Below are 60,948 nucleotides of genomic sequence, written 5' to 3' on the forward strand. Positions count from 1 at the left end.
TGTGTGTGTGCGTGTGTGTGTGTGTGTGTGCGCGAGTGTGTGTGTGTGTATGCACACCTGTATTTGTCACATTCAGAACTTTGAAAAAATAAAATACTTCATTATATATGTAAACTAATAGTCTTATAAACAGCACTTTTAACTGCCTCCGTGGCAAGTGAAAATTTCTGATGGTACAAGAGTAATTTGTACTTGGTATGAATCCATACCCTGCAGAAGGATAAACTAATTTTTAGATACATATGAGCAATGCTAGATACATTTTTATTATTTAAAATATATGAGCAGTTTTTTCTTATTGGAATTATATTCTCAACTGCTATATTTCATATGGTCCCAGTGATTTTTTTTTAAGCTTTGTTAATCAGTCAGGAGGAATTTATTGTGTCTATTACATGTTCCAGCACCATGTTTATATACTGGAAAGAAAATAGGGCTAATAGCAAATAACATTTATTTAACACTAATAATTTCAGAGACACATATTTGGTACTTTTTTAAAGATTTTAATCATGGGAACCTGGGTGGCTCTGTGGGTTAAAGCCTCTGCTTTCGGCTCAGGTCATGATCCCAGGGTCCTGGGATCGAGTCCTGCATCGGGCTCTCTGCTCAACAGGGAGCCTGCTTCCTCCTCTCTCTCTGCCTGCCTCTCTGCCTACTTGTGATCTTTGTCTGTCAAATAAATAAAAAAAAATTTTATTTATTTATTTGACAGAGAGAGAGAGATCACAAGTAGGCAGAGAAGCAGGCAGAGGGGAAAGGAGGAGGAAGGTTCCCTGCTCAGCAGAGAGCCTGATGTGGGGCTTGATCCCAGGACCCTGGGATCATGACCTGAGCTAAAGGCAGAGGCTTAACCCACTGAGCCACCCAGGCGCCCCACATATTTGGTACATTATGAATCCCTAGTAGTATAAAAGATAGTCAAATCATATACATTAATATCTTTATTTTTGTGGCTTTTTGGAGGTTTAGTGGAAAGCAAACTGTCTGTACCCAGACCTCCACCTCAGAGAGAAGCCTCAGACTGCTCTCCTCTGGGTGGTTCAGAACACACAGACTCCCTCTGCAAGCTCCAAAGAACACCACAGCCTCCCACAGGTGGTGCGTACCCCCAGCCACCTTCACAGTGGTCACCTAAGGCCCCCACTTGTCTCTGCACGCCCCATGCCACTAAAGCCATGAGCAATAATTGGTCCAGGCAAGCCTGAACTGGGTGACTATGGTTGCCAGAACTGCTGTCTGTGGTCCATGCCCATGCCTGGGTGCTCACATCCGGTGGTGGTGGCGCAGGTGGTGGAAGGCTAGAGGCCAAGGAACCCCTACCCGCGCCTGAGCCAGGTTCTCTCAGGCGCCAGGTTGGGTGGGCTCACACGCGGCAGAGGTGCAGGTGGTGCAAGGCTGTGGTCCTAGAGACCCCCGGCAGGCGCCCACACCAGGCTCTCCCAGGTGTGGGTAGGAGTGCGCCCAGCCCCAGCTGTGGTGCAAGCAGAGGAAAGCCTCGGGCTCAGGGATCATGGCCTGGAGCCCCCACTGGGTTCTCTCTGCCACAGGTGGTCACCAGTGATAGCCGTCCTGGGGCCTTGGGCTTAGGCCCATGCCCACCCAATTCTACCAGTTGCCCCTTAAGATCTTTTGCTCTTTTTGAAAGTTTTTAACCAGTCTCCAAGTTAATGCTGGTCCCCAGTAACAGGGCACTTTCGTATTGGTATATTACTTTCAAATGGGTCACTTCTGGTTGCCCCTGTTGGGTCCACGGTCAAAGGAGCGAGAACTTGATACAAAGCAAAGGTCAAGCAAAGCTTTATTTTGCACCAAGTATTGAGATGGCCAGGGCCAGGGCCAGGGCCATCTCTTGCAAAGAGGTGACCCTTCCCAGCCTCACAGACTAACTTTTATAGAGTAAAGGCCATGTGGTTGAGCCTGGCCGCACACAGGTGGCCAATTGAATTACAATTCACCCTATAGTAGCTATTTGAACTAGCCTATCACTCTGGTCAGAATTGGCGCCCAAAAGGCAGGGCCCACATTCTTGGGTGGTTAGGGAGGTGTTTTCCTGATTGGATGTCTCCACCTGGCTCGACTCATCCTTGTATTCTGGGCTCTGTTACCTCCCCCTGACCTGACACGTCCTGGTATATGGGCTCTGTTATCAGGGGCTGGTCAGTCATATTTTACTGGTTTCCCAGACCTATTTCTAAGTAAGTTCCTCTGGGGGGGCAGGGTCAATCTAAGTTTACTGCATAAACAACAAAATGGCTCGCTCTGGCTAAGCAGGCCCTTACACCCCCTCCCCCTTCTGTTTATCCTCAGATATCAGTCTGAGGGATCCCACTCTGTGTTACCTCTCCACTGATGTCTTCTACCCCCATAGAGATCCAGAAGTGTATAATCTTACATCTCAGGTGGATTTCATGGGTGTTCAGAGTGTTCTGGTAGATATTCAGCTCACTTTAGGGGACCAGTTGAAACAGGGTCTCCTACTTCTCTACCATCTTGCCCTTCCCTCCAGTTTCAGTATCTTTCTTTTTAATTAGAGTTTGTTTCATGGAGCCAAAGATAATTGCTTTCCTCATTGATCAAATAAAGCTTAAGGGTCAAAATCACCTCGGCAGTTTCTTTGTGCATTGTCATGTGTTACACCTTTACTTTCCACTGACTAAATGCTGCCTTAGAATTTGCAACCTGACCAAAAAGAGTCTAAACATAGGCATCAAGTTTGTGCTTTCCATATCATCATGTTTGCAAATTCCATGAATGCTGTTGAAGTTTAGTGATGATACGGTATTTGCTACCTCACCAGAGACCAAAGAGCAATCCTTATCTGAAAAGCACAGTAAATCATGTTTTGATATAAGTAGCTCTTAATACAGTCAGGTCTCTAATTATTGTCTGCCAATCTGCCTACCTACAGAGACAACTTTTATCTAGGTCAGTATGAATTATTTTTAGTAGAAGATAAAACTGCAATGCAAAAGTAACCAACAGAAAACAAAAACAGAAAAGAAATTTAAAAAAAAAAACCAGAAATAACAAAGACAGCTTACATCTCAAAATTCAAGCTCAGAGAATAATTTTTTTTCCTTAGAAAACTTCCCTAACTCGGGGGCACCAAGAAATGGCCCATTATCAAAATAAGTGGTTTGGCTAATTATACTTTCAATGAAAGAAAAATGATACAGTCAAAAGGATGTCTTGAATTTAAATCCAAGCCCTTCATGTCTTATTACAGCTCTGGGAACACTGACCATGGATTCCTAGAACACCAAAAAAATAATTAACATCTCCAAAAAAGACATTCCCTATTTCTTCACACCATTTATATCTGAGGCTGGGACATAGATTTGACACTCAGGCTATGTGATCTTGACTGGTTACTTGATTTCTCTGAACCTGATTTTACCCAGTTACGGGAGTTAAGGCATGTTAACAAATAATAAGATGTGCTAACTCCTTGAAAATATGCAGATTAGGACCAATGGATTAAAAATCATAACAGCTAACACCTAACATACTGCTCCCATGTGCCCCAGACTCTTAGGAGCGCTCTACACATGTTCACTTACTTAATCTTTGCAACAACCATACGAACAGGTCCAGTTTTCAGATAAGAAAACTGAGTTCTAGAAAGAGAAAATAACTTGCCTGAGATCATTAGCAGAGTTGACTTTCAAGCCTGTGTTCATCTGGCTTCAGAATTGCAGAAATTAATTTATACATCACAAAGATCTAAGCAAACACCCATTATTTTTTAATTGCATAAGGTCACAGCAATTGTGATTTTGACCAAAATGATATCAACCACAAAGACCACCTTTCTGAGTCACTAAAAGAAATTAGACTCAAGAACGGATTGTAGAATGATGCTGCAACAGTATTCTGATATTCTTGTGGCATCAAGCAAGTGACAGGGGAAAAGATCTGTGTTCTAGGTCATCTGATGCCTTGAACAATTTTACAAGCAGGAAAAATTTGACAAAACCTGAACTCAAATTGCCCCAGCAATTTTTACCCATTAGTCTTGTAAATTCTATGTATTTCTAGGGAACTAAAATCTCCACTGGTCTAATTCAACTTGTCAAAATGTTTCTAATGGCTTTGTGCTGTTGTAGAATATTTATTATTCTTTGAGAAAATGAAAGTGTGTTGACTATAAGAACTAGAATGACATAAGTTGGTTTAAATGCCATTTTATAGAAAATCTTTATCTTTTGCAACTCAGTCTGGGATCTTAAATTAGTTATGTTTCATTCTTCAGACATTTACTAAATAAGAACTATGCTATCAACGATGACCATTATTTATGGAATGCTGATCATGGATGCATACTAAGATGAATTGTAAGATTCTGAAGCCCCTGACTCGGAATATTCTCTGATTCACAAGCCTTATAGATGACCTCGACTTGTTTGATTAGCTAGAAATTTTTAACCTATAAGTGTGAGGATCTAATACAAGTCAATGTTAGCTAAATAGAAAATGTAATGGTTCCTATAAATGAAAAGGCCAGTGATTTATCACATCTGGTCAGCTGGATCAAGGAACTGAGAGCATTTTTGATCATCGAATATTTCTCATCTCTTTGCTCTCTTTCCTTCTTTATTGTTTTTGTTTATTCTTTATTGCATAGTCTCTATTTTGGCAGCAGCTAGGTTATATTCTAACAGCTTTCAAGCACCTAGGAAAAATGGCTTCTGTTGTTAGTAGTTTCAGCAAAGGTTGGTTGTTGCGTTTTGACCTGGTTTGAAGGGTAACCTCATTCCATGACTCCATCTTACTGGAACTATAGAAGAAAATCAGTACTTACTAAAGGGTTTGAAAGCTGTTTAGTCTATTGCATAAGTGTTCAGGAAGTTCTTGGGATGTGTTTATACTGAAAAAAATCATTATTTATGTGAAATTAGAATTTAATTGGATATTCTATAATTTATTTGCTAAATCTGGCAGCTTTACTCAAGAGCTTTTTAACCTCTCTGATAAATTAATCCTTCCAAATGTGGTAACACGCATGTCCTAAAGGCACACTCATAAGCAAAATGATAATGAACCAATAAACCAAACAATGCATATCAAGAATGATATTTTTCTAGTGTCAGGAATTATACAAAACTCTTTTCTATGCAGTACCTCATGTAGTCTTATAAAAACTCTGTGAAATAATTTAATTATTCTTGCTTTATAGATAAGAAAATTAGGTCACAACAATGTTAAATATCCTGAATGTGAAGCAGCCAGAGGTGCTGAGAGCCAGTGTTGAATGAAGTTGTTTGGCATCAGAGATGTCTTACAGGTAATCTTTTCAATAGTTTCATTTCTTTTGCTTTTCAGGGCAGGATTAACTGGCTACTCTGGTAAGAACCAAACTTTCCTTTTTCTGTTGATATCTTCATAGTCACCTTCCTTGGGCTACATTTGCAAAGAATATGAACTGTTTCATATACTTGAATTCCAAATGCACTATTATTACTTGGTAAATTAAGAGACCCATTTGCCCTATTAGACTGATATCCAGTTATCTATCCCATTCCCAAGTAATCTGCTGAAAGAGAGAAACCAAGCTTCACATCTAGAGAAGATGTCTTACTAAACTGCACAGCATTTTCTTCTTGCTGTCACCCTATGTCCTATGAAGGGCAGTCCTTAGCCATGGAGTTGATGATGTTTTCTGCTCTTACGTGGCCACCTGTTGTGGCTCTGTGTTCATACACAGAACTCAGTGCTTGCACAAGAGCGTTCAAATGAGCCATGGGTACTCCAGGCTCAGGTTTGAGGTTCTCAAACCTCAGTATCCAAATATTATTCTACACTTGGGAAACAGAACAATCCCCAGTGCAACCTTCCACCTTATGGACCAGAATTCCCTTAATCCCTTTAACTCATTCAGGAGGAAAGAGAAGAAAACATAAAGTCTGGCAACCCTTTTTGGTTGGTCAACCCAATACATAAATTAGGCTTTCTTCCTGCCATTCTTCCAAATCTAATATCCTGTAAATGTTTCAGGTGAGAAATTTTTCAAGTAAATTTCACTGTAACAACTAGATTCCAATTCTCAGCTCTCAGAGGAAACTATTTCTACCAAAGCTGCTGCAGCTTAATTGTCAACACTATTCAAGTTAGAGGTTTGAAACCAGATTTATAAAGATATTAAATTTCCCAAATAGAGGTTGACTTTTTTTTTTTGACTGCTTAAATCCTACCAAAATAAGCATAACTTCCTGACTGCCAGCCTGTCTACTGAAAGATAAGTCATTTTAACATAATTCTATGGTTAAAATTATATGGTTAAGACATGCAAACTAGGGAGTTTTTTAGGATCAGTTTAGATGCCAGTTCCCTACACATGTATACAAAAACAAAGGTACCTTTTTAAATCCATTTAAAAAAATTTATTCGTACTACTTCGCCAAAAAAAAAAAAATGGAGAAAAATTCATTTACTGCAATATGTCATGTATCTTCAATTTCCCTGCTCTTTGTAGACACCAATACTACTTTCCCAACACAGAAAGCAAATACTTTTTTGTTACACAGGAACACTTTTGTGTTCATGGTAAGCAGAAGGCATTGTGCCTGCCACAACAGGCAAAGTTTTAAAATAAATTTGCCACCAGCCTGAGGAGCAAGGAAGACCCACGGAGCTGGATCTCAATGCCATTCATTCTGTTCCTTTCTTACCACTTCAGCCACCTCTGGGGTCAGATAGGACTTGTCTCAGGATAGAGCAGCTTGAATTTTTCCTCGACAAGGAAAAGTCAAGACAGGTAGCTGAGCTGATACAGAAATAAACGGAAGAAAATCTTCAAGCATATGATTTCTTAAAGTGAGATCCTAACTCTGTGCATTATAATCACGAGGTTTCTTTGCTGAAAATACTTATTCTTTGAGACCACACTGGATCAACTATTCCAGATTCCTCTGGATGGGGCAGAGGGATCGATAATTTCGAGATTATGGCAAGCTTCTAAAAGTGAGATAATTATATATGTCTTTTATGGCAGTGACCTCAAGAGTCTGGAAAACTCTAGTATAAACTTGGCACATTATTCTGAAGAGGGATGCTTAAGAGCATATGGCCTCCAATAGGCTGGGTTCAAGTCTTGACCTGTCATGGAGAGTGTTACTTAACCTTTTGGAGTATCTTTACTGAATTCAGAAAACCAGATAGGAATATAGGCATGAAGCACTTACACAGCATCTGGCATTTACTGAGCACTCAATAAATAATAGGATTATTATAAAAAAGCACGTCAAATAAATGTGAATTTCTGTTACAAAATAAGAGATTTTCCAGAAATGTTTTATTTGAAGCTGGTCCTTTCAGACTGTCTGCTCTGCCTGTATTCACACTTCCTTGAAAGGTTTAGGAAGCTCTGATTTGAGGAAAGAATGCCTTTTTTTTTTTTTCTTTAAGGCATTGCTATTAACTAGTCCTTTCTTTGTAATCTTGCTGTTATTAGTGTTTACTATTATCTAGCAAACTTTCTTTGAAGACTTTCTTGGAAGACATGCTATTGTAAAGACCCAAGACTGACTGTGGCTGAGAAAATGCCTAATGCTAACTAAAATATACTTTAGATTAAGGTACCAGAATGCTAAATCACTGAATTTTAACTAAAAAAAAAAAAAAAAAAAAAAAAGTGGAAGGGATTTTGAATACCGTATTGGCATGATCAGCATATTCTTTCTCTTAATCGAGCTATACAGAACCCACATATATTAAAAGGTAACATTTTGAGGGAGGAGTCAAGATGGCAGAGAAGTAGCAGGCTGAGATGACATCAGGTAGCAGGAGATCAGCTAGATAGCTTATCTAACCATTCCTAACACCTACAAATCCAACAGGAGATTGAAGAGAAGAAGAGCAACAATTCCAGAAACAGAAAATCGATCACTTTCTGAAAGGTAGGACCGGCGGAGAAGTGAATCCAAAGCGATGGGAAGATAGACCTTGGGGGGAGGGGCCCGCTCCCGGCAAGTGGCAGAGCAATGGAGCACAAAATCAGGACTTTTAAAAGTCTGCTCCATGGAAGGACATCGCTCCAGAGGCTAAACCAGGGTGAAGCCCATGGGGAGACAGCATGGCCTCAGGTCCCGCGGGGTCACAGAAGGATCTGGGGTGTCTGAGTGTGACAGAGCTTGCAGGTATTAGAGCAGGGAAGCCAGCTACAGAGACAGAGCTGAGGAGTGAGTTCTCAGCTCAGGGTCACCTTGAACCATAATCCGTGGCACAGGCCACTTCTCTGTGAGTGGGGTCCCCACAAGATATGGGGAGACCCCCCGTGGAAGAGCTCAGGGATCTGTGGGGTTCAGAGACTCCAGGCAGAGCTGTGTGCCAGAGACAGAGATGCTTGGTCACAGGCTGGGTGAGCTTGGAGCACAGCAGGAGGCCAGGGAGATGAGAGTGATTGAGCGCTTTTCTCTGAGGGTGCACTGAGGAGTGGGGCCCTGAGCTTTCGGCTCCTCCGGGCTGGAGACTGGGAGGCTGCCATTTTCATTCCTGTCCTCCGGAACTCTACAGAAAGTTTTCAGGGAACAAAAAGCTCCTGAAAGCGAGTGGATTACTTAGCCTGGCCCCTGGTAAGGGTGGTGCAATTCTGTCTTGGGCAAAGACACTTGAGAATCACTACAACAGGCCCCTCCCCCAGAAGATCAACAAGAAATCTAGCCAAGACCAAGTTCACTTACCAAGGAGAACAGCAGAATTCCGGAGGAGGAGAAAATAAAGCATGGAATTCATGGCCTTCTCCCCATGATTCTTTAGTCTTGCAAAGTTAATTAATTTTTTAAAATGTTATTTTTTTCTTCTGCTAATTTTTTTAAACTTTTACCCTTTCCTCTTTTAATGTTTTTTTTAACTAGTATATCTTAACAATACCTTTCATTAAAAAAAAATAATCTTTTTTGAAACTTCATTATTATAGTCATATTTATCCTTCATTCTATCTAACTTTATTTTTAATATACACATAGGGATTTTTCTTCTAAAAAATTTGGGGTACAACTCCTTCTAATAGATCAAAATACACCCTAAATCTAGCACTGGGCTTGTTTGAGTCTCCAGCCTGAGCTAATTCTCTCCACTTTATTTTTCTTTATTCACCAAACCAACTTATCAACTCCTTTTTTAGAAATTTAAAAAAAAAATTTTCATCTTTATAGTCATATTCTATCCCTTCACTGTGTTTACCTTTATATATGTTTTCATTCTTTAAAATTTTGGGAGGTAGTTTCTTCTAAGAGACCAAAACACTCCCAAAATTAAGTGGGTGACCCTGTTCTAGTCACCTGTCTAATATATATGTATTTTTTCTTTTTTATATTTTTTCTTTATTTGTTTTCTTTTTTATTTTTTTTTCTGAACTTCTTTTCACCCCCACACACCCACAATTTGGGGTCTCATCTGATTTGGTTAAAGCACATTTTCCTGGGGTCTTTGCCACCCTTTAGTATTTTGTTTGCTCCTTCATATATTCTTATCTGGACAAAATGACAAGGTGGAAATCTCACCACAAAAAAAGAACAAGAGGCAGTACTGAAGGGTAAGGACCTAATCAATACGGACATTGGTAATATGTCAGATCTAGAGTTCAGAATGACAATTCTCAGGGTTCTAGCTGGGCCCGAAAAAGGCATGGAAGATATTAGAGAAACCCTGTCTGGACAAATAAAAGCCCTTTCTGGAGAAATAAAAGAACTAAAATCTAACCAAGTTGAAATAAAAAATGAGGTGCAATAAAAAAATGGAGGCTCTTACTGCTAGGATAAATGAGGCAGAAGAAAGAATTAGTGATATAGAAGACCAAATGACAGAGAATAAAGAAGCTGAGCAAAAGAGAGACAAACCAATACTGAACCACGAGGGAAGAATTCAAGAGATAAGCGACACCATAAGATGAAACAACATTAGAATAATTGGGATTCCAGAAGAAGAAGAAAGAGAGAGGGGAGCAGAAAGTATACTGGAGGGAATTATTGTAGAGAATTTCCCTAATATGGCAAAGGGAACAAGCATCAAAATCCAGGAGGTGCAGAGAACCCCCCTCAAAATCAATAAGAACAGGTCCACACCCCGTCATCTAATAGTAAAATTTACAAGTCTTAGCGACAAAGAGAAAATCCTGAAAGCAGTCCAGGACAAGAAGTCTGTAACATACAATGGTAAAAATATTAGATTGGCAGTGGACTTCTCCACAGAGACCTGGCAGGCCAGAAAGAACTGGCATGATATATTCAGAGCACTAACTGAGAAAAACGTGCAGCCAAAAATACTATATCCAGCTAGGCTATCACTGAAAATAGAAGGAGAGATAAAAAGCTTCCAGGACAAACAAAAACTGAAAGAATTTGCAAACACCAAACCAGCTCTACAGGAAATATTGAAAGGGGTCCTCTAAGCAAAGAGAGACCCTAAAAGTAGTAGATCATAAAGGAACAGAGACAAATACAGTAACAATCACCTTACAGGCAATAACAATAGCACTAAATTCATATCTCTCAATAGTTACCCTGAATGTAAATGGACTAAATGCCAGAATCAAAAGACACAGGGTATCAGAATGGATTAAAAAACAAAACCCATCAATATGCTGCCTACAAGAAACTCATTTTAGACCCGAAGACACCTCCAGATTTAAAGTGAGGGGATGGAAAACAATTTACCATGCTAATAGACATCAAAAGAAACCTGGTATGGCAATCCTTATATCAGATCAGTTAGATTTTAAGTGAAAGACTAGAATAATAGATGAGGAAGGACACTATATCACACTCAAAGGGTCAGTCCAAAAGAAGATCTAACAATTTTAAATATCTATGCCCCTAACATGGGAGTAGCCAACTATATAAACCAGTTAATAACAAAATCAAAGAAACACATCGACAATGATACAATAATAGTAGGGGACTTTAACACCCCCCTCACTGAAATGGACAGATCATCCAAGCAAAAGATCAACAAGGAAATAAAGGCCTTGACTGACACACTGGACCAGATGGACATCACAGATATATTCAGAACATTCAATCCCAAAGCAACAGAATACACATTCTTCTCTAGTGCACATGGAACATTCTCCAGAATAGATCACATCCTGGGTCATCAATCAGGTCTCAACTGGTATCAAAAGATTGGGATCATTCCCTGCATATTTTCATACCACAATGCTCTGAAGCTAGAACTCAATCACAAGAGGAAATTTGGAAAGAACCCAAATACATGGAAACTAAACAGCATCCTTCTAAAGAATGAATGGGTCAACCAGAAAAATAAAGAAGAATTGAAAAAATTCATGGAAAGAAATGCAAATGAAAACACAACTATTCAAAACCTATGGGACACAGCAAAGGCAGTCCTGAGAGGAAAATATATAGTGGTACAAGCCTTTTTCAAGAAACAAGAAAGGTCTCAAATACACAACCTAACCCTACATCTAAAGGAGCTGGAGAGAGAACAATAAGGAAACCCTAAACCCAGTAGGAAAAGAGAAATAATAAAGATTAGAGCATAAATCAATGAAATAGAAACCAAAAAAAATAATAGAACAAATCAATGAAACTCAGAGCTGGTTCTTTGAAAGAATTAATAAGATTGATAAACCCCTGGCCATACTTATCAAAAAGAAAAGAGAAAGGACCCAAATAAATAAAATCATGAATGAAAGAGGAGAGATCACAACCAACACCAAAGAAATACAAACAATTATAAGAACATATTATGAGCAAATCTATGCCAACAAATTTGACAATCTGGAAGAAATGGATGCATTCCTAGAGACATATAAACCACCATAACTGAACCAGGAAGAGACATATAAACTACCACAACTGAATCAGGAAGAAATAGAAAACCTGAACAGACCCATAACCAGTAAGGAGATTGAAACAGTCATCAAAAATCTCCTAACAAATAAAAGCCCATGGCTTCCCAGAGGAATATTACCAAAAATTTAAAGAAAAATTAATTCCTATTCTCCTGAAACTGTTTCAAAAAATAGAAATGGAAGGAAAACTTCCAAACTCATTTTATGAGGCCAGCATCACCTTGATCCCAAAACCAGACAAAGATCCCACCAAAAAGAGAATTACAGACCAATACCCTTGATGAACACAGATGCAAAAATTCTCACCAAAATACTAGCCAAGGGGCGCCTGGGTGGCTCACTGGGGTAAAGCCTCTGCCTTCAGCTCAGGTCATGGTCCCAGGGTCCTGGGATCGAGCCCCGCATCAGCCTCTCTGCTCTGCAGGGATCCTGCTACCTCCTCTCTCTCTGCCTGCCTGTCTGCCTACTTGTGATCTCTGTCTGTCAAATAAATAAATAAAATCTTTTAAAAAAATACTAGCCAATAGGATCCAACAGTACATTAAAAGGATTATTCACCACAACCATGTGGGATTTATTCCAGGGCTGCAAGGTTGGTTCAACATCTGCAAATCAATCAATGTGATACAATACAGTAATAAAAGAAAGAATAAGAACCATATGATACTCTCAATAGATTCTGAAAAGGCATTTGACAAAGTACAGCATCCCTTCCTGATCAAAACTCTTCAAAGTGTAGGGATAGAGGGCACATACATCAATATTATCAAAGCCATCTATGAAAAACCCACCGCAAATATCATTCTCAATGGAGAAAAACTGAGAGCTGTTCCACTAAGGTAAGGAACACGGCAGGGATGTCCATTATAACCACTGCTATTCAACATAGTACTAGAAGTCCTAGCCTCAGCAATCAGACAACAAGAAGAAATTAAAGGCATCCAAATTGGCAAAGAGGAAGTCAACCTACCACTCTTTGTGGATTATATGATACTATATGCGGAAAACCCAAAAGACTCCACTCCAAATCTGCTAGAACTTGTACAGGAATTCAGTAAAGTGTCAGGATATAAAGTCAATGCACAGAAGTCAGCTGCATTTCTTTACACCACCACCAAGACAGAAGAAAGAGAAATTAAGGAGTCAATCCCATTTACAATTGCACCCAAAATCATAAGATACCTAGGAATAAACCTAATTAAAGAGGGAAAGAATCTATACTTAGAAAACTATAAAGTATTCATCAAGGAAATTGAGGAAGACACAAAGAAATGGAAAAATGTTCCATGCTCATGGATTGGAAGAACAAATATTGTGAAAATGTCTATGCTACCTAAAGCAATCTACACATTTAATGCAATCCCTATCAAAATCCCATCCATTTTTTTCAAAGAAATGGAACAAATAATCCTAAAATTTATATGGAACCAGAAAAGACCTCGAATAGCCAGAGGAGTATTGAAAAAGAAAGCCAAAGTTGGTGGCATCACAATTTCAGACTTCAAGCTGTATTGCAAAGCTGTCATCATCAAGATGGTATGGTATTGGCACAAAAACAGACACATAGATCAATGGAACAGAATAGAGAGCCCAGAAATAGACCCTCAACTCTATGGTCAACTAATCTTTGACAAAGCAGGAAAGAATGTCCAATGGAAAAAAAGACAGCCTCTTCAACAAATGGTGCTGGGAAAATTGGACAACCACATGCAGAAAAATGAAATTGGACCATTTCCTTACACCACACACAAAAATAGACGCAAAATGGATGAAGGACCTCAATGTGAGAAAGGAATCCATCAATATCCTTGAAGAGAACCCAGGCAGCAACCTCTTTGACCTCAGCCACAGCAGCTTCTTCCCAGGAATGTCACCAAAGGCAAGGAGAGCAAGGGCAAAAATGAACTATTGGGACTTCATCAAGATCAAAAGCTTTTGCACAGCAAAGGAAACAGTTAACAAAACCAAAAGACAACTGACAGAATGGGAGAAGATATTTGAAAACAACATATCAGACAAAGGGCTAGTATCCAAAATCTATAAAGAGCTTAGCGTCTCAACACCCAAAGAACAAATAATCCAATCAAGAAATGGGCTGAGGACATGAACAGACATTTCTGCAAAGAAGACATCCAGATGGCCAAGAGACACATGAAAAAGTGCTCCACATCACTAGGCTTCAGGGAAATACAAATCAAAACCACAATGTGATACCACCTCACACCAGTCAGAATGGCTAAAATTAACAAGTCAGGAAATGACAGATGCTGGCTAGGATGAGGAGAGAGGGGAACCCTCCTACACTGCTGGTGGGAATGCAAGCTGGTGCAACCACTCTGGAAAACAACATGGAGGTTCCTCAAAAAGTTGAAAATAGAGCTACTTTGTGACCCAGCAATTGCACTACTGGGTATTTACACTAAAGATACAAACGTAGTGTTCCAAAGGGGCACGTGCACCCAAATGTTTATAGCAGCTATGTCCACAATAGCCAAACTATGGAAAGAACCTAGATGTTCATCAACAGATGAATGGATAAAGAAGATGTGGCATATATATACAATGGAATACTATGCAGCCATCAAAAGAAATGAAATCTTGCCATTTGCAACGACATGGATGGAACTAGAGGGTATTATGCTTAGTGAAATAAGTCAATCGGAGAAAGACAACTATCATATGATCTCCCTGATATGAGGAAGTGGAGATGCAACGTGGGGGGCTTGGGGGGGGTAGGAAAAGAATAAATGAAACCAGATGGGATTGGGAGGGAGACAAACCATAAGAGACTCTCAATCTCACAAAACAAACTGAGGGTGGCCAGGGGGAGGGGGGTAGCAAGAGGGTGGTGGGGTTATGGGTAGTAGGGAGGGTATGTGCTATGGTGAGTGCTGTGAAGTGTGTAAACCTGGCAATTCACAGACCTGTTCCCCTGGGGCTAATAATACATTATATGGTTTTTTTTTATTTATTTTCAGCATAACAGTATTCATTGTTTTTTCACCACACCCAGTGCTCCATGCAATCTGTGCCCTCCCTAATACCCACCACCTGGCTACCCCAACCTCCCACCCCCCCCTTCAAAGCCCTCAGGTTGTTTTTCAGAGTCTGTAGTCTCTCATGGTTCACCTCCCCTTCCAATTTCCCTCAACTCCCTTTTCCTCTCCATCTACCCTTGCCCTCTATATTATTTGTTATGCTCCACAAATAAGTGAAACCATATGATACTTGACTCTCTCTGCTTGACTTATTTCACTCAGCATAATCTCTTCCAGTCCCGTCCATGTTGCTACAAAAGTTGGGTATTCGTCCTTTCTGATGGAGGCATAATACTCCATAGTGTATAGGGACCACATCTTCCTTATCCATTCATCTGTTGAAGGGCATCTTGGTTCTTTCCACAGTTTGGCGACCGTGGCCATTGCTGCTATAAACATTGGGGTACAGATGGCCCTTCTTTTCACTACATCTGTATCTTTCGGGTAAATACCCAGTAGTGCAATTGCAGGCTCATAGGGAAGCTCTATTTTTAATTTCTTGAGGAATCTCCACACTGTTCTCCAAAGTGGCTGCACCAGTTTGCATTCCCACCAACAGTGTAAGAGGGTTCCGCTTTCTCCACATCCTCTCCAACACACGTTGTTTCCTGTCTTGCTAATTTTGGCCATTCTAACTGGTGTAAGGTGGTATCTCAATGTGGTTTTGATTTGAATCTCCCTGATGGCTAGTGATGATGAACATTTTTTCATGTGTCTGAGAGCCATTTGTATGTCTTCATTGGAGAAGTGTCTGTTCATATCTTCTGCCCATTTTTTGATATGATTATCTGTTTTGTGTGTGTTGAGTTTGAGGAGTTCTTTATAGATCCTGGATATCAACCTTTTGTCTGTACTGTCATTTGGAAATATCTTCTCCCATTCCGTGGGTTGCCTTTTTGTTTTGTTGACTGTTTCTTTTGCTGTACAGAAGCTTTTGATCTTGATGAAGTCCCAAAAGTTCATCTTTGCCTTTGTTTCCTTCACCTTTGGAGACATATCTTGAAAGAAGTTGTTGTGGCTGATATCAAAGAGGTTACTGCCTATGTTCTCCTCAAGGATTCTGATGGATTCCTGTCTCACGTTGAGGTCTTTTATCCATTTCGAGTTTATCTTTGTGTACGGTGTAAGAGAATGGTCGAGTTTCATTCTTCTACATATGGCTGTCCAGTTTTCCCAGCACCATTTATTGAAGAGACTGTCTTTTTTCCACTGGATATTTTTTTCCTGTTTTGTTGAAGATTATTTGACCATGGAGTTGAGGGTCCCTATCTGGGCTCTCTACTCTGTTCCACTGGTCTATGGGTCTGTTTTTATGCCAGTACCATGCTGTCTTGGTGATCACAGCTTTGTAGTAAAGCTTGAAATCAGGTAACGTGATGCTGCCAGTTTTATTTTTGTTCTTCAACATTTCCTTATCAATTTGGGGTCTCTTCTGATTCCATACAAATCTTTGGATTATTTGCTCCAGCTCTTTGAAAAATACTGATGGAATTTTGATTGGAATGGCATTAAAAGTATAGATTGCTCTGGGCAGTATAGACATTTTAACGATGTTTATTCTTCCGATCCAAGAGCATGGAATGGTCTTCCATCTTTTTGTGTCTTCTTCAATTTCTTTTAGGAGTGTTCTGTAGTTCCTCGAGTACAGATCCTTAACCTCTTTGGTTAGGTTTATTCCGAGGTATCTTATGGTTCTTGGTGCTATAGTAAATGGAATCGATTCTCTAATTTGCCTTTCTGTATTTTCATTATTAGTGTATAAGAAAGCCACTGATTTCTGTACATTGACTTTGTATCCTGCCACATTACTGAATTGCTGTATGAGTTCTAGTAGTTGGGGGGTGGAGTCTTTCGGGTTTTCCATATAAAGAATCATGTCATCTGTGAAGAGAGAGAGTTTGACTTCTTCCTTGCCAATTTGGATACCTTTTATTTCTCTTTGTTGTCTGATTGCTGTTGCTAGGACTTCTAATACAATGTTGAACAAGAGTGGTGAGAGTGGGCAAAAAAATATATTAAAAAGTGAAAAAAAAGGTAACATATTTTTAAAGTGAAAAATTGTATTCACAGAAATAAAGTAAGTGCCAGAAGCTGCAGTCTGTCCTATAATCTGCATGCATAGGCATCAGAAGGTCACTAAAAAGGAGACTGACTCACAACAAAAGGACTTCTGTAAATCGAATGTTAATGGCAATAGATTATGGTATAATTTTGCTGCAAATTATGGAATCTTCCCAGTCTGTTGCCTAAAACTGCCTATAGCCATCTCCACATGGGATTTACATTTGTCATCAACACTGGCAAATTCAAAATCCATTAGCTAAGACTTCCTTTCCTGTGAACACCAAACTTAAGATCACCTCCAAAGTTGTCTTCTCTACTGGTGTTTCTCTTCCCTGTCTTTTCTGTGAAGGCTACAGTGTACTTTTTATAGCTTTAACAATAGTTCCTTTCTAGTTATGTTAATTCATTAAGCTATAATGTCTGTAACCTGTTGATGAGTCTTTCTATATCTGAAAAAATATTACACTTATATATATATCTTATATATATCTGTCTGCCTCTCCATCCTTCTATCCATCCTAATTCTGTTCTAAAATAAATAAATAAGGACAGTCCAGTACCTGTTCCTAAGACTGTGAATTCTGAAATGCTACAACAACTGGTACATTTGAAATTTTACCTGACTGATTCCAGGACTGGTATAAGAAATGTTCAGGGCGAGTCTGTGATATTTGTATAAGAAAGCAAAGAAATAATAAAATCTTGATAGTTTTATATCCAAAGGACTTTGAAATCAAAACAAAGGAACTCCCACTAAACAAGATGGGAAAACTCATGCAACAAAAATAAGATCAGATTCTATTCATTAATATGAATGGAATATATATTTTAAAGGTGAGTTAATAGGGATACTTAAAGAGAAGATATAGTCAAACAACAACAACAAGATAGAACACAAACTGAAACTATTGATTACCACCTGGGTATTTAGAACACTACTTTCTTACTCTAGAATTGGCAATTAAAGGAAAATTTAATATCTTCCTTCCTGATCTCCTATTAACTGTATTTTAGTGTAATCAAATACTCTTAGCTAATGATGAAAAGGGTTTTGTTTTGTTCTTTTTTTAGAGAAGACTTTAGTGAATGATGAAGAAAAATCAGAATTAGAACATTCCCATTTTACACTTTTTAATAAAATAATTGTTTTAGGCAGAGGAGTAAACAACAAAATAAAAAAAAAATGATGGGGAAGCTTATAGAGGAGGAATTAGGCTGTTACCACCAGAACATCAATAATCAATCTTACAATTATTTAAAGTGAGATGGCCAGATATTTTATACCTCTTAGAAGCATTATTCTTAAAGTTGAACCTGAATTTATGCAGACTTTTAAATAATAGTTCCAATTTTTAAGGAAAAATAACTCCTCCAACAATTTAAATAACATCAAAGGAAGGAGACAGATCAATCAAGAATGTAGTTCATACCATTGGACAATTTACATGGCTTTTGCAATGTGACAGCATTGTGAAACAAGAAAAAAGGATTTGAATAGAAGAAATTCTAGGTTAACAAAGACCTCAGAAACAGAGCAACAAATTCAATGTATGTAATTTGAACAGGCTACTTTAAAATACATATTTTGAGACAAATTATAAACTACCACATGAAATGGTATTAGATACAAAAGAATTGACACATTTTTAGATCTGATAATGGGATTTTGCTAAAGAAAAAAAATCCACAATTTTGTGAGATGTACACATCATTATATAGTCTCCCACCTTACTCTTTTAACTTTATTCTTGATGTTCTTTTTCCTTGCCCTGAAGTTGGCTTCATCTGAAGTTAATATAGCTACTCCCTTTTCTTTTGATTAGTGTTAGCCTGGTATTTCTAGCCTTCTTTAGAGAGAGCCAAGTTTCTGAACTATATAATTCTCCTTTAGCACCCCCCCCAAAAAAAAGCACTTTAAGCTTTTTTTTTCTGCAGGGAAGGACTGCTTGAAAAGTATTTCCTCACATTTTGCTTGTCTGAGATTTCTTAATCTCTTTCACTGTTTTTGCAACATTTTTAAAAATTCCAGTGTGTTAACACACAGTGTTATATTAATTTTGGGTGTGCAATATAGTGACTCACCATGTCTGTGCATTACTTGGTGCTCATCATGATAATCTACTCTTAATCCCCGTCACCGATTTCACCTGTCCTTCCACCCTCCTGCCCTCAGTTTTTTCTCTATAGTTTAAGAGTCTGTTTCTTGGTTTGTTTCCCTCTCTCATCTCTCTCTCTTTTTTCCCCTTTGCTCATTTGTTTTGTTTCTTAAATTCCACATGTGAGTGAAATTATATGATATTTGTCTTTCTCTGACTGGCTTATTTTGCTTAGCATTAGACTCTCTAGATCCATCCATGCTGTTACAAATGGGAGGATTTCATTCTTTTTATAGCTGACTAATACTTCATTGTGTATGGATATCACACCTTCTTTATCCATTCCTCTATCAGTGGGCATTTGGGCTGCTTCCCTTGTTTGGCTATTGTAAATAATGCAGTAAACATCGGGGTGTATATATCCTTTCAAATTTGTGTTTTCATATTCTTTGGGTAAATAGCTAGCAGCCTGCTTACTGGATCATACGGTAGTTTTACTTCTAACTTTTTGAGGAAGATCCATATTGTTTTTCACAGTGGCTATACCACTTTTCATTCCCTCCAACAGTGTAGGAGGGTTTGTTTTTTACCTATATCCTTTCCAGCACCTGTTCTTGAGTTTTTGATCTTAGCCATTCTGATAAGTATGAGTTGATATATCACTGTGGTTTCTATTTGCATTTCCCTGATAATGAGTGATGTTGAGCATCTTCTAATGTGTCTGTTGGACATCTGTATGTCTTTGGAGAAACATCTTTTCATGTCTTCTGTTGATTTTTTAATTGGATTATTTGTCTTTTGGTGCTGAGTGGTGTAAGTTCTTTTTTTTAAGATTTTATTTTAATTCGTGTTGGTTAATACACAGTGTTATATTAGGTTCAGGTATGAAATATAGTGATTCAACAGTTCAAAACACTACCCTATGCTCATCACGGCAAGGATACTCCTTAATCGCCATCATCTCTTTAACAAATTTCCAAACCCCCTTCCCCTCTGGTAACCATCAGATTGTTCACTATAATGAAGAATCAATGTCTTGCTTTTTCTCTCTCTCACTCTCTGTGTCTCTTATTTTTTCCCTTTGCTTGTTTGCTTTGTTTCTTTTTTTTTTATTTTAAAAGATTTTATTTATTCATTTGTCAGAGTGAGCACAGGCAGACAGAGAGGCAGGCAGAGGCAGAGGGAGAAGTAGGCTCCCCGCTGAGCAAGGAGCCCGATGTGGGACTCGATCCCAAGACCCCGGGATCATGACCTGAGCCGAAGGCAGCTGCTTAACCAACTGAGCCACCCAGGCGTCCCGTTTGCTTTGTTTCTTATGTTCCACATACGAGTGAAATCATATGGTATTTGTCTTTCATGGACTAATTTCTCTTAACATTATACTTTCTAACTCCATCCATGTCATTGCAAATGGCAAGATGTTCTTTTTTATGGCTGAATAATATTCCACCCCCATCTTCTTTATCCATTCATCAATTGATAGACACTTGGGTTGCTTCCATATCTTTTTTTATTTTCTTTCAAATTTTTATTTAAATTATAATTAGTTAACATATAGTGTAATATTGGTTTTAGAAATAGAATTAATTAATCCATCAACTATATACATCACCCAGTGCTTATCACAAGTGCCTTACTTAATAGCCATCACCCACTTATCCCATCTCCCACCCATCTCCCATCCATCAACCCTCAGTTTGTTCTCTCATTGAAGAGTGTCTTATGGTTTGTTTCCCTCTCTACCCCCACCCCTTCCCCTATATTCATCTGTTTTGTTTATTAAATTCCACATACAAATGATCATATGGTGTTCGTCTTTCTCTGACTTACTACATTTGGTATAATACTCTCTAACTCCATCCATATTGCTGGAGATGACAAGATTTCAGTCTTTTTGGTGGCTGAGTAATATTCCATTGTATTGTATATATGTGTGAATATACCACATCTTCATCATTCATTAGTCAATGGACATTTGGGCTCTTTCCATAATTTGTTGATAATGCTTCTGTAAATATCAGGTTGCATGTATCCCTTCAAATCATTGTTTTTGTATCCTTTGGGTAAATACCTAGTTTTCATGCCCGTACTACCACATTGTTTTGATTACTACAGCCTTGTGATAAAACTTGAAGTTTGGAATTGTGATACCTCCAGCTTTGTTTTTTTTTTCAAGATTGCTTTGACTATTCAACATCTTTTGTAGTTCCAAATTTTAGGATTCTTGTCATGTGGAAAATGCTGTTGATATTTTAATGGGGATTCCATTAAACCTTTAGATTGCTTTGGGTTTGTATAGACATTTTAAACAATATTTGTTCTTCCAATATATGAACATGAAATGTCTTTCCATTTCTTTGTGTCATGTTTAATTTCCTTCATGAGTATTTTGTAGTTTTCAGATTATAGTTCTTCCATCTCTTTTGTTAAGTTTTTTTTCCCTAGGTATTTTATTACTTTTGGTGCAATTATAAATGGGATTGTTTTCTAAATTTCTCCTGCTGCTTCTTCATTATTAGTGTAGACAAATGCAATGGATTCCTATATATTGATTTTGTACCCTGTGACTTTACTGAATTCATTTTATCAGTTCTAGTGGGTTTTTTTGATGAAGTCTTCTGAATTTATTATATATAGCATCATGTCATCTGCAAATAATGAAAATGTTCTTTCTTTCTTACCAATTTGGATGAGTTTTATTTCTTTTTGTTGTCTCATTACTGTGGCTAGGACTTTAGGGCTATTTTGAATAAAAATGGTAAGAGTGAACATCCTTGTCTTGTTCCTGATCTTAAGGAGGACGTTTTTTTTTTTTTTTTCCATTGAGTGTGTTAGCTGTGGGATTTTCATATAAGACTTCTATTATGTTGAGCTCTATTCTTTTTAAACCTATTTATTGAAGGCTTTTGTCATGAATGAATGTCGTACATTGTCAATTTTTTTTTCTACATCTATTGAAATGAGCATATGGTTTTTATCCTTATCTTACTGATGTGATGAATCACATGGATTGATTTGCAAATATTGAACTGCACTTGCATCCCAGGAGTAAATCCTGGTTGATACAGTGAATGATTTTTTTTAACTATACTGTCAGATTTGATCTGTTAATATTTTGTTGACAGTTTTTACATCTATGTTCATCAGAGATATTGGCCTATAGTTCTGTTTTTGTGTGTGTGGTGTCTTTATCTGGTTTTGGTATGAGAATAATGCTGGCCTCATAGAATGAACTTGGAAATATTCTTTCCTCTTCTATTTTTTTGGAATAGTTTGAAAAGAATAGGTATCTCTTCCTTAAATGTTTGGTAGAATTATCCTGTGACTCTCTGGTCCAGGACATTGGTTTGTTGGGAATTTTTAGATTACTAATTCAATGTCCTTGATGGTAATCAGTCTGTTCAAATTTTCTATTTCTCCCTGCTACAGTTTTGGTTGTTTGTATGTTTCTATGAATTTATCCATTTCTTCTAGGCTGTGTAATTCGTTGGCATATAATTTTTCCTAATATTCTCTTACAATTGTTAGTATTTCCTTGGGGTCAGTTATTATTTCTATTTTTTTGTTTGTGATTTTAAGTTTTTTTTAATGAATCTAGCTAAAAGTTTATCAGTTTTGTTGATCTTTTCAAAAACTAGGTCCTGGTTTCTTTCTTTCTTTTCTTTTTTTTTTTTTTTTTTTTTAGTTTTTATATCATTCATTTCTGCTCTAATACTCATTATTTCTATCTTTCTACTGGTTTTGGATTTTGTTTGTTCTTTTTCTAGCTCCTTTGGATATAAGGTTAGGTTATTTGAGATCATTTATTTATTTGTTAATTTTTATTTTTTGCTTCTTAAGGTTGGCTTGTATTGCTTTAAACTTGCCTGTTAGAATTCCTTCACTGCATCCTAATTTGGAACATTGTGTTTTCACTTTCATTTGGCTTCATGTAATTTTTTTTTAAGTCCAGTGATTTTATTTTGTGATAAAATTGGTCATTCTACATCCATTTTTTCCTGAGACAAGCTGTGCTCTATCTCTGGATTTACCATTTTTCCTTTTATTTTCTAGAAACTTTTCTTGTGTGTTTTTATTAAGTTTCTTTTCAGTGTAACAGAATTCATTGTTTATGCACCACACCCAGTGCTCCATGCAATACATGCCCTCCATAATACCCACCACCTGGATCCCCCAATCTTCCACCCCCTGCACCTTCAAAACCCTCAGGTTGTTTTTCAGAGTCGATAGTCTCTCATGGATCATCTCCTCTTCCAATTTCCCCCAACTCCCTTCTCCTCTCCATCTCCCCATGTCTTCCCTGTTATTTGTTATGCTCCACAAATAACTGAAACCATATGATAATTGACTCTCTCTCCTTGAATTATTTCACTCAGCATAATCTCTTACAGTCCCATTCACGTTGATATAAAAGTTGGGTATTCATCCTTTCTGATGGAGGCATAATACTCCATAGTGTATAGGGACCACATCTTCCTCATCCATTCATCCCTTGAAGGGCATCTTGGTTCTTTCCACAGTTTGGCGACCATGGCCATTGCTGCTATAAACATTGGGGTACAAATGGCCCTTCTTTTCACTACATCTGTATCTTTGGGGTAAATACCCAGTAGTGCAATTGCAGGCTCATAGGGAAGCTCTATTTTTAATTTCTTGAGGAATCTCCACACTGTTCTCCAAATTGGCTACACCAACTTGCATTCCCACCAACAGTGTAAGAAGGTTCCCCTTTCTCCACATCCTCTCCAACACATGTTGTTTCCTGTCTTGTTAATTTTGGCCATTCTAACTGGTGTAAGGTGGTATCTCAATGTGGTTTTGATTTGAATCTCCCTGATGGCTAGTGATGATGAACATTTTTTCATGTGTCTGATAGCCATTTGTATGTCTTCATTGGAGAAGTGTCTATTCATGTCTTTTGCCCATTTTTTGACATGATTATCTGTTTTATGTGTGTTGACTTTGAGGAGTTCCTGGGTATCAGCCTTTTGTCTGTACTGTCATTTGGAAATATCTTCTCCCATTCCGTGGGTTGCCTCTTTGTTTTGTTGACTGTTTCCTTTGCTGTGCAGAAACTTTTGATCTTGAAGAAAGTCCCAAAAGTTCATTTTCATTTTTGTTTCCTTTGACTTTGGAGACATATCTTGAAAGAAGTTGCTGTGGCTGATATTAAAGAGGTTACTGCTATGTTCTCCTCGAGGATTCTGATGGATTCCTGTCTCACGTTGAGGTCTTTTATCCATTTCGAGTTTATCTTTGTGTACAGTGTTAGAGAATGGTCAAGTTTCATTCTTCTACATATAGCTGTCCAATTTTCCCAACACCATTTATTGAAGAGACTGTCTTTTTCCACTGGATATTTTTTCCTGCTTTGTCGAAGATTATTTGACCATAGAGTTGAGGGTCAATACCTGGGCTCTCAACTCGGTTCCACTGGTCTACATGTCTGTTTTTATGCCAGTACCATGCTGTCTTGGTGATCACAGCTTTGTAGTAAAGCTTGAAATCAGGTAATGTGATGCCGCCCGTTTTGTTTTTCTTTTTCAATATTTCCTTAGCAATTCGGGGTCTCTTCTGATTCCATACAAATTTGAGGATTGTTGGCTCCAGCTCTTTGAAAAATACTGGTGGAATTTTGATCAGAATGGCATTAAAAGTATAGATTGCTCTAGGCAGTATAGACATTCTAACAATGTTTATTCTTCCAATCCAAGAGCATAGAATGGTCTTCCATCTTTTTGTGTCTTCTTCAATTTCTTTCATGAGTGTTCTGTAGTTCCTCGAGTACAGATCCTTTACCTCTTTGGTTAGGTTTATTCCCAGGTATCTTATGGTTCTCGGTGCTATAGTAAATGGAATTGATTCTCTAATTTCCCTTTCTGTGTTTTCATTGTTAGTGTATAAGAAAGCCACTGATTTCTGTACATTGACTTTGTATCCTGCCACGTTACTGAATTGCTGAATGAGTTCTAGTAGTTTGGGGTGGAGTCTTTTAGGTTTTCCATATAAAGTATCATGTCATCTGCAAAGAGAGAGAGTTTGACTTCTTCCTTGCCAATTTGGATACCTTTTATTTCTCTTTGTTGTCTGATTGCTGTTGCTAGGACTTCTATTACTATGTTGACCAAGAGTGGTGAGAGTGGGCATCCTTGTCGTGTTCCTGATCTCAACGGGATGGCTGTGAGCTTCTTCCCATTGAGGATGATATTTGCTGTGGGTTTTTCATAGATAGATTTGATGAAGTTCAGGAATGTTCCCTCTATCCATATACTTTGAAGCGTTTTAATCAGGAACAGATGCTGCATTTTGTCAAATGCCTTTTCTGCATCAATTGAGAGACAATGTGGTTCTTCTCTCTTCTCTTATTGATTTGTTCTATCACATTGATTGATTTGCAAATGTTGAACCATCCTTGCAACCCAGGGATGAATCCCACCTGGTCATGGTGGATAATGTGCTATTGGATCCTATTTGCTAGGATCTTGTTGAGAATCTTAGCATCCATATTCAACAGGGGTATTGGTCTGAAATTCTCCTTTTTCGTGGGGTCTTTGCCTGGTTTGGGGATCAGAATAATGCTGACTTCATAAAAAGAGTCTGGAAGTTTTCCTTCTGCTTCAATTTTTTGAAACAGCTTCAGGAGAATAGGTGCTATTTCTTCTTTGAAAGTTTGGTAGAATTCCCCAGGGAATCCATCAGGTCCTGGGCTCTTGTTTTTTGGGAGGTTTTTGATCACTGCTTCAATCTCGTTACTAGATATCAGTCTATTCAGATTGTCAATTTCTTCCTGGTTCAATTTTGGAAGTTTATAGTTTTCCAGGAATGCATCCATTTCATCTAGGCTGCTTAACTTATTGGCATATAACTGTTGATAATAACTTCTGATGATTGTTTCTATTTCCTTAGTGTTAGTTGTGATCTCTCCCTCTTCATTCATAATTTTATTAATTTGGGCTTTCTCTCTTTTCTTTTGGATTAGTGTGGCCAATGGTTTATCGATCTTATTGATTCTTTCAAAAAACCAGCTTCTAGTTTCACTGATGCATTCTACTGTATCTTTAGTTTCTATCTCATTGATCTCTGCTCTAATCTTGATTATTTCCCTTCTTGTGTGTGGAGTTGGCTTAAGTTATTGTTGATTCTCCAGTTCTTTAAGGTGTAGAGACAGCTGGTGTATTCTGGATTTTTCCATTTTTTTGAGGGAGGCTTGGATGGCTATGTATTTCCTCCTTAGGACTGCCTTTGCTGTATCCCATAGGTTTTGGGCCAAAGTGTCTTCATTCTCATTGGTTTCCATGAATTGTTTAAGTTCTTCTTTGATCTCCTGGTTGATTCAAGCATTCTTAAGCAAGGTGGTCTTTAGCTTCCAGGTGTTTGAGTTCCTTCCGAACTTTTCCTTGTGGTTGAGCTCCAGTTTCAAAGCATTGTGATCTGAGAATATGCAGGGAATAATCTCAGTCTTTTGGTATCAGTTGAGTCCTGATTTGTGACCCAGTATGTAGTCTATTCTGGAGAAGGTTCCATGTGCACTTGAGAAGAATGAGTATTCTGTTGTTTTAGGGTGGAATGTTCTGTATATATCTATGAGGTCCATCTGGTCCAATGTGTCATTCAATGCTCTTGTTTCTTTATTGATTTTCTGCTTGGATGATCTGTCTATTACTGAGAGTGGCATGTTAAGATCTCCTAGTATTAATGTATTCATATCAATATGACTCTTTATCTTGATTAACAGTTTTCTTATGTAATTGGCCGCTCCCATATTGGGGGTATAAATATTTAAAATTGTTAAATCTTCTTGGTGGATAGTCCCTTTAAGAATGATGTAGTGTCCTTCTGTATCTCTGACTGCTGTCTTCAGTTTAAAATCTAATTTATCTGATATGAGAATCACTACCCAGGCCTTCTTTTGAGGCCCGTTGGCATGAAAGATGCTTCTCCAGCCCTTCACTTTCATCTGGGTGTATCCTTAGGTTCGAAATTGTTCTCTTGTAGACAACATATGGTTGTCTACAAGACATATGGGTCCCGTTGTTTTATCCAATCTGCAACCCTGTGTCATTTTATGGGCACATTTAGGCCATTCACATTAAGAGTGATTATTGAGAGATACATTTTTATTGACATCGTGTTACCTTTGAAGTCTTTCTTTCTGTACATTGTCTCCATATATTTCTGTTCAATGATATTCTTAGGATTTTTCCTCTTTTATAGACCCCCCCCTTAATATTTCCTGCAGTGTTGGCTTGGTGGTCACATACTCTTTTAAACCTTGCCAGTCTTGGAATCTCTTTATCTCTCCATCCATTTTGAATGTCAGTCTTGCTGCATAAAGTGTTCTTGGCTGCATGTTTCTCTCATTTAGTGCCCTGAATACATCTTGCGAGCCCTTTCTGGCTTGCCGGGTTTCTGTGGACAGGTCTGACATTATTCTGATGGGCTTTCCTCTGTATGTAAGGAACTTCTTTGTTCTAGGTGCTTTCAAGAGGTCCTGTCTACAATTATGATTCATCATTCTCAGTATCAGTTGTCTTGAGGTCTTTCTAGATTCTATAATCTTGGGGGGAGACCATTCTGACTCTAGTACGTGAATGCTGTTTCTGTTCACGAGATTGGGAAAATTTTCATGGAGAATTTGTTCAACTATATCTTCTAGTCTTCTTTCTTTCCCCCCCCCCCACCCAGGGGTTCCAATAATTCTGACGTTGGAACATTCCATGGCGTCATTTATTTCCCTAATTCTGTTTTTGTGACTTCTAAGCAGTTTGTTTCAGGCTTCCTCCTGATCCTTTCTATCTGTTTGTCCTCCAGATCACTAATTCTATCTTCTGTCTCAGTTACCCTAGGTTTTAGAGAAATTAGATTAGATTGGAACTCATTTAGAACATTGTGAACATCATCCCTGGTGGCTTTCACTCCTGCCCTAATCAATTCCATTTTGTCATCCATGGCTTTCTCCAACCTAGCTATTGCCTGGATAATTGTTAGCCTGAATTCCCTTTCCAACATATTGTCTATGTCCATAGCCATTAGCTCTGATGCAGAAGGCCCAGCCTCTGAATTTTTCTTCTGTTGGGCATTCCTCCTTCTAGTCATTTTGGTGAGAGATGGCTAAGGGGGTGTGTAGTTGAATGTATCAACCGTGGTGCAGGCAAGGTGCACCCTGGCACGCTTCTGAGCAATCAAGAGTCCCCACTCAAATGAAAGAAAAAAGAACAAAAGAGAGATAGAGAGAGACAGGGAAAAAAAGAAAGAAAATAAAAGAGAAGGTCCAGCCCAAATGGGCCCCAAGGTAAGATTTATGAAGTATACAAACAAAAACAGACAAACAAAAAGACTGATAAAAGTGGATGACAAGAGAAAAAAACCAAATATATAAAAACAAAACAAAACAAAAGAACCTCATCAAAACGAACCCCAAGTATAAGATTTATATACTACCAGTACAAAAACAAATACACAGAAACACTGGTGGAAGAAAAAGATGGAAGAGTGGTTATAAATTCTCAGTCTGGGCAAGAAAGGTTATTTTGATTCTTCCCGGATGTATCTTGATATCTTTGTTAAAGGACTCAACTTTCCTAAGATAAATGGGGATTAAAAACTGGCTTACTTATAGTGGTAGCATTGATTGGGGAAAGGGAATTACCTTGAAGTTTAATTCTATATGAATATTAAAAAATAAAAATAAAAAAAGAATAAACTAAACTAAAATAAAATAAAATTTAAAAAACTAAAAAATAGGAAAGCAAAAGAAAAACACAGGTGTATTTATCAAAAAGTTCAGGTTGGGGCGACTGGGTGGCTCAGTGGGTTAAAGCCTCTGCCTTCAGCTCAGGTCATGATCCCCAGGTCCTGGGATCAAGCCCCACATCAGGCTATCTGCTCAGCGGGGAGCCTGCTTCCTCCTCTCTCTCTGCCTGCTTTTCTGCCTACTTGTGATCTCCATCTTTCAAAGAAATAAATAAAATCTTTTAAAAAAAAAGTTCAGGTTAAAAGGTTATTATGGAATTTGATGTACTGGACATCTCACTGTGATGGTAAATAGGTTAAAAAATTATCTATAAAAAAAGTGAACCAGAATAGTGGGAACAAATTAAAAATGGAAGTTGTATCTATGAAATAGTGGTGGTTGTTCTCTTGTCTTTTTTTTGTTGTTGTTGTTGGCTTTCTGGGGGAGGGGCCTGCCACGTGGGTTTTCAAGAAGTGTTCCCTGAGTTAAGTCCTCCTGCCCCATTAAGGGGGTGCGCTCTGAGAAAACCGGTTTTTCAGGCTTTTGTTCTCTGGAGGGTTTTTTGTTTGTTTTCTCTTGCCTTGGCAGCTTTTGATGGTTTTTGGAGGTTTAGAGGAAAGCAAACTGCCCCCAGACCTCCCTCCCAGAGAGAAGCCTCAGTCTGTTCCCCTCTGGGTGCTCCAGTGCACATAAATTCCCCCTCAGCTGCTGGCAGAACATGTTCCTAGTCATGGTCTCTGGGGACAGAGGAACTCCTGCTTGTACCCAAAACCACAATAGCCACCACTGTCTGGGCAGCTCCAGACCACCAGAGAGGTTCCAAGTCTCTATAGTGCACGGAGATTTTCCCGCTGGCCCAGGCTGGGAGTGCTCAGACTCTCTGGGTCTGAAAGAGTGCTGGCTGGAGCCTGCCTGCACCTCTCTCAGGGAGGGGTGAGGGGCGCGACTCAGACTCTGGTAGTGCGGTGTGCACAGAGTGCAAAAGGCTGTGGTTCTGCCAGCTGGCAAGGCTCCCTGCTCCTCCCGGGAGCCGCCACCCAGATGCTCTCAGGCGTGCTGGCAGCTGGGGGACCAAGACCTGGTTTCTTTGCTGCACTCTCTCTGGCTCAGTGCCAGGGGTGGCTCTCCTGGGTCTGGGGACTTTAGCCCCTGTCCCTAACCGCCCCAATTCCCACAATTTCCCCCCATGATCCTTTGCTCTTTTTGAGTGCTTTCAACCAGAATCGAAGTTAATGCTGGTCCCCAATTGCTGGGCACTCTTGTATTGGGATATTACTTTCCAGTGGATCACTTCTGGAGGCTCCCTCCCCCTTTTGTTATCTTCCAATATCAGTCCGATGTTCCCACTCCACTTTTCCTGCCCATTGGCGTTTTCTGCCCCCGTAGAGATCCAGAAGTGTATAATTCTAATCTCAGATTGATTTCATGGTTGATCAGAGTTCTTTGGTAGGTAATCAGCTCACTTTACGGTATAGGTTGAAATGGTCCCTCCTCCTACTTCCCTGCCATCTTGTCTCTCCTTCATGTAATTTTTTAATGTCTTCTTTGATTTTTTGGTTGAACCATTCTTTGTTTAGTAGCATGTTATTTAACCTACATGTATTTGTAGTCTTTCCAGTTTTTTTTTTTTTTTTTTTTTTTGTAGTTGGTATCTAGTTTTATAGTGTTGTGGTCAGAAAAGATGCATGGTACGACTTTGATTTTTTTGAATTTGTCAAGAATGTTTTGTGGCCTAATATGTGATTTATTCTGGAGAATTTTCCATGTGCACCTGAAAAAATGTGTATTCTGTTTCAGGATGGAATGTTCTGAATTTATCTTTTAAATCCATCTGGTCCAATGTATGATTCAAAGTCATCATTTCCTTGCTGATTTTTCTGTTTAGCTGTCCATTGATATGAGTGCAGTGTTAAAGTTCCCAACTAGAATAGTATTAATAGGTGTTTTCTTTTTTCCTTTGGATAAGTCTAGCTGAAGTTTTATCAATTTTATTAATTTTTTCAAAGAACTAGCTCCTAGTTTTATTGATCTGATCTTTTGTTGTTGTTGTCATTTTTGTATCATTTATTTCTGCTCTAATCTTAATTAATTCCTTTCTTCTTCTGGCTTTGGGCTCTGTTTATTATTCTTTTTCAACCTGCTTTAGGTGTAAGGTCAGGTTGTTTGAGACTTTACTACTACTACTTCTCCTTCTTCTTCTTCTTCTTCTTCTTCTTCTTCTTCTTCTTCTTCTTCTCCTCCTCCTCCTCCTCCTCCTCCTCCTCCTCCTCCTCCTCCTTCGGGTTGGCTTGTATTGCTATAAACTTCTGTGTTAGAATTACTTTTGCTGCATCCTAAGATTTTGGACCATTGTGTTCTCCTTTTCATTTGTCTTCATGTAATTTTTTTTTTTTTTTTTTTTTTTAGTTTTTGGTTGGCCCATTCATTGTTTAATAGCATGGCTTTTTTTGTTGTTTTTTTAAAATTTTATTTATTTATTTGACAGATAGAGATCACAAGTAGGCAAAGAGGCAGGTAGAGAAAAGAGAGAGAGGAAGAGGAAGCAGGATCCCTGCTGAGCAGAGAGCCTGATGTGGGGCTCGATCCCAGGACCCTGGGATCATGACCCGAGCTGAAGGCAGAGGCTTTAACCCACTGAGCCACCCACGCACCCCTAATAGCGTGTTTTTTAACCAACATGTATTTGTAGTCTTTCCAGATTTTTTCTTGTGGTTGATTTCTAGTTTTACAATGTTGCAGTGTTGTGGTCAGAAAAGATGTATGGTATGACTTTGACCTTTTTGAATTTTTTAAGATTTGTCTTGTGGTTTAATATGTGATCTATTGTGGAGAATGTTCCATGTGTACTTGAAAAGAATGTGGATTCTGCTGTTTCTTTTTTTTTTTTAAGATTTTATTTATTTATTTGACAGAGATCACAAGTAAGCAGAGAGGCAGGCAGGGGGTGGGGGGGAAGGAAGCAGGCTCCCCACCGAGCAGAGAGCCCAATGGGGGGCTTGATCCCAGGACCCCAAGACCACGATCTGAGCTAAAGGCAGAGGCCTAACCCACTGAGCCACCCAGGTGCCCTGATTCTGCTGTTTCTGATGGAATATCCTGAATATATCTGTTAAGTCCACTTGGTCCACTGTGTCATTCAAAGACATTGTTTACTTGTTTATTTTCTGTTTAGATGAACTATCTATCTATGTAAGTGGGGTGTTAAAGTCCCCTACTATAATTGTTATTACCAATTAGTTCCTGTATGTTTATTATTGTTTTATATATCTGGATGCTCCCATGTGGGGTGCACAAATATTTACACTTGTTATATCTTCTTGTTGAATTTTCCCCTTTATTATTCAATAATGTCCTTCTTCGTCTCTCTTTACAGTTTCTGTGTGGTATGGATATTTTAATAATGCTAATTATTCTGATCCTTGAATACAGAATTTCCATTTGTTTGTGTTTTTTTTAATTTCTCTCATCAGAGTCTTATAGTTTAATGGGTACAGATTTTTCACCTCCTTAATAAAATTTACTCATAAGTATTTTATTGTGTTTGATGCTGTTCTAAATGGGAATGTTTTCCTGCTATTTTAGATATTTCATTGTTAGTATCTTGAAACACAACTGATTTTTTATGGCTTTATATCCTGAAACTATTGAATTCATTGATTAATTCTCACTGCCAAAATATGTCCAGCTCCTTATTTCTGGACTTTTCCCAATTTCTATATTTTACTACCATAAATAATCCTGGATTCAACTTTCATTTGTAAAAAAAAAGGAAATAGATAATAGTCTTAATCAATTTGCCTTAGACTAGTCTTCTAGAACTAGAATTACTTTCTCAATGAATGAATACTCATTTTACATATCACTCTCTAGAAATGTTGCATCATATTCTTTACCTAATTATAGAAAGCACTATTTCACTCTATCCATGTCAAAATAAATGGTTCCCTTTCAAATATTTTTACTTTTATTAGCAAAAATACAAGAAGATATATTAATTTGTGTTTCTTTCATAATTTGAAGAAAACATATTTCAGTATACATTAGCTAGTTGAATTTCTCCTCTCGTGATTTTCTGGATGTGTCGACTAATAGGTTACCTTGAAATCTTAGTTGTCCAAGTTTTGGATGTTTTTACTTAATTTTCTATATAAGGAAAAATGAGAGAGACTACACAGGTGATGGCAGGAGACAAAAGGTTTAAAATTTACTTATTTAATTGGAAATAAAGGTGAATATTCCTGATGTAAATGTTAAGTACTAGATGCATATGGTACAATCATCTTCATGTAGTGTTTTTTTTTTTAAAGTCACTTTTCAATGTCTCAGAGTCTTTTTTTTTTTTTTTTTGTCAAGTATTTTATTTATTTGACAGACAGAGATCACAAGCAGGCATAGAGGCAGGCAGAAAGAGAGGAAGGGAAGCCGGCTCCCGGCCAAGCAGAGAGCCGAATGTGGGGCTCAATCCCAGGACCCTGGAATCATGACCTGAGTGGAAAGCAAAGGCTTTAACCCGCTGAGCCACCCAGGTGCCCCTGTAGTGTTTTTTTAAAATAGGAAAGAGTTAAGTGATTTTGTCAAGGAGTCAAAAAAATGAACATTCTGGCATTTTCTAGCTTCAGATTTTATCAGTCTATGCAAACACAAAGGCAGTTTGGCGTAGTTCCTGGTAATATAAGCAATCTAGGAATGAACTTAAAAGTAAATAAAATGTTATCTGATACCATTCTCTCAGTACAATGATACAGAATTAAATCCATAAAATATTTAAGGGTAATAGAGATATTAACTTATTTGGATGTTTCTCTGTTCTTTTACTCTCCTAGATTTATTTGATTTAATTATAATTTCACAGTCTACACCTCATGACAGGTACTATTTTTTAAAAATGATTTCTAGAACACACGGGCTTCTCCATTGTCCTGTCCTTAATGTTCATCCATCAGAGTGTGTATTTTCATCATTCATTATATTTGTTTACTGCTTATTAAGTAAATGTATTCTTGGGAGCCTTTTAAATATATAATATATGACCTTCAGCTGATATTATATGTTACTATATATATTATATACTATAATATATAATATATACCATATAATATTATATATGTTATGTAAACTTTAACTGATGTCCATTTAGTTACTTACTTTTTACTTTCTGTTATTCATGTCAGAATCTCACTATTGCCAGTGGATGTATAGTTACCATTTGTAATCTCAGGGATTCCTAGCTTCTTCCACTTTTTTTGTTTCTCATCAACTCATGATCATGTTCTGGGAACTTGAGACTATTAACAGTGTATTATCTAAATAATAGGGGAGATACTGAATGTAAGTTTAAAATATGGCTACTTCTCTCCCTGTCCTAAAATGTTTCTAGTAGAGATATTTCTTAAGCCTTAAGTTATCAGATGATCTTACAGGAAAAGTCTTCATTATTCTCTGTATACAGGTTTTCCTAGTTTAGAATCCTCAAATGGAATGTATGGTAAACCAATATCTCAAAAAAACTGTATGAAAATAGAGATAATTTCCAAAAGAAGCACTTCTGAAGCACTTTTCATTTATTTTAGCACCATAATCTATGTTGTAAGCAATTGTTTAGCTTCTCAGATTGAGTAGCACCTTTCACCTATTGAAGTGCTTTACATAAAATTAGTAAGTCAAACTGAGTTGTATTGAATTACATAACATTTTAGCAACACATAGTCTAAATGCTTCAAAGAAATAGATCTGAGTTCACTTTGTTTTTTTAAACTACTTCTTATACAAATTTGCAATCAGACAGGCAACATAAATGAATAACACAATGAACACCACAATCCACAGATAGATAAATAATCATTATTTTGCTGTATTTGTTTCTTCTCCCTTTCTGTCTGCCTACACACATGCATATGGATGTAATTTTGTGTTGGCATTCATGTATGCATTTATATTCATGTATATGTATAAATATTTCACAATAAGCTGAAGACACTATGACAGTTTTCATCTTAAATTTTGTAGAGCATATTCAGTGAAAATCAGAACATATCCCATTAATCTTTTTTATCAATAATTATTTCTTATCCTTTTTTAAAAGATTTTTGTTTATTTGACAGACAGAGATCACAAGTAGACAGAGAGGCAGGCAGAGAGAGAGGAGAAAGCAGGCTCCCTGCTGAGCAGAGAGCCCGATGCGGGGCTTGATCCCAGGACCCTGAGATCATGACCTCAGCTGAAGGCAGAGGCTTAACGCACTGAGCCACCCAGGTGCCCCTATTTCTTATGTTTTGTCGATATGTCCTTTTTAGTCTGTTAATCTAGAAGAGCTCCCTAACTTCTTATTTTTTTTCTAATTTCTTATTGGGTTTTAAAAGTCATTTTGGTTTTAAAAATATCTTAAATTTATACTGTTCTTTAGAGATTTTAATTCATTTTTCTCACCATAATGACCCTCTCAAGTAGGTCAGATAGATCTTTTTCATCTTCATTCTACAGATAAGGAAACTTGAGGGCCTCCAATACATCTGTCCTATCCTCTTCTGCCATACTTCTCTCTAAGAAGTCCTTATCTCCCAAGCCCACAGAGGCAGCCCTACATCCCCAGTGAGCTCGACCATCTGCCTACCCCTTACCTGTGATTGAACCAGGAGTGGAGATTTGACCAAAGTTGACCAAATTTCCTCTCCTATGGAGTGTGAGGACCCCCATGTGCCTGAGGTCCTGTCACACTATATTGGGAGAATGGGTTTAGAGTCACTGTGAGGTTGTGTAAGCATTTCCTCTACGTCTGATCCTGGCAGGGCAGATCCAGGTTTGTGGTTTACACAATGAGGCTTAAACAATATAGGGGCCTTCATTAAGAAAAAATGCTTTTTAAAAAAATTATAGATATATTATAATTTTGCACATCTGTTAACTGGAAGAATTTTCCAGACTCTTGGAATCACACATTTCAAATCTTTTTTCTTCTTTTTTTACTTCCCACATAACTGTAGAGTTGGCCCATAGGACACATTCATGTTAGGATTGGCTCCCTGGGCCTGCACCTGTCAGGATGTCAAACAGTTCTGTGGCCATTCTCACAGGAAGACAGCCAGCGATAACCTCACTACTAGCAAAATAATAATAACAACAACAACAATAATAATAATAATAAATCAACACTTGGAGATTGATGATTGTGTGATATTTTTAATATCATGCCAGAGTATAACCTGGCTCACAGACATCTGCCTTTCTTGGGTATTGTATCCTTCTCCACGTTACTATCTACACTATTTGCAAGTGAGAAGCCCCGAACAGTTTGCAGCCCTGAAAGGTTATAGGTTAACTGGAAGGAGGGATAATTTATTGTTTCCTGCTTGATAGCAAGGTATTCCGAATGTTATGTTTTTATTGATTGGTAGGATATTACTCAGTTTTATACATAGCTTAGCAATCTTATTTCATTCTCTTTCCCTGCTTACAATATACACTCCAATTATTCAGATCCTTTCTTAAGCAGCTCTGCCATTCCGTTGGTTCCCTCACTGATGAGTTAAAGAAAACTTTGTCCCATCCTCACTCCTTGTATGGGAATTATGGTCTTAATAATGTGAGAATTGTATTTGACCCTGTGTATGGAAGTGCCTGATGAACAACACATTACATGTACCCCAAAACCAACTTCTTAGTGACAGATTCGTCCCGTGTCACCTGGCCCAAGTGGAAATATGACAAATGGATGTTAGAGGGGGAAAAGAGAGCAGCCTTTATCAACAGTTAAGTGCAAAATTTATTTTTAAAAAATGGCCATGTAACACGTGCTAGGTCCTCTCAGGACCTTGGCTGGTCTGATGAAGTGAGGGGAACTGGATAAATTAAATGAATTTTCCCCCCTCTAACTTATCTAACCTCAGCTATCACATATTAAATTAAACTTTTTCATCATAATGGCTCCATATTAATTATGTGGTTTTAAAAACTGTCTTCATACTATAAACAATCTTCAAACATTCAGTGCAATGCACTTTGGGGAAATCCTTTTATTAAAAGGCTTCTTATTCATTTCTTTGTGACTTGGATTAATTTATTGCCTTTCCTTAGAACTCTCTTTTCCCCATTTTGCCCTACACAGCCCAGCTGAGAAGCCACCTCTTCTCTGTAGATATCTCTGATCTACTCATATCTAAAGCAGAATAAATTATCCTCTCATTTGTGCTCCCACAGGTTTTCTACCTCCCTCTCTCACATTTCAACCCTCTCTCCCTCATTTCATCCACTGTGATTTATATCTTTTTCTCCAACCAGGGTCAATGGAAACATTAGGGAGAAACCATTCAGTAACATCAAAAGATACCAGGGAATGTTTCACCAAGAAGATAACATCCTGCAAATGCAGAGACCCTGAATTCTTTTATCCTATAAACATTTTTTGAGTATTTACCAAGTATCCTGGGAATGTGCAGGTGAGAGAAGATATTATTCCCATCCTTTCAAGGCACTAGGTAGTGCTTTATGTAACACTGGTTATCAACAGACATTTGTTTAAAAGCCATATTCAACACAAGAGTAACATGAAAGAAAATGAATAGCAATGCATATCTTATTTCCTTCCTTCTTTCCTACTTTCCTTCCTTCCTTCCTTTCTTTTCTTTCTTTCTTTCCTTTCTTGTGCAAACAGGTGGTTTTTTTAAAGCACAGGGATAGGACCCATGGGCAGAAAGAGCTGCCGCATACCTTATTTTCTTGAGTGGTGAGTAGAGTGCTGAATAATTTTAGCTCGCCACCCACCCCTTTTAAAGTAATCTCTACACTCAGTGATCCCAAGACCAAGAGTACCATACTCTACAGACTGAGCCGGCCAGGTGACCTAGTTGCCCTTGTAATGCAGCTTGTCTTGGTTAGGTAGATTAGATGACTGTGCGGGCACAATTCATTCCTGTCCAGTGTTTTCCTTACTCTGGAGTATGTAGATAGCTAAAGATTAATGGTTTCTGACAGTACTGCTTTGGCAGCATTTTATACTCTGTTTAAATCCATTAACTTTTTTTTTTATATCATGAGAAGACATGTAACAAGTAGTATGATCTGATCAGGAGCCATGTACTGTCTGATGTTAGGAGGGACTGACAAGCTTAAGATCTAATGAAGACAGATTTAAATCCTCTGTAATTTTTCTACAAATTTTCCTTTTTGGTGGCTTTTGCACTCAATAGGAACGGGGTAGGGGGGAAACAGACTTTCAGTGATTTAATGATCCAACCAACAATCATTTCTTGAAGACTGACAATGTGCCCAACTGTTAAGTAGGGTGACATTTATCAGAGTGGATCATCAGTAAACATTTACTGAACATAGCTCTTCTCTGTCCCTTTAAGAAATATCACAGAATGAATAGACACTAAACTGTGTGACCCTGACAAGTATAAAAGCTCCTTGAGGAAGAGCAAGATTAGAGTAAGGATTCGAGTGCTAGAGGAAGTTTGTTTATTCAAATAAGTTTATCAGGCACATTCTCAATTTCAGGCACCATAGCTGGGACATAAGGTTAAAATTCTCTAGTCCTCACCCTCAAGGAATTCACAACCTAGGTAAATCATACACATTCAATTACATTGGATGTAATAAATAATAGTGATATAACTATGAATGATGTGCCACAAGAGCCCAGAGGAAGGAGCCCCTGCCTAGAAATTAGATTTCTCAGAACATGTGACGTTTGACCTGGATCTTGAAGAATGAGTTAGAGAAGAGAGAATAAGTATTCCAAAAAGAAAATAATAAAAAGCATACAAAACCCTTTTTATAAGGAGGGAGACAACTTTTTTCCTGGTTATTCTTCTGGGCACATTACATTTTAAATGGTCATAGGGCACCTGGGTGTCTCGGTTGGTTAAGCCTCTGCCTATGGCTCAGGTCATGATCCCAGGGTCACAGGATCGAGTCCCACATCAGGCTCTCTCCTCAGCAGGGAGCCTGCTTTTCTCTCTCCCTATGTGCCTCCTCCAACTTGTACCCTCTCTATCACTCACTCTCTGTCTCTCAAATAGATAAAGTCTTAAAAATAAGTAAATAAATGGTCATGATAGTTCACACGTTTTCAAAATCAAATGCTTCCCAGCTGCCACAGAGAGGAGCAGAGCCCAGCCTAGATCTGCTGATATACACACCCATGAGGAATCATAAATGACTACATTTGTTCTACAATTGTTCTAAACTGTAGAAGTTGGGGTGGTTTATTATGCAGAAATCATTGACCAACACAGAGGTATTATCAACCACTGATGTGTGGGGTTAGTGAAATGGCATAGGAAGAGAGGAATGGAGTCAGTTGTCTTTTTTTTTTTTTAATCCCAAGAGAGTAGACATAGGAGAGAAATCAAAAGCTGCATCAGTCAAGGTTTTCCAGAGAGACAGAACCAAATGTGTGTGTGTGTGTGTGTGTGTGTCTGTGTGTGTGTGTGTATATAGATTTATTTTAAGGAATTTGCTTATGTGACTGGGGAGGAAGGTAGGTCCAAAATCTGCAGGGTTGGCCAGCAGGTGGAGACAGAGGGTAAAGTTCCATTTAGAGTCCAAAGGCAGTTAGCTGGCAGAATTCCTCCTTGCTAGATTAGTCTGTATTCTCTCTTCAACAGATTGGAGTAAGCCCACCCACATTATAATGGGTCATCTGCCTTACTCCAAGTTTACCAATTTAAATGTTAATCTTGTACTAAAAAGCACCTTCATGGAAACACCCAGAATAATGTTTGACCAAATTGCTGGACACTGTGGCCCAGCCAAGCTGACATAGAAATTTTACTATGGTGCCAGTTGAAAAGAACTATGGAAAATTGAGATCCCTCTCGGAAAGCTTTGAATAAGTTCATCATGTCCTGTGGCCGCAGGGCACATATGGCTGAGGGCAATGCACATATACCCAGAAATGTTCCTGAGATGAATGGTTTGCTAGAAAAACTAATGGCTCAAATTTTGATTTCCTAGGATATGCTTATCAAGTTTTAATTTTAGGGGTGCCTGGTTGGCTTTGGATCTTGGGGTGAGAGTTTGAGCCCCATGTTAGGTGTAGGGATTACTTAAAAGTAAAAACTTTTTTTAAAAAAAGTTGATTTCAGGGGCGCCTGGGTGGCTCAGTGGGTTAACGCCTCTGCCTTCAGCTCAGGTCATGATCCCGGGGTCCTGGGATCGAGCCCCGCATCGGGCTCTCTGCTCAGCAGGGAGCCTGCTTCCCCCCCTGCCACCTGCCTCTCTGCCTACTCGTGATCTCTGTCTGTCAAATAAATAAATAAATATATTTTTTAAAAAGTTGATTTCAACTAGTTAAAAAGTGAGATGTCACCTTGCACTATTACCCATTTAACTTTCTAATCTCTACTTGATGTCTTTTAGGCATCTCAAAGTTGGCATAGCTCAGATTGAATGCTTGATTTTCAGTCCTTTCCAATCTTCCTCCACAGTCTTTTGCACCTAGTAATGGTACCTCTATCCTCCCAATTGATCATACCAGGAAACTGGTAAATATTGGGGGGCGGGGGGTGCCATAATTTATTTATACCAAATATTCCACATCTGTGACCCTCCCTATTCAGAAGTTCTTTGAGATGGTGCTGTCAGCCTTGGCCAGATAAGTCATCCAACTCAACAGTCCAGAGAATGGCTCTGCAGATAGTACAGATTTTAAATTGTCCGTTAACCTGCCCATCACCTTGCCAACCTAACCCAGATTCATCTGGTTGGATGCGATGATGCAGTTGCCAGCCAAGTGTACAGCATGTACACTTACAGCATGTACAGGCCCAGGAGCTTACCTATGTCATTCTGCAGGTCGAGGCCACACCTGGTGCTACCACCACATGTAACGTGCACGAGGCTGGGAAATAGTCCTGAGTCTTCCTTTTTTCCCCTTACAGTCAGCTGTATCGTTACGAAATTTGTCTGGACTCTGTGCACATCACTGTACCTCCACTGCTATCACAAAATCCAGGCCACTATCGTACCTCTTCTGATTTACCAAAATGGCCTTCTAAGTGGGCAGCCTGCTTCCACTCTTCCTGGCATCCAGTTAATTCTCCACAAAACGGCCTGAGGGGGGATGCCTGTGTGGCTCAGTCAGTTAAGCATCTGCCTTCTGCTCAGGTCATGGTCCCAGGGTCCTCCATTGTGCTCCTTGCTCAGTGGGGAGCCCACTTCTCCCTCTACCTGCCCTCTCTCTCATTCTCTCTGGAAAAGAAATAAATAAAATCGTAAAAACAAAACAAACAAAATAAAAACAAACCCAGCCAGGTCTGGTTCCCCCAGGCAGATTATGAGGTATGAAGATTTAGGTGCAAGTGATCTTCCCAGGAGAAGCTGGTAAGGAAGAGGGGAAGCAGGACTGGGAGGAAAACAGGCAATAGTGCAATTTCAGGTCAAGTCCTGTGGATAATAGCCTGATACCTCAGAGGAACTCTGGAGTATAAATTATACCCCATTTGCTCTCCTATCTATAAGTGGGTGCAAAAGAGGTGGTTTTATTCAAGCACTGGGACAGGACCTATGGACAGAAACTACTGCCTGTGGATCTTAGCACACCTTAAACTGTCATAATTTTCCTTCTGGCCACAAACTGTTTACACATTCCTTTTACATGTAAAATACAATAATCTACTCCCAAGACCTCTAATATTTCATCCTATTTGAGCGTCAGGCTCAATGTAGCATTCAGGATAACTTTCAGTCACCTATTTTATGGCAGACCTGTGAAAGAGGACCTCAACTGTCCCCACTTTTTTGATCTGTCTGTACTTTGTAATTGAGTTCTCCCTTTCCAGCTCACCTCTTATCTCAGGCAAAAGACCCTGTGTGCAAAGCATCCCTTGGTGGGTGCTGAAACTACCTCTCAAGCAATATGGACTACCCCAAGTCAGCAAGGCCCTGAGTGATAGACCTGCCCCTTTTTGCCTACCTACATGTACCCCCGACCTTTATCCCACATTTTCCTTAGATAAATCTAGACATATTTTCAGCACTTTGGAGACACACTTTGAGAAGTTAGTCCACTGTCTTTCTTGTGTTGACCTCACTGAAATAAATCCCTTTCTTGTTTTACTGCCACTTGTCTCTCTGCCTCTGAATTTGGGCAGTGGCCAGCGGCTGAACCTGATTTGTTTACGACCCTTGGAGCCAGGTGCTCTCACACCCCTGCACCCGTTACACATCTACAACCCCTGGACTGAAAAAGCCACCAGAAAGATCTTTATCTTTTTCTCTCAAACCAGTACTTGGTCCATAATAGGTACACTGTACACAGTTATTGAATGGGTAATTTTTTTTTAAGATTTTATTTTTAAGTAACCTCTACACGCAGTGTGAGGTTCGAACTTACAGTCCTGAGATCAAGAGTCACATGCTCCACCAACTGAGCCAACCAGGGTTCCCTTGAATGGGTAATCTCTCTCTCTCTCTCTTTTTAATATTTTGTTTATTTATTTGAGAGAGAGTACAAGCAAGGGGTAGGGGCAGAGGGAGGGGGAGAAGCAGACTCTCCGCTGAGCAGGGAGCCTGATGCCAGGCTTGATCCCAGGACCCTGGGATCATGACCTGAGCTGAAGACAGACACCATGCTCTACCACCGAAGTCACCCAGGTACCCCTGAATGGGTAATCTTATTTCTCACTTTGAAACTGAAAAAACTGACACTCAGAGAGGGTAAGTAAATTTCCAAAGGTTAGAGAGTAATAGTCAAGTCAATATTGATTTTTTTTACTATAAAGAAAATCAGTATAATCATGTAGAAAGTTGAGAACATAACCTGTTATATGTGTGTATCTTTTTGTCTGTCACATACATAAAAGCACACAAGCACAAACTTGTTTAGAAATTATCATGGAAACCTTTGTAATAAATGTGCACGAATCCAACTGGAGACCTCCTCTTAGTTGGCCGAAGTCCAAGATTTTATTTTACAATAATAAATAGCAACAGACAAAAGGTATCCAATGTAATAATTCTTTAACTTATCCAAGAAATGTTTAATGAGGGCCTGCAATATACCAGGCAAGCAATGTTCTGGACACTGGAGCTATAATAGCTAACAAAACTGAGTCCCTTATAGCTAATCTTTTAGGGGAAGGAGACAGACAATAAACAAATGAACAAATATGTAGGTTATCAAATGATAGTAAATGCTAAGGCAAAAATAATGCAGGTAGGGGTGCCTGGGTGGCACTGCCTTTGGCATCTGGCTCTGCCTTTGGCTCGGGTTATGATCTCAGGGTCCTGGAATCAAGTCCCATATTGGGCTTCCCTGCTCAATGGGAAGTCTGCTTCTCTCTCTCGTCCTACCACCCTGCCCCCTCCATGCTCTCTTTCTCTATTAAATAAATAAAATCTTTAAACAGTGCAGAGTAAAGAGAAAAGAAAGTATGGTGGGTGGGGACAGGTCTATTTGACTTAAACTCATTTGGAAAGTGTAGCACATGGTCTCAGTGGGACTTAGAACATAGGGGCAGAAGGTAAGATTAGGCATGATGAGGAAACAAGACGACAAAGGGTAAGCAAGGGTACTAGCCACTGGAAGGAATAGATGCAAGTGACAGTTTGAAGAGGTCAAGATTTGGTGATTGTCCAAATCTGAGAAGAGTGGAAATAGATAGAGCCAAGGATGATCCTCACACTGAAAGAGTAGGAAACCAAGGAAAATGATGAAATAGGCACATTTGGAGAGGGAGCTGGACATGAGAATTCAAGTTCATAAATGAGCCAGCTAACAGCTTAAGGCAAAAACTCTAAATCCAGGAATCCTGTACAGATGATTTATTAACTTTTTAAAAAAGATTTTATTTATTAAGTCGAAAGAGAGAGAGCGCAAGCAAGCATGAGCAGGGGGAAGGGCAGGGGGAGAGGGAGAAGCAGACTCCTTGCTGAGCAGGGAGCCCTACTAGGGGCTCAATCATGACCTGAGCTGAAGGGAGATGGTTAACGAACTGAGACAGCTAGGTGCCCCCATTTATTAACTCCTAAAAATCTCTTTAAATATTTTTAAATTGTGGTAAAATATACATAACACTTAAGTTTTTTTCCAGGTGTGTGTATAAGATACTGATTCAACAAGTCTGTATGTTGTGCTAAAACTTCCCATTTTAAGTGTGTAGTTCAGTGGCATCAAGTACGTTCACACTGTCGTGCAACCATCACCACCGTTTATCTATGGCCCTCTTCCATCATCCCAAACTGAGCTCTGTACTCATTAGCCATCAACACTCAATTCCTTCCCTCCACCCCAAGCCCCTCCCTGGCAACCACCATTCTACTTTGTCTCCGTGAATTTGACTACTTTAGGTACCTCATATAAATGGAATCATCCTGAAGAGGAGAAAAATTATTTTCTCTCTACCTTCTGAGTTTTTGGCTGGGACCCCTGTATTAAAAGACCTATTAACAAGAGAACAACAGAGTTTATTAACATGTATACCTCATGTAACAGAGAAGATACTTGGGAAGAATGAGTAAATCCCAGAGGAAGCCCAAGCCACCACTCTAAATACCATCTTCAGTATAAAGAAAGATGTTGGGGTGGGGGTGTTGGGGGAGGCCAGTTAGGCCTGGCGCGGCGCCGCCTTGATCCAACAGTCTCGACTCTCAGCGGGCCTGGCTGGGCCTGGTCGCAGCCACGCGCCGGTGGGGGACGCGGCGGGGACAGCGGTCTCCTCCAAGGTTCAGAGGGACTCCTCGAAAATGGCTTCGGGGCATGCGCCACCGCGGCCGTTAAGAGACGCAAAACCGACGCCTAGCAGCCCGGAGGCACAGGGCTGGGCGTCTGCCCGCGAGCGACGCCTCGGGCCGCAGGCGAAGACTGCGGCGGGAGCGCCGGCGGCACAGATGTGGGCGCTGCAGGTGCAGCCGCGGGCGGGTAACTTCACGCTGTGAGGCGGCGCCGGCTCAGGGGCGGGGCCTGAAGTTAAATACAGCGGCGGCTACGGGCGGGCAGCTGGAGTTCGCAGCGCTTTGCTTTCCCGCTGGTGCGCCCCTCTGGAGGTAAGACGTGGGGGTCAGGGTATTCATGCTCTGGGAGGACTCGAGGACTCTGACATTACGTCACTTGGGGGAGCGGGGTGAGATAGGACTTAGTAACTCAAAGGTCGGTAATTGACATGTTGCTTGCATTTTAGGCTGAGAACAAAAATTGAAATTCAAGTCCATCAGTGAATTGGATTTTGGAAGTGTTTTTAGCTTCTCAGTTACTTCGGGCAATTTTTTCTCCCTGAAATTTCATTTGTTGATCATGTGTGAGAAAATGATTGAAAGCAATTTGGAGGTGCCTGCTGTCTCATGGGGTAGAGCATGAGATTCTTGATCTCAGGGTCGTGACTTAAATGGTGGAGCCTGATTAAAGGTTGATGAAGCGGATAATAAACGAGGGCTTTTAAGAAATAGTCATTAATTCATAGGATTGTTCAGATTGTACCGAATCTAACAGGGAAAAGGGAAGAAGAGTTGTTACTGCATTTAGTTGCGTTTGTCCTGATGAAAGGTGATTTGGGCTTTCTGAGCTTGTTTGTCTGAAGCCATACTTATTAAGAAAATTCAGTCAATTAAATGGTAACATGTAAAGAGGGGAGGAAATTTGCTCTGTCCCTGGTTGATCTAGGCGCCTCTTGTGCTCAGGCTCCTTTACAAAACCGCTGTTTTGTAATTACAACTGAGCCATTGCTGGTTCATAGAGCTTGAAGGATACATTGTTTTCTTGTTTTAACAAAACTGAAGAAAACAAACAGGTAATGCTGCTCCTAAACCTGTTTGTATGGCTCTCAAGAGGTATCCCTGAGATGGATTGTGAGGTAGTTAAAAGTAAAATCCCATCAAATTTAGCTCCTAGCATTTCTTGGGGTGTTGGATGAAATCGAACAAGGATATACATAAGGTAAAATTCCACATTTGGTGTATATGAAGTGAAAAGAGTATCAGTTATTTTAAGTAGCAAAATCTCCTTTAAAAATACTCTTTAAGTGATAATGTGCTTTTGGATCCACCAAAGATCTTGTTCACTGAAGATGGTGATTGAGGAGGTGTGGGGTGAGGCCTAAGAGTCTGCATTTCTAGGAAATCTCCAGGAAAAGAGAATCACTGAGAATAACTTTTGGAGTCTGTGCTGTCCAATAGGTAGCCACATGCCACATGTGGTTACTGAATACTTGAAAAATGCCTTAGTAAGACTTAATTGAAAGTCTTTATTCAGGACTACAGCAACAAGAGCACTGCAATAGAGGAGAGATGGTGAAAACTCCCATTTTCAGCTGCCGGGGCTTTGTAGCCATCAGCAGATGGCTTACAGCATCAGCAGAGGGGCTGAGCTCGTAGAAGAGAGACCACCAGAGTTTTGGGTATTAAGCAGCATTTAACAGGATTCTTGATAGGGCAGTTCCGGGGGATCGGATTATTAAGGGGTGGTGGTAAGGAATTTGATCAGACTGTGAGATTAAGGGTGGGGAATTCTCTAAGCTGACTTGGTGGGATTCTTGCGAGAAACTGGCCTAAGCAGGCCCAAGACAGGATGGTGTCTAGGTCAAGGCCTAATCAGAAGACCATTTACACAGGAGCCTTTCTTTAGTTTGATCAACAAGTCTGTCTCCAGCCTACCTGTATTCCAGGCTTTGGCAGTTCATTAAAGGTCCCTTGTGGCTAGGAGACTTAGAATTGTTAAAAGCATTAGTTTTCCCTCCAGCTGACTCTAATAAGCCCTCAGAAGCTTAAAGCAATATTATCACTTAATAAAAGATAAGACTGGAGGCTTAGATGAACCATGGAGGAAATGCAGTACCACTGAGTGATTTTTGGACAGGTTGAAAGGCCAATGTATTGTACCAAGTAACTGGGAAATGAGTCTGGTTTTTCCTTAATTTCTGAAGCTGCGCATGATTTAGAACACCTCCCTTCTGTTTCAGGGCAACAGTATGGATCATTGTGAAGCTCTCAGCAAGAAAGTGATTGAGTTCAAACCACCAGTGTATGAACAGAGATACTACTTTGTTAAAAACTTAGTGAATCAACATGGACACAAGAAGGTAGGTATTTTCTTTTCAGACACTTAGAAGACTGTCTTATCACCTTATAGTCAAAATACAAGAAAAACTTAAGGATTTGGCAGGTCAGCAGAAACTATGAAGATGTGTTGCAGTCTACAGCCATACCACCCTGAATGCTCCGGATCTCATCTGAAGATGTGTTGCAAGGAAGGAAGGGGATTAATGCAATAGGGAGAACACTGACCATAAGATCTGCATGCATCAGTAGTTGGGGGAAAAGAAACATTTTTCTCTAGAGTAAATAGAACTGATTTGTGGGGGAGTGGGAGAAAAGGGTGGTATGATTGGACAGTATAACATATTAACCTAAGTCTATCCTGTAAATACAGTTACTTCTGTCTTCAGAGAGGGCAGGGTAAAGTTCAGGGGTCTGTGGGAAGGAGAAGCTTGAGCTAAATTTAGGTTAACAAGAGATTGAGTGTACTATGTAAAAAGCAGTTTAAAGCTCCCTAAGGCTGTAGTTTGCTTTTGGACTAGGTTTTTAAAAAAGATTTTAGAGAATGAGAGCGCACAGGCCTGAGGGGAGAGGCAAAGGGAGAAGCAGACTCCTGGCTGACCAGGGAACCCGATGTGGGGCTCTGTCCTGGGATCATGACCTGAGCTGAAGACAGACTCTTAAACAATGGAGCCCCCCAGGCACTCCTAGACTAGGTTTTTTTTGTTTTTTGTTTTTTGTTTTTTTTAATGCCATGTAACCCTTCTCCCACTGTCCATAAATGTGCCAGCTTCAGAAAGGTAACTGCTTATGGCTAAGGGTGCAATATTGTGGTAAATTGTGAGGTTTACCTAAAATATTAAAGGTAAAAAATGAAACACATCTGAGGAAAAACTGGATTGAATATAGGTTGAATGGGCCTATTGCTAAGGTATAATTATAATCCCATTTTCCAGAAGGGAATTTTTATTTTTTTGGAAGCAGCTTAGTAAATGCTGTAATTGGTTTTCTGATAGAATGAATTTTGAGGTAAACTTTAGTCTGTTCCAGAATTAACACACTGTGCATCTTAAGATAATATGGTATCTTTCATGTCTGAGTATCCAAAAATACCCCCTTAAGGCTAAAGGCAGCTGCCCCCTTAAGGCTGGATTAGAGCCAGTCAGCTACCCTAGAAGCTGATTTGGGATATTTGGGGATTGGGTGCCATTAAACTTTATAAGTATTAATTTCCTAAGGTGGAATCAGAAATTTAGGTGAGAGTGTTTAGTGATTAATGAAGACCTTAGTGCATAATTAAGAAATCCATTTAAGAATACATACAAATGGTGCATTAAGGGGATTAGTTTAACACTGAACATAAATCCCTAAAACAATGGTCAAGACCAGGCACTTAAGTTAGAAGCTGCTCAGAGACGTTCAAAGTTGTGTTTTATAGGGTAACTGCCTACCATGTGGGGTGTTCTGGGTGCCTGGTACTCATCTGAAGTCGTTACAGTCCAAACACTAACACAGTGTATTCCCTGCCCACTCGTCCCTTAACGTTTCAGGTTAACTTCCTTTTTGTGTACCTTTTTCTACCAAAAAGATCTTGACATAATTATATGGTTAATTCTGATAACCACTTACTCTAAAGTTTTTGGTCCTATTTGACTTCTGGCAATAATATCTCCAATGCTCTGTTTCATCTGTAGATTGCAGACTTGGGCTTCGGGGATGCCACACTTCTATGGATGCTGAAATACCACCGCTGCGTTCAGTATCTTGTTGGAGTAGATATTGCTGCCAAACCCTTTGAATGGGGAGGGTAATACCAAGTTTCTGAAAGTATGGTGCATTAATCTAAAACGAGTGGCACTATGAGGAAGTGTCAGTTTTATACAGCTTATTTTGAAAGATTAGCCCTGAGAGCCTCAAGGTCACCGATTGACTGTGCCATAACATCGTGAATGATACGGTAGTTTTTCCTGCCAATGTAGAAAGTAAAGCCTGTCAAGAAATTATAGTAGACAAAACATTGTAGATTCAGTTTTCAAATGGCAAAATCTTAATGCTGGACACCAGGAGAACTCAATTAGAGGATTGACATTGCCCCAGACCTCTTTCAATTTAAGTCTGAGCAGCTCCCCAGTCTCCTATATATATTGACTGCAGATTTTTTCAGGACATTTTTCTTCTAGAGAAAGTTAATCACTGATCCACAGGGAGCTGGAAGACCAAAAGTGTTAAATGGCATGAGCATCAGCACTATTCAGTTCTGTTCTTATTGGCCAGTAATCTATGAGGAAGTTAACCCTATGACTTCCTTTTTACTACCTCAAGTCTTGGAAAATTCATTTCGGTAGATAATGATCAGAGGATCAGATAATCAGAATTCTACTGCTGATGAGATTCTGAAAGATTACAGTGTTAATATCCCTTCTGTTTTTACAGGGGTAGGTTGTCTCCAGGAGTGGGGAGTTACATCATTCCTCGGGAACTAGATTTGACTATAACTTTGTATCGTGGTTCTGCTGTACAAAAAGACTCCCGTTTGTGTGGATTTGACTTGATAACGTGTATTGAATTGTAAGTATTAAACCTATTCTTACTGTATAAGTTTATTAGAAATCAGAATTCTCCGGGCGCCTAGGTGGCTCAGTGGGCTAAGCCACTGCCTTTGGCTCAGGTCATGATCCCAGGGTCCTGGGATGGAGCCCCGCGTGGGGCTCTCTGCTCAGCAGGGAACCTGCTTCCCCCCTCTCTCTCTCTGCTTTTCTGCCTACTTGTGATCTCTCTCTCTCTGTCAAATAAATAAATAAAATCTTAAAAAAAAAAAAAAGGAAATCAGAATTCTCAGTAAATTTGGTATCCTAACAAGATTTAAATTGTAATCTTCAAGTTTATTTGTAAAGCAGATTACTTGACAGGATTGGCTTTATTTTCAGATTTACAGATGGAGGAGCTGCAAAAATAGTACCAGGAATACCTTTTATCCAGGTTCACCTATTCACATTTTCCTCATTTTTTAAAGGATTTTGAGATCAAGAGTGCAAGAGTGCTAGGAAGAAAGCATGAGTCAGGGGGAGGGGCAGAGGGAGAGGAAGAAGCAGACTGTCCCCTGAGCAGGCTCCCTTACTTAATTTTTAAACACAGTAAAATATTTTTGAGTGGGGACACCTGGGTGGCTCAGTTAAGCGTCCGCTTTCGACTCAGGTCATAAACCCAGAGTCTTGGGATTGAATCCCGCTTTGGACTTCTTGCTCTGGCTTGCTCAGTGGGGAGCCTGCTTCTCCCTCTGCCTTCTTCTCCCTCTGCTTCTCCCCCTGCCTGAAGCTCCCCCTGCTTGTGCTCATGTGCTCTCTCTGACAAATAAAAATCTTTAAAAATATATTTGAGCAGAGGTATATTTCTGTGGATTTTAACACATGTAGTTTAGTGTAACTTACAGTCAAGGCACAGAACAGTTCCATTACCCAAACAACTCAGGCTGTCCCTTTGTGGCCATACCTTTTCCTCACCCCTGGCAAGCACTCACCCATTTTGCAGCATAGATTTTAGAAACAGTATAGTAATCATATAGTATGTAACTTCTTGAAACTTTTTTTCCCCAGTGAATGTCTTTTGAGATTTATCTAATTTCTTGGCAGTTTTTTCCTTATTCCTGAGTATTCCTTTCGTGATATACCACCTTTTCAAGCACTTAAGGGTATTTGGGTTTCCAGTATGGAGACCAGATACCATTCACAGAACAGGTTTTGCATGAACACAAGTTTTCATTTCACCCCGGGAGTGGGATTATTGGGTCATATGATTTTCTGGTTCAGAGTTTTGCTCTATTTCTTCCATTGTCTTAACACTTTTATGCATTGACTATTTTTTTTGTCTTCTAACATGTGAATTTAAAGCAATAAATTTCACTAAGTGCATTGTAGCTCTAACTACACATTTTGATGTGTAGTATTTGCATTGATATTGCAAAGAAGCCAAATTGAAGACTTGAGTTTCAGTTATTTACCTATGTGTCTTCTCTTACTGGTCTGAATGGTTGTTTCCTTCCCAGCACCATCCTGCCGAGTGGTTATGGGGAGATATATGGGCATATTTGCCCTAAAAATCACATCAGTTTGTTGTCTTTGGAAACTTAACATTTTTCAGGCATACACTCAGTGTCAAATTGCCTCTCCTGTTCCTCTTTAAGGCAAAGATAGAAGTGGGTTAGATTAACATACAGCATCAGGATAGAAATGGCTCCCTGGGTCTAGTGGCTGCCTGTACTGGGACAGTTGATCTGGTCCTTGGGTGTGGGTGAGAATCTGCTGGGATCTGATGTTGAAACCCACAGCTTTTGTGAGGCATGTATTCTGGTCTCCTAGCACTGCAGGCCTCCTGGGATGCTTACACTTAATGCTTATACTTCTGGTTACTGACAGTGAGGTCCAGAGTCCTGAAAGAGGGGGCGACGTGGTCCAAGGGCAGGGTGAGGATATAGGAATAGTTGGTTTCAGGTCCTATAAATACTGTTACATAAATTCTGATGGGATAAATGTAGAGATAGAAATTGTTTTTGCTAAATCAGCTCGGAAAATAATTGCATTGTCTTTCCCATTGACCATTTCAGGATAGAACACTTAGATTCTGAAGATCTGGCCAAGTTTCCTGAGGTCGTGTTTGGGTACTTTTCTCCGGGTATGGTTGTCATCAGCACACCAAACTCTGAATTCAATCCCCTGTTTCCAGCATCAACCTTTAGAGATCCAGATCACAGATTTGAGTGGAACAGAAAGCAGTTTCAGATGTGGTGAGTTCATAAATGTTATGAATTTTGTGTTAAGGGGTTGGGGGGGAAGATTACCCCACAGGAGTTTAAAATGCTATAAAGTCAGTCTTGATACACACATTATGAAAGTTTTATTATCCTAATAAAAATTCCCAAAATTCAGCTTGACATATAAAAAGGACCATGTTATTTGGGCAAAATAAATGGAAGTTTTCGATTTCTTAGGTCTCAGGCAGCCACACAAAGCCTGGGGTACCAGGTGACTTCTGATACGAAGGCATGAGGAGGAGGAGTGTTGGTGTAGAGATGGGGAAACAAAATAGGGAGGGGGTTGTACGGCAGTGAGGGTGAGCCCCCATGCCCTGCCCAAGTGTTCCCTGCCAGGGCCTTGACAGATGGACAGATGGTCATGTTTCTGGCATGACTGCAAACCCAAATTTGAGTTGAGATTGTAGCCATTTAGTCTCCTTTTTCATGCCTACACCCTGCTCCTTAACTCTCCCTTTCTCCATATTTTTGTGATTACGTGGAAATAGACTCAGGACCCTAAAGCCCCCTCAGAAGTAAGCAAACCCTGTGACATTATATGTTGCTGTAAAAATTTGCAACTTGGGAAGTATTTTAGCTCATTGTATTTTTCTATCTACTGGTGATTTTTAATCTAACCATACCTTTCAGAAATGCATTTCTTTTGATTTCAGGGCTTTGGATGTGGCAAAGCTCTACCATTACTCTGTAGAGTTTTCTGGTGTGGGGGATCCACCAGCAGGAGCTGAGCATGTTGGATACTGTACCCAAATTGGGGTCTTCCAGAAAAACAGAGTAAAGCCAACTGAATCGAGCATTTCAGAGCCAGAGGAACACGTTTATGAAGTTGTGAGTTTTCTTTGGGAGGTAGCGGCCAGGTTAAGAAGCACATGGATTAGGATGGTGAACTTTGTAAGGGTCCCCACTGTAGAGATAAATGTAAATGTGCTTAGAATCCTTCATGCCCACAACTGCCTTCAGGGTTGGTCTACTTCGCCCTAGAGACCGCCCGGCCTCTTGCCATGTCTCAAAGCACATTACAGGGAAAGAGCAGGAGTCCTGGAAAGTTTTCAAGCTGATATGCCAGCAACACCACCCCCGGCCCCCTAGTAATCCATTAGGATCAGCAGCACTCCTCCACGGCATGGCCCAGGAAATGAGTATAACACCTGAACCTCCAAGCTTCTCAGGCCCTTTTGGTTTCAGGAGATATGTTGAAGAATAAGCACATTGCCCTCCTAAGAATCTTTTTACCCATTTCCCTCTAATATCAAGAAAAGGAACATTGGGTTGGTGTGAGTTGGTGGAAAGCTGGCTTTGGGAGACTTCGATCACTAGAATTTCTTTTTCTTTTTTTTTTTAATTTTTTTAATTTTTTTTTTTAGTTATTTATTGGACAGACAGAGATCACAAGTAGGCAGAGAGACAGGCAGAGAGAGAGAGAGGAGGAAACAGGCTCCCTGCTGAGCAGAGAGCCCTATGCGGGGCTCGATCCCAGGACCCTGGGATCATGACCTGAGCCAAAGGCAGAGGCTTTAACCCACTGAGCCACCCAGGCGCCCAGAATTTCTTTTTCTAATTTTTTTTTTTTTTAATTTATTTGGCAGACAGAGATCACAAGTAGGCAGAGGCAGGCAGAGAGAGAGGGGGAGGCAGGCTCCCTGCTGAGCAGAGAGCCTGATGCGGGGCTCCACCCCAGAACCCTGGGATCATGACCCAAGACGAAGGCAGAGGCTTCAACCCACTGAGCCACCCAGGCAACCCGATCATTAGAATTTTTGAAGCAGCTCAGATAGTTAATGTCTGTGCCTCTGGTTTGATTCCCGTGATACCGTGGCATGCGTGGCTAGGAGGATTTGATACATGTGTGTAGTTAACACCCAGTTCATAATGTGGTAACAAGTTCCTAAGGAAATGAAACTTCTTGGTAATTTTTCCTTCAGGTTTATACCACCTCATACCCGAGTTTACAGCAAAGCAGATACTTCCGGTTTACTCTGAGTATTGAGGCGGTGAAAGCCATCGACTTAATGAAAAGCCAGTTTCTTCGGGGTCCAAGGAGAAAGGAGGGCGACCGGGAGGTACCGCTCGGCAGCTGCACCCCGCAGCACGGGTTAACAGAAGCTCAAAGGGCCGAAATAGAGCAGTCCCCCAAGCCATACAGTGTGGGAGAGAAGTTCTACGTGCCGCTGGAAAGGCTCCTCGCTTACCCAAAGGTGAACCACTTGGTGGCGGGCAGCACGGAGAAGCTGCGCACGGTGCTCGCAGAGGGACTGCGGCTGAACGGAGATCAGACCGCCGTGCAGGTGGAGTTGGTTGACTACCGCACACAGCGCCTCTTCGATGAGCATTTAGTCAGCCCTGCGCTGGAGTCCTAAGTGAGGCAGCCTAGTTTGCAATTTTCTCTAACCGTGTGTTTTTTCATAGGCTTTTTGTAGGGCGGTGGAGGGCCCAAAATGTGCTTGTTCATGTTTGTTAGACCCATGTTGAATGTGACTTTAAAAAAATTTTTTTTAAAGCAAATTGGATTATCAAATAAAACCCTTCCCCAGGGAATAAATAGTTTTAAATTCATAGGATTCTGTATACTTCCTTTGGACTAAATTCTAACCTGTACTGTAATACTTGCCTAAAACATCCTACAGGAAGTGTTTGAAGATAAGAGCAGCCTCCTCCCTGGTAGTTTACTGGGTAGAACCAGGGTGGTCAGAGAAGTGGAGAGTTAGAGCTTCACTTTGGGGGGAAAACTGGTTTAAATCACAGACCTGAGTGTAGAGGTTAGCTAACCAGGCTCTACCACCAAAAGGACCTATTCATCTGCCTTCCTGTTGTGATGTACCTCAGGGAGGAGTTTTTGTTACCACTTGAATATTCCAAGTCCTATTCCACGGAGAGAGCAAAGAAAGGGACAGGCCATGTGCTGGCTTTCTGGTAAGGTTGGTTCTATACCACTCTTCTCCTTGTTGAGCAGATAGAAGGATCACCTTACCACTCAGGAAAGCTGGGAGCTATAGTTTCTTATTCTGGGCTGGTGTGTGCTCTCAGTTCGTCTTCTGTTCTCTGGGAAGGAACCTGGAGCAAAGGACCTTTGGCCACTTGCCATTCTGCCACGAGTGGCATATCCTCACTGACCAGGGGCCAGCTGGTTGTGGAGTGTGGGTGCCTAGGAAAGGCCTCTTGGGGCCATAGTTATCAGCTTGATTCTTTGAAGTGTTAATAAGTAGAAAGTGGATTTGAAGAGGGGGGCAGGGAAAGAAGGGACTTAAGAATAGAGTCTGATCATAAAACCGCATGTTAATCAGCTCTTCATAGTCCCTCCACCCCCCACCTTTCTAGACTTATTTTTCCCTCTTGAATACATAGAACCTGTAGACGTACTCTTGGTATACTCCCCCCCACCCCAACAAAAGGCCCCTGTCTGTCTGTCTAGGCATCTGCATGACTTCTACTGCATATGGCTTCCTTTTCATATGTTAGAGCCTAGGTTTCAAGCTTAGGCCAGCACTTTGTCCTGTTGTCCTCCAGGCTAATCGATTACTTTGTTCACGCTTCTTCCTTCCTGAGAACCTTTTAAAAATGATAGTTGTGGGTGATGGAGCTACTCTTATTCCCCTGTCTCTGCAATATCAGTACCTACATCCTTGATATTTGTCCTCACCTTCTCATTTTGATGCAGGCATGGAAAGATTCATTAATGTCTAAACCTGGTGTCAGGTGTTCTTGTAGAGAGCCAACTACTGAGCTCTAGAAATTGAGGTGGAAAAGTGACCAGAGATAAGGTGGATATGTGTTCCACTAAAATACAGACTAAAGGCAGCTGTTTTGTCCATATTTTGCAGTTTCAAAAAGCTATGTATAATTATTAACCCTTTAGCAGCATGGAAATGTAGATCTTCTAAAAGGACAAAAGCAATTAGACTTTCTGTCATTTTGTTGTAAACCCAGTCAAAGTTGGGTTTATTAGGGGAAGTTTTAGCTCACTTGTGTGTATCCTGGGGACAGTAACTGCATAGAGTTAAAGCACTGAGACCGCCTGGCCCAGAGTAATGTTCCCTATAAGGCTGCCGTGTTAATCTTAGAAGAATGTTAGATATGGGCGTGTCCTTACCCAGGCAGCCAGTCCTCATAGCAAGGCATGTTGCAGGTCTAGAAAGTGAAGAACAGTCCTTCAAGGTTGAGACTAAACCATCCAATACCTGATTAAGACAAGTGGCAACCCTAGGGGCGCTTGGGTGGCTGTTGGTTAAGTGTCTGCCTTCAGCTCAGGTCATGGTTCTAGGGTCCTGGGATCCATTGAGTCTGCCATCAGTCTCCTTGCTCAGCGGGGAGGCTGCTTTGCCTGCCTCTCCCCCTGCTTATGCTGACATCTGTATCTGATGAAATCTTTACAAAGTAGGGTTGCTACTTAAGAGTATCTTTGCTTCATATACAAAAAGTGTAAAGTTCTAGCCAGGTTTCAGGTATCGCAGTGTAGGGACCTGCTAAAATAGACTAGTTCTCTCCAGCCACTCTTTTTGAGGGGCACCTGTGTGGCTCAGTGTGTTAAACGTCTGCCTTTGGCTCAGGTCATGATCCCAGGGTCTTGAAATGGAGTCCTGTATCAGGCTCTTGCTCTCTGCACAACCCCCCCCAGCTTATGTTCTCAGTATCTCAAATTTTAAACTATTTTCAGAGATAATGAAAGTAAAGGGGGGAGAGGAGATGGAGAAGCAGGCTCCTCACTGAGCAAGGGAGCCTGACATGGGGCTTAATCCCAGGACTGTGGGATCATGACCTGAGCTAAAGGCAGCCAGTTCACACACTGAGTCACCCAGGGACCCCAGTCACTGTTCAGACTGCTAGCTGCTCTCCCTTTACTTCACCTCCCAGTGCATTCCCCAATTCAAGTAAAACCCATCCCCCAGAGGGCAGTGCTGGATGGCCACCTCCCCTTCATCCTTACTCTATTTTCCAGCAGCTACCTGTGAAAGGGGACATGAGGGAATTTTAAAATTTTGAATCCTGCTTTGTTATCAATATGTTTTTTTCCTCCATGTAGGCTGCCCTTTCTGGGGGAAATGTTTAAAAGTCCTTAAGAAGCTTCCCTTTCGGGGCGCCTGAGTGGCTCAGAGGGTTAAAGCCTCTGCCTTCGGCTCAGGTCATGATCCCAGTGTCCTGGGATCGAGCCCCGCATCGGGCTCTCTGCTCAGCAGGGAGCCTGCTTCCTCCTTTCTCCCTCTGCCTGCCTCTCTGCCTGCTTGTGATCTCTCTCTGTCGAATAAATAAATAAAATCTTTAAAGAAAAAAAAAAAAGCTTTCCTTTGCTTTCCTATAGAGGAACTCCTGCCTGTGTATGTGTCCATTATTATGTATGTTAGGTAAACCAAACTTTCTGTTAAAGAAACCATGCTAAATACTGGTTGGAGAAGCCTTTGGTTTCAGAGACTGGTGAGCAATAGGAAGCAGAATAAGGAAGAAGCTGAAAGTTGTGGCTAAAACTTGTTATTAAGGGGCTTGAAATCTTCATGAGGAAAGTGGTTTCTACCTTACCTCTAGTCTCCCTCCAGAACCCAAAAAGAACAACAGCCCTGCCAATTAAAAACTGTAAACTCACTTATATAATCTTCAAACACTGTTAAAGTAATACTGTAAAAATGAAGATAATTCAGAACTATATAGACCTTAAAGTAAGCTTTATAATCTTTATTATGCTTTTTCCTTAGACCTGCCCCCAACACCATCTTTGTGAAACTCTCTGCCCCTCATTCAATACTTTCTTGATAGAGCAGCCCGGCCCACCATTCCTCATAGAATTCCAGTGGATTACAATTTATTTTCTGATACTAATTATTTTACATAAATGACTGACAATTTTTTTAATAAACATATAATGTATTTTTATCCCCAGGGGTACAGGTCTGTGAATCACTAGGTTTACACATTTCACAGCACTCATCATAGCACATACCCTCCCCAATGTCCATATCCCCACCACCCTCTCCCGTCCCCCCTCCCCCCAGCAACCCTCAGTCTGTTTTTTGAGATTGAGTCTTTTATGGTTTGTCTCCCTCCCAACACCATCTTTTCATTTTTTCTTTTCCTAGCTCCCCCCAAGCCCCCCCACATTGCATCTCCACTTCCTCATATCAAAGAGATCATATGATAGTTGTCTTTCTCCGATTGACTTATTACGCTAAGCATAATACCCTCTAGTTCCATCCACGTCATTGAAATGGCAAGATTTCATGTCTTTTGATGGCTGCATAGTATTCCATTGTGTATATATACCACATCTTCTTTATCCATTCATCTGTTGATGGATATCTAGGCTCTTTCCATAGTTTGGCTATTGTGGACATTGCTGCTATAAACATTCGGGTGCGCATGCCCCTTCGGAGCACCACGTTTGTATCTTTAGGATATATAACCAGTAGTGCAATTGCTGGGTCATAGGGTAGCTCTATTTTCAGTTTTTTGAGGAACCTCCACACTGTTTTCCAGAGTGGTTGCACCAGCTTGCATTCCCACCAGCAGTGTAGGAGGGTTCCCCTCTCTCCGCATCCTCGCCAGCATCTGTCATTTCTTGACTTGTTAATTTTAGCCATTCTGACTGGTGTGAGGTGGTATCTCATTGTGGTTTTGATTTGTATTTCCCTGATGCCGAGTGATGTGGAGCACTTTTTCATGTGTCTGTTGGCCATCTGGATGTCTTCTTTGCAGAAATGTCTGTTCATGTCCTCTGCCCATTTCTTTTTTTTTTTTTAAAGATTTTATTTATTTATTTGACAGAGAGAGATCACAAGTAGGCAGAGAGGCAGGCAGAGAGAGAGAGGGGGAAGCAGGCTCCCCGCTGAGCAGAGAGCTCGATGCGGGACTCGATCCAGGACCCTGGGATCATGACCCGAGCCGAAGGCAGAGGCTTAACCCACTGAGCCACCCAGGCGCCCTTCTCTGCCCATTTCTTGATTGGATTATTTGTTCTTTGGGTATTGAGTTTGATAAGCTCTTTATAGATTTTGGATACTAGCCCTTTATCTGATATGTCATTTGCAAATATCTTCTCCCATTCTGTCAGTTGTCTTTTGGTTTTGTTAACTGTTTCCTTTGCTGTGCAAAAGCTTTTGATCTTGATGAACTCCCAATAGTTCATTTTTGCCCTTGCTTCTGTTGCCTTTGGCGATGTTCCTAGGAAGAAGTTGCTGCGGTTGAGGTCAAAGAGGTTGCTGCCTGCATTCTCCTCAAGGATTTTGATGGATTCCTTTCTCACATTGAGGTCCTTCATCCATTTTGAGTCTATTTTCGTGTGTGATGTAAGGAAATAGTCCAATTTCCTTTTTCTGTATGTGGCTGTCCAATTTTCCCAGCACCATTTGTTGAAGAGGCTGTCTTTTTTCCATTGGATATTCTTTCCTGCTTTGTCAAAGATTAGTTGACCATAGAGTTGAGGGTCTATTTCTGGGCTCTCTATTCTGTTCCATTGATCTATGTGTCTGCTTTTGTGCCAGTACCATACTGTCTTGACGATGACAGCTTTGTAATAGAGCTTGAAGTCCAGAATTGTGATGCCACCAACTTTGGCTTTCTTTTTCAATATTCCTTTGGCTATTCGAGGTCTTTTCTTCCATATAAATTTTAGGATTATTTGTTCTATTTCTTTAAAAAAAAGTGGATGGGATTTTGATAGGGATTGCATTAAATGTGTAGATTGCTTTAGGTAGAATAGACATTTTCACAATATTTGTTCTTCCAATCCATGAGCATGGAATATTTTTTCCATTTCTTTGTGTCTTCCTCAATTTCTTTCATGAGGACTTTATAGTTTTCTGAGTACAGATTCTTTGCCTCTTTGGTTAGATTTATTCCTAGGTATCTTATGATTTTGGGTGAGATTGTAAATGGGACTGACTCCTCAATTTCTCTTTCTTCTGTCTTGTTGTTAGTGTAAAGAAATGCGACTGATTTCTGTGCATTGACTTTATATCCTGACACTGTACTGAATTCCTGTATAAGTTCTAGCAGTTTTGGAGTGGGGCCTTTTGGGTTTTCCACATATAGTATCATATCATCTGCAAAGAGTGATAGTTTGACTTCTTCTTTGCCAATTTGGATGCCTTTAATTTCTTTTTGTTGTCTGATTGCTGAGGCTAGGACTTCTAATACTATGTTGAACAGCAGTGGTGATAACGGACATCCTTGCCGTGTTCCCGACCTTAGTGGAAAAGCTTTCAGTTTTTCTCCATTGAGAATGATATTTGCGGTGGGTTTTTCATAGATGGCTTTGATAATATTGAGGTATGTGTCTTCTATCCCTACACTTTGAAGAGTTTTAATCAGGAAGGGATGCTGCACTTTGTCAAATGCTTTTTCAGCATCTATTGAGAGTATCATATGGTTCTTATTCTTTCTTTTATTAATGTATTGTATCACATTGATGGATTTGCGGATGTTGAACTAACCTTGCAGCCCTGGAATAAATCCCACTTGGTCGTGGTGAATAATCCTTTTAATGTACTGTTGGATCCTATTGGCCAGTATTTTGGTGAGAATTTTCACATCTGTGTTCATCAAGGACATGGGTCTTTAATTCTCTTTTTTGGTGGGCTTCTTGTCTGGTTTTGGGATCAAGGTGATGCTGGCCTCATAAATGAGTTTGGAAGTTTTCCTTCCATTTCTATTTTTTGAAACAGTTTCAGGAGAATAGGAATTAATTCTTCTTTAAACGTTTGGTAGAATTCCCCTGGGAAGCCGTCTGGTCCTGGACTTTTGTTTGTTTGGAGATTTTTGATGACTGTTTCAATCTCCTTACTGGTTATGGGTCTGTTCAGGTTTTCTATTTCTTCCTGGTTCAGTTATGGTAGTTTATATGTCTCTAGAAATGTATCCATTTCTTCCAGATTGTCAAATTTGTTGGCATAGAGTTGCTCGTAGTATGTTCTTACAATTGTTTGTATTTCTTTGGTGTTGGTTGTGATCTCTCCTCTTTCATTCATGATTTTATTTATTTGGGTCCTTTCTCTTTTCTTTTTGATAAGTCTGACCAGGGGTCTGTCAATCTTATTAATTCTTTCAAAGAACCAGCTCCTAGTTTTGTTGATTTGTTCTATTGTTTTTTTAGTTTCTATTTCATTGATTTCTGCTCTGATCTTTATGATTTCTCTTCTCCTGCTGGGTTTAGGCTTTCTTTGTTGTTGTCTCTCCAGCTCCTTGAGGTGTAGGGTTAGGTTGTGTATTTGAGACCTTTCTTGTTTCTTAAGAATGGCTTGCACTGCTATATATTTTCCTCTCAGGACTGCCTTTGTTGTGTCCCACAGATTTTGAACTGGTGTGTTTTCATTATCATTTGTTTCCATGAATTTTTTCAATTCTTCTTTAATTTCCTGGTTGACCCATTCATTTTTTAGAAGGATGCTGTTTAGTCTCCATGTATTTGCGTTCTTTCCAAATTTCCTCTTGTGATTGAGTTCGAGCTT

General features: G+C 39.9%; 1 protein-coding gene across 1 annotated transcript; it reads left to right on the top strand.

Annotated features, from left to right (window-relative positions):
- The first annotated feature begins 46,643 nt into the window (after positions 1 to 46,643).
- HENMT1 (HEN methyltransferase 1) lies at positions 46,644 to 54,072 on the top strand. Its single transcript, XM_080802254.1, has 6 exons — positions 46,644 to 46,757; positions 48,408 to 48,520; positions 49,147 to 49,281; positions 51,314 to 51,493; positions 52,174 to 52,348; positions 53,443 to 54,072. The coding sequence occupies exons 1-6, from the start codon at positions 46,647 to 46,649 to the stop codon at positions 53,875 to 53,877; spliced, it is 1,149 nt and encodes a 382-aa protein (XP_080658380.1). The 5' UTR covers positions 46,644 to 46,646; the 3' UTR covers positions 53,878 to 54,072.
- Positions 54,073 to 60,948: the final 6,876 nt, after the last annotated feature.

This window comes from Martes martes, assembly GCF_963455335.1.
Source record: "Martes martes genome assembly, chromosome: 4".
Classification (NCBI taxonomy): domain Eukaryota; kingdom Metazoa; phylum Chordata; class Mammalia; order Carnivora; family Mustelidae; genus Martes; species Martes martes.

Coding starts and splice junctions, on each gene's coding strand:
- HENMT1 (XM_080802254.1), top strand. CDS start 46,647: ATGGATCATTGTGAAGCTCTCAGCAAGAAAGTGATTGAGTTCAAACCA. Junction 49,282..51,313: donor TTGATAACGTGTATTGAATT/GTAAGTATTAAA, acceptor TGACCATTTCAG/GATAGAACACTTAGATTCTG. Junction 52,349..53,442: donor AGGAACACGTTTATGAAGTT/GTGAGTTTTCTT, acceptor TTTTTCCTTCAG/GTTTATACCACCTCATACCC.